At 48.3% G+C, this 58,861-nt stretch overlaps 1 pseudogene across 1 annotated transcript; it reads left to right on the top strand.

The window, feature by feature from the left end:
• The first annotated feature begins 36,644 nt into the window (after positions 1–36,644).
• Positions 36,645–53,176, top strand: LOC116273278 (annotated as a pseudogene). Its single transcript, XR_004181675.1, has 2 exons — positions 36,645–37,036; positions 50,251–53,176. The product of XR_004181675.1 is annotated as an unconventional myosin-XVIIIa pseudogene (transcript).
• Positions 53,177–58,861: the final 5,685 nt, after the last annotated feature.

Genomic DNA, 58,861 nt, shown 5'->3' with positions numbered 1-58,861 from the left:
ACACACACACACACACACACACACACACACACACACACACACACCCCACTTCCCTTCATCTATGTTCCTACAGCCCCTGTGTGGTTCATTCACCTCAAATTACATTGCTAACTCTCTTCCTGCTTTTTTGAGGGTAGGGTCTGTGTCATCTTCATCCCAGCACCTCAGAGCTTGGCATGGTGCCTACCATATGGTTCCTATGCAGTGAATATCATTTATACTGGAGAAAGTGGAAATATAAAGTGTGACACAAAGGGAAAGAATGGGGATAGTTTTTATTCCTAGTTGGTCTTTTGGGAAATAGTTGTTGGGAGTAGCTGGATGGGCCTGGAGACCTAAGGAGGGCATTCTGGAGTATTGGGTGGACAGAGACCTTGGTGCAGGGAATGGGGAAATGGAAGAGCAGTTTGGAGCAGAGAAGCTTTCAGTGTGTTTCACCTCCCAGGTTCCTCCTGCAGTTGACCTGCTTTTTGGTTTTGTTTTGTTTTTTTTTTTTGAGAGAAGCAGAAATGGGGTCAGGGCCCAGCCCAGTAGCCTGCAGAGGGTAGGCCTGCAAATATTTCAAATATTTAGCCAAGAGTCATAGCATCTGAGAGCTAGAAGGAAACACAGAGGTTTGAGGCGGGCTTCTCATTTTTACAACTAAGTAGAAAACTACAAGCCAGAAGGCAGTGTCCCTTGCCCATCAAGACGATGCATCAGGTAGTAGTGGCGAAGGGAATGTGGGTCTGTCAACTTCCAACCCAGGGCCCTGCCCTGCACCCCGCTTCCTCCAATACTTTGGCTGAACAATGAATGACTTACATGGGAATGTTTCGGAAGATGTGGTCATGTCTTCACTAGTCTTTGGTTCTGTCCAACCGTCTAGCTGCCTCCTACATGAGTCCACCTGGATGGCCACCGGGGTATTTGAAATACACATAGACAAAACTGAGCGTGTTACCTTCTCCTGAGTCTTCTGCTTCCCTCTTGTTTCTGCTTTCAGCAAAGGGTGCCACCATTTGTTATTGCATCATCCAGATTAGAAATCTGGGTGCGCTCCTTGACTCCTACTTCTCCCTCGCCCCCCAGTCACTACCAATGCCTGTCAGTCCCACCTCCTGCTCTCTCCATTTCACCCCCATCTCCAGTACTGAGGCTCCAGTTCAGGATTTCATCACGTCCAGGCAGGCTCCTCATCAGTCTCACTACACTCAGACTCCAGTCCCCAGCAGCTCAAAGTGTTACCTGCAGGCTATTTGTAAAATACAAACCTGGTCAAATGTTGATTGAAGTCCTGTACTTGGTGCTAAATGAATGATGATGAACAAGACAGATGGGGTCCAAGGGTTGACCAGGGCAAGGGTGATATGGACAAGTATATTCTAATTATAATATACCACAGTGAGGGTTGTGTCAGGGGAAGTGCAGAGTGAGATGCGAACCTCGGGGAAGGACAGCTCCTGAAGCTGGTGTGTGGAATGAGTTCATGTGAGTAGATGAATACTCTGAACCCCGTGAGATTTTAACATTTGCTTCTCTCCCTGTGTCTTGTGGGCTGCATGCACTGTCATTGAGAGTATGTGTGTATGCATGTGCATGTCTGTGCGTGTGTGTGCTTCTATTGGGATTGCATTTGGCTGTGAGTGACAGACAACCAAAAGAGTGGTGCCTTCAACAAAATGGAAGTTTATTTTTCTCTGACCCAAGTGGTCCAGGATTGCTGGGGTGTCTTTTTGTGTGTGTGTGTTTCTTTCTTTCTTTTTTTTTTTTTTTGAGATGGAGTCTCGCTCTGTCACCCAGGCTGGAGTGCAGTGGCACAATCTTGGCTCACTGCAAGCTCCGCCTCGCGGGTTCACGCTATTCTCCTGCCTCAGCCTCCCGAGTAGCTGGGACTACAGGCGCCCGCCACCTCGCCCGGCTAATTTTTTGTATTTTTAGTAGAGACGGGGTTTCATTGTGTTAGCCAGGATGGTCTCCATCTCCTGACCTCGTGATTGCCTGCCTCGGCCTCCCAAAGTGCTGGGATTACAGACGTGAGCCACCGTGCCCGGCTGTGTGTTTCTTTTTTTGAGACAGGGACTCGCTGTGTCACCCAGGCTGGAGTGCAGCAGAATAATCCAGCTCACTGCAGTCTCAAACTCCTGGGCTCAAGCCATCCTCCCACCTCAGTCCCCGAGTACCTGCAACTACAGGTTCGCACCACCACACATGACTGATTTTCTTATTTTTGGCAGAGGTGGGGTCTTGCCATCTTGTTGGTTGTCCAGGCTGGTCTTGACTTCCTGGCCTCAAGTGATCCTCCCGCCTTGGCCTTCCAAAGTGCTAGGACAAGCATGAGCCACTGCACCCAGCAGGTTGCAAATTCTTTGACACTTCTCTCATTGAGCAGTTGGTCAGTGAGAGACTCAGCCTCATTGAGCTATAAATAAAAGGTTCAATAACTATAGAAGAAAAAGAACCTCATATTTAGGGGAAGGTTAGTAGTCTCTGTCACAGCGTGTGTGTGTGTGTGTGTGTGTGTGTAAAGTTTCTAGGTGTTCTCTGTCCCTTCTCCTTGAATGTTGGTGGACTTGTGACTGCTTTGACCCAAACAGTAGGTCTATTAGCGCAGGCAGAAGTGATGGCAAGTACCTTCTGAGGTTCAGTTGTAACAGGCCATGGAGCATCTACTTTGATCACTGAAAAACTTGCTCCCGGAGCCTGGGCTGCCATGTAAGAAAGTCCAACTCTCCTGCGAGCTGCAGAGGCCACATGTGGATGTTCCAATTCGCAGTTCTGGCTGAGCCTTCCAGCTGCCCTTGACAGCATGCCAGACGTGAGCGAGGCCGTCATGGACCCTCCAAGCCAACCCGTGTACCAGCTGAACTCCACCGAGTGACCTCAGTCAATGGCACAAGGAGTAAAAAAGTTATCCACCCGAGCCTTGCCTGGAAGATGCACTTACCAACACAATGTTTATCCTTGTTGACCAGGGAGTAGTCACATGGCCACACCTAGCTGAAAAGAAGCCTGGAAAAAATAAAGTCTTTATTCTGGGTGGACATTGCTCAGCTATAAATAAAAGTCCAATTACTACAGAAGAAGAGGAATCTCATATTAGAGGAAGGTTAGTTCTGTCACAGCATGTGTGTGTGTGTGTGTGTGTGTGTGTGTAATGTAAAGCTTCTATGTGTTTAGCACTGGAAAGTCATTCAATATTTGTTGGTTCTGTTACACAAATGAGGACCAGAGAGGTAGAGTGAGCTACCCAAAGTCACACAGGAAGTGATAGTGCCCTGGGCCTTTAATAGCAGCTCAGAAGCAGCCAGGCAGTAGACAGACTAGGAATTTGCAGCTTCTGGTCCCAGGCCTGCCCCGTCACCTCCCAGGACTATACTACTGGCACCTGTTCCACCTGGCACCCACTTCCTTATACCCACACTCACTTCTGGGTGGATGAGGGGACTCTGGATTAGGGCAGTACTTTCCTGGCATCTTCCAGAAAAGAGGGAAGACAGGGAGGAGGTGGCTCCAGCCTAGAACCCTGGGCAACACTTCTGAGTGTGGCCTGGGAAGCCATTGACAAGTGGGCCAACCTGGGTGAAGGACCTACAGTTGGATCTTTTGATCCTTGGAAGGAAGATGGCTAGGTAAGACATCAGTCTTACCTAAGGGATGACTATGTAGGTGGCCATGAGTTCCAGCAAGAAGAACACTACTGTGTATTTGGGCCACAGCCTAGGCAAGACTTATGTCTTACCTAGTCATCTTCCTGCTTCTGCATGGCGAAACCAGTTCACGCCAACATTTCATCACATCCTCATCCAGGGAGGCACCTGTCCCATCTGACTTGCTCATGGACAGCAGTTCCCGATGCTGGTGACTGGGCAGCCTGAGGGACACTGGTGAGTCTTTGTGGTGCATCTGAACGGTGTGGCTTGGTGATTGGATGACCTCATGCAAGATGATTTTGCCCTCTGAGGATCAGCTTCCTCTTAAAATGAGGATCATAAGTGCCTTGTAGGATTTTTATGACCATTAAATGAAATAATATTGGCTGGGCGTGGTGGCTCATGCCTGTAATTCTGGCACTTTGGGAGGAGGCCAAGGTGGGCAGATCACCTGTGAGCCGAGATTGTGCCACTGGACTCCAGCCTGAGAGACAGAGCAAGACTCTGTCTAAAAAATAAAAATAAAAATAAAAATAAAAATAAATAAATAAATAAATAAATAAATGATAAGGTAAAGCACTTTTCACAGTGCCTGGCCATAACAAGCACCTAACACATATTAGCCATTATTATTATTATTACTGCTATTAAGTCCTACCAGGCTACAATATCTCTGTCTTTAAGAAAAAGGAAATTGGAAGAAATAATAATAAAAATAAGTTCAGATATAGTTTTTGATTATTATTATTATTATTAGAGACAGAGTCTCATTCTGGAGTGAGGCTGGAGTGCGGTGGAGTAATCTTGGCTCACTGTAGCCTCAACCTTCTGGGCTCAAGTGATTCTCCCACCTCAGTCTCCCGAGTAGCTGGGACCACAGGAGCACATCACCATGTCTAGCTACTTTTTTTTACTTTTTGTGGAGACAAGGTCTCATTTTGTTGGCCTTGAATTCCTGAGCTCATGTGATCCTTCCACCTTGGCCCCACAAAATGCTAGGATTACAGGAGTGAGCCGCTGTGCCCGAACTTGATGTGATATTTTGCAGACTTTACCCATTTTTTCCTTACTGGCATTTTAACACTTCATGGCCATCACTGGCCCCTTTTCTAGGAGCTGGACTGTCCTGTGCTCATTGCCTCAGAAGATGATGCTGCAGAAATAAAGTTGCTTCCTGGCCTAGTTCCTAGCCTTAGGGGAATGGAGAGGTTTCTGAACATAGGCCGCGTATTTGAAGGAAATACCTTAAGTGAAAGCTGGGTGGGGTAGGTTTAAGGGGAGTGGGCTTCCCTTTAGAAACTAAAGAAGCTTCCTCCAGGCTGGTGGCAGAGGAAAAGGGATGACTATGTAGGTGGCCTTGGGTTCCAGCAAGAAGAACACTACTGTGTATTTGGGGCCACAGCCTAGGCAAGCAGAAAGAGAATGGCCCCATGGTGAGGTTGGGCAAATGGGAACCTGGCCCCCTGGAATCCTGGAACATCAAGGCTGGCATGAATGTAGTAAAAAAAGCCACCAGAAGGCAGGCGTGGTGGCACAGATCTGTAGTCCCAACTACTCAGGAGACTGAGACGGGAGGATGGCTTTAGCCCAGGAGTTCAAGGCTACAGTGAGCTGCAATCATGGTACTGCACTCCAGCCTGGGTGACAGAGCGAGACACTGTCTCTAAAACGAAAAACAGAAAAACGCTCATGTGTGAGCCAATGACTAGCTGAACAGTGGATGACACAGTGATACTAATGAGCAGCAGATGACACAGAGGCAGAGTGCTTCCACCCCTGCCTTGGGACACTTTGAAAAATTATGGCTTCTGATGCAGAAGGAGGGGGAAACTAAAACTGACTGGGATTAAACTGAGTTATACAAAAGTTAATACCTGTTTCCTATACCCTGCCGTTGAGGGTGGAGTCGTTCCTGCTACACTTGTGTCAAGTACTGTATAATTTATGATGTGAAGCCATGGAGTTTGAATCAACCAGATCTGAGTTTGAATTTCAGCTGTGTGACCCAAGGTAAGTTACCTAACCTCTCTGTTCCTCAGTTTCCTCTGCTACAATGTGGGGATCCTAATATCAATCTCATAGAGTTGGAAGGAGGATTTGAATAAGGAAAGGGATGTAAATTTTTATGTGTTTAGCACTGGAAAGTCACTCAATATTTGTTGGTTCTCTTACACAGATGAAGACCAGAGATGTAGAGTAAGTTGCCCAAAGTCACACAGGAAGCCATAGAACCCTAGGCCCTTGGTTTCAGGGTTGGATGCTGAGAGAGGTCAGGAAGACCAGAGAAGCTGGGCAGGCTTTCTGGAGAAGGGGACCCTCTCTTGGGAAGGTGCCCCTAAACGTCACTCCCAAGCTTCCCTGCCCCTTCCACCAAAATGGGAGAAAAGGACTTCATGAGGAAGAGCTGCTTTGCGGAGGGATAAGCCACAGCTCCTGATTCACTCCTGCCAGTGTAGACCAAGATCTCTTGGGGGCCAGGTGGTTTCCAAGCCATGCCTCATCTGTTCTTCCACACGGGTGACCACACAGGACCCTCAGGGCATTCACACCTGTGGAGCAAATTTAACAAATCTGGCAAGCCATGGCCACAGCTAGGTCCTGAGTGCTGGCAGTGGGGGGATTCTCGTGGCTTCTGTTGTGCCGAGTGGGCAGGATTTTCAGCACGAGGGATGCCCATTGTATCTCCCAGCTTTTGTCCCAGCGTTTTCTGAGTTTTCCTCCTGCAGGGCCCCCAAGGCCTGGGGATAAACAGCCCACATTCTGCACATTCGCTGGTCTTTGGTACCCCTAAGCAGGCAGCAGATTTATTTGGACCTCCAACTCTCAGAGACAACGATTCCCTCTCAGGTAAGAGAATGGTGGGCCTTGCTCTGGGGGTTTCCAGAAGGCAGAACCATATTCAGAGGGACTTAGGATAGACTGAAGGGGCATCTTGCTGATGGGGAGGAGAATGAGGCTCTGGAGCAGGTTTTGTCTATGGGTTTGGTTCAATTTTTTCTCTTTTTTTTGGTCTTCTGGGATCATGAAATGTACAGGCCTTTCATGCCTTACCATCTCTCCTTTGGAGGCTGCAGAGTACAAAGGGCACAGGCTTTGGAGGCAGCAGACCTAGATTGAAATCCAGCTCTGACATTCAGTTTTCTCCTCCATAAATGGGAAAAACTATATATAATTATATATAGAGAATAACTATATATATCCTTATTATCAATTCCATATAGCCATTCATTCAAAATGCTTTCATTGATTTTTGAGGAATACTTGTACCAGTAACCAGCCTAAGGTTATGAATGATAAACAACTGTAGTTTTGACATGAATGTTGGTTGATACTCTCATTTAAGTTAATGAGTAAGATGAAAGTGAAACAATGAAGATTTTTGTCCTGAACTTCATTCCTTATTCAATGACAGGAACAACCTCTTTGGTGAATCAGATAGTAGTTTACAAATACTGGAAGAATATTTCCTTGAATTCTTGTGCTATTCATAATGCAATGGCTACAGACAAGCCACACTATTAAGTTTTATCTACATAATTAACAATTTCTCGATCCGTTTTTTTGTCTGTTTGTTTGTTTTGTTTGGTTTTGTTTTTTGAGATGGAGTTTCGCTCTTGTTGCCCAGGCTGGAGTGCAATGGTGCCATCTCAGCTCACCACAACCTCTGTCTCCTGGGTTCAAGCGATTCTCCTTCCACAGCCTCCCGAGTAGCTGGGATTACAGGCATGCGCCACCACGTCCAGGTGATTTTGTATTTTTAGTAGAGACGGGGTTTCTCCGTGTTGGTCAGGCTGATCTCAAGCTCCCGACCTCAGGTGATCCGCCCACCTCGGCCTCCCCAAGTGCTGAGATGACAGACGTGAGCCACTGCGCCCGGCCTCCATCAATATTTTAAGTCTCAACAATCAACGAAACAATAGATCAAGCCCTGTTTTGCAGTTTTGCTGATTTCCATCCTCTTACCATGGCCAAGTTCATGCTACCACTGTGACATCACTGAGCACGGAGTTGGGAGGAGATTTACAGCAGCGCACCACAGTATTGCACTTCCACCATACAGATGTAATAGACGTTAATAATCTCAAGAACATAGATAACAGGAAAATGTAGTAAAATAATTAGGAAGTTATGAGTTTTGTTTTGAAGATAAAGTATTTAATTGTAAGTTTATATAATTTATTTTTTTATAATGACTGTACTTAACCGACTCTGAAAATTTGACAGTCAGCTCTTGTGAAATGGCGCAAGCTGGCTGCAGCTCGCCAGTGCTCAGGAGATAAAGTGGGTCTTGTAGATGGGAGAAGTTGGCTGGGTGTGGCTAAGGGAAATTGGGCAGCACCCCCTTTTCCTAAATGCTAAGCCACTAACCTGGTCCCAAAAGCTATTGCCCATCATGTGTAGGGTTGCCAGATTATCCAATTTTCTTTCCCAGAAATCTGGGTTTTTATGTGATTCTCTTGATTTAAGAAAATTGGCAACAAGTGAAGACATTTTTGCAAAGGTAGTGCAAGCCAAACAAAACCTATTTGTGTGCAGAATGTAGCCTGTGGGTCCCCCTCTGCCTTCACATATGCCTCGTGAGCTCTCCTATTAGGGACCCAGTGAGCAGGGCCAGGACTAGAGTGAGGGGAGTGAGGCACTTACCTCAGTCATAGTACTTAATGGGATTCAAAAAACTCAGTAATCAAAATAAATAACATTTTAATGCCATATTTAAAAAATTTTTAGGGGTGGGGTCTTGCTGTGTTGCCCCGGCTAGATTCGAATTTCTAGGCTCACACAATCCTCCCACCTCAGCCTCCCGAGTAGCTGACACTATGGGTGCACCCCACTGTGCCTGGCCAATGCCATATTTTTTAGCAATCAAATTAATGCAGAAAAATCCATATTGAACAAAACAATATTTTCAATAAAGATAATTGGTAACAGTATCATGCCAGGGCACACTGGAGCCTGAGGCAAAAGGAAAAATCCATAATACTGATTTGGGACTGGGGAGCTTAATGTGCACTTGTTAATGGAGCTTAATGGCACCATCAGTGCCGTTCTCCGGCCCAGTGTTCTAGGGCTTTGGGGAGGGCAGGGATATTTAAGATTTGAAGCTGGGAAACTTCCTTCCAGGCCTTGGCTCTTCTTGAAGGCTTCTGTTTTCCATGTGGCTCCTAGGAAGGCCCAGAGAATGCTTGCTCAGCAACCACCCCAACCCCAGATCTGAGTTTAGAGGAGGAGCGGAATCCATCCACAGTGGAGCTGATTTGCATGACAGGGCTTGTCATTGCTGAGGACCTGGGGAGTCACCACTCTGCAAGGTCCTTGCTGTGTGACTTTGCGCAGCTGACTGGAGCTTTACAATTTCCTAGGATGTGGGGCCTATGTTATTCTCCCTGACTTCCGGCCAGTCACAACATCTTGTTTACCCCTTGTGGAGTTTGACTTTGCATTTTTTTTTCTTTTTCTTTTTTCTTTTCTTTTTTTTTTTTTTTTAATTTTACTTTCAGTTCTGGAATACCTGTGCAGAACATGCAGGTTTGTTACATAGGTGTACACGTGCCATGGTGGTTTACTGCTCCTACCAGCCCGTCATCTAGGTTTTTTTTTTATTTTTATTTTTATTTTTTTTTTTTTTGAGACGGAGTCTCGCTCTGTCGCCCAAGCTGGAGTGCAGTGGCGCGATCCTGGCTCACTGCAAGCTCCGCCTCCTGGGTTCACGCCATTCTCCTGCCTCAGCCTCCCGAGTAGCTGGAACTACAGGCGCCCGCCACTGCGCCCGGCTCATTTTTTGTATTTTTAGTAGAGACGGGGTTTCACCATGGTCTCGATCTCCTGACCTTGTGATCCGCCCGCCTCGGCCTCCCAATTATTTTTATTTTTTTTGAGAGAGAGTCTCGCTCTGTCGCCCAGGCTGGAGTGCAGTGGCACCATCTCGGCTCACTGCAAGCTCCGTCTCCCAGGTTCATGCCATTCTCCTGCCTCAGTCTCCTGAGTAGCTGGAACTACAGGTGCCCGCCACCACGCCCGGCTAATTTTTTTTTTTTTTTTTTTAGTAGAGACAGGGTTTCACTGTGTTAGCCAGGATGGTCTCAATCTCCTGATCTCATGATCCACCCGCCTCGGCCTCCCAAAGTGCTAGATTTACAGGCGTGAACCACCGCGTCCGGCCGTCAACTAGGTTTTAAGCCCCGCATGCATTAGGTATTTGTCCTAATGCTCTCCCTCCCCTTGCCCCCCACCTTGCGACAGGCCCCGGTGTGTGATGTTCCCCTCCCTGTGTTCATGTGTTCTCATTGTTCAACTCCTTCTTATGAGTGAAAACATGCAGTCTTTGGTTTTCTGTTCCTGAGTTAGTTTGCTGAGAATGATGGCTTCCAGCTTTATCCCTGTCCTTGCCAAGGACATGAACTCATTCCTTTTTTTTTTTTTTTTGAGATGGAGTCTTGCTCTGTCACCCAGGCTGTAGTGCAATGGCGCCATCTCGGCTCACTGCAACTGCCATCTCCCAGGTTCAAGTGATTCTCCTGCCTCAGCTTCCCAAATAGCTGGGATTACAGGTATGCACCACCACGCCCGGCTAATTTTTGTACTTTTAGTAGAGATGGAGTTTCACCATATTGGCCAGGTTGGTCTCGAACTCCTGGCCTCAAGTGATTCCCCGGCCTTGGCTTCCCAAAGTGCTGGGATTACAGGCATGAGCCACCGTGCCTGGCCGAGTTTTACATTTTACATTCTAGAATATAAAGGTCAATTCTTTACTCCCCGGTTTCCAAGCAGAAAAACACTTTGCTTAGCATAGATCAGTGGTACTCAAGTAAGGGTGGGGTGAATTTTGTCCATCAGAAGACGTTTGACAATAAAGGCATTTTTGGTTGTCGTGGCTGGGAGCAGGGGTGCTAATAGCATCTACTGAGTAGAGGCCAGGAATGCTGCTAACCATCCTACCCTGCCCAGGGCAGTTCCCTACACTGTAGAATTATCTAGTTCAAAATGTCAATATGCTGAGGTTAAAGCTGAAGTTAGGAAAACCTGGCCTATAAAGATAGATCCCTACCCCATTTTCAAAGTTCACCTGGGAGACTATATTCTCTTCCATTGCCTTAAAGCTCTGGCAACCAGAAACTTCTAACTCATTCACTCCTATTGTTATTTTATAACTTTTTTCTCTTCTAATTTCAAGGGCAATAGAAAATAAGTTCCTCAATCCCCACTGTCTTCTTGGGCTAACTGGCATTTCCCCCTTGCTATTCTATGCTTTATTGATTTCTTTCTTTTCCACTCTTCTCCCATCAGGGCTCAAATCAAGAGAAGCAGGGGCTCAGCTCTGGCTTTTTGGGTTTGAGAAGGAGCCCCAGCCTCTGCTCTGTGGAGAAGCAGGCCAGGGTGACAGGAGCTGACAAGCATGAGCAGGGAGCTCACCAGATGATTAATAAATATTTGAACCACGGGAGGCAGGTCGTTTCCTTTTGCCACCCACTCCTGGATGTCTTTGCTTGGCCAGAAAAGAAGGCCAGGTGTGGTGGGTCATGCCTGTAATCCCAGCACTTTGGGAGGCTGTGGCAAATGGATTGCTTGATCCCAGGAGCTCCAGACCAGCCTGGGCAACCTGATGAAACCCCTTCTTCATAAAACACACACACACACACACACACACACACAAAAAAAAAAAAAAACCACAAAAATTAGCTGGGTGTGGTGGCACACACCTGTGGTCCCAGCTACTTGGGAGGTTGAGGTGGGTGGACCATCTGAGTCCAGGGAGGTTGAGGCTGCAGTGAGCTGTGATCGCACTACTGCACTCCAGCCTGGGCAACAGAGTGAGATCCTATCTCAAAAAAAAAAAAAAAAAAAAAGTGGGCGGGGGAGGAAAGAAAATGCCCAGAGACCTCCATCTCTCAAGTGCCTACTGCCTGACCAAGGAGGCATACATAAACTTCCAGCCCTGCAGGAACTTCTGCTTCCTTAATGGTGGTGGTGAGCAGTTTAAACACTCAGACTGGGGGTTTCTAGTATTTTCTTCCTGAAGAGTGAAGAGAAGGGGTTTGGGGCAGCAGGAGAGGAGCTGCTAAGAGCAATAATAATAGCTTCTATTTATGACCAAGCACCCCTACCAGGTGTCCCGTACCGAGGAAGGTCCTGCCCACCCCCCACCATTTGGTTATATAAGTTTTTTGGTGTTTTGTTTTGTTTTGTTTTGTTTTTGAGACAGAGTCTCGCTCTATTGCCCAGGCTGGAGTGCAGTGGTGTGATCTTGGCTTACTGCAACCTCCGCCTCCTGGGTTCAAGTGATTCTCATGCTTCAGCATCCCAAGTAGCTGAGATTACAGACACGCACCACCTGCCCAGCTAATTTTTATATTTTTAGTAGAGATGAGGGTTCACCATGTTGGCCAGGCTGGTCTTGAACTCCTGACCTCAAGTGATCCACCCACCTCAGCCTCCCAAAGTGCTGGGATTACAGGCGTGAGACACCACGCCAAGCCATTTTGGTTTTTTCACAGGAGAGTCACTCTGTCCCCAAGGCTGGAGCTCAGTGGCGTGATCTTGGCTCACAGCAACCTCCACCTCCAAGATTCAAGCGATTCTTGTGCCTCAGCCTCCCGGGTAGCTGGGACTACAGTCGTACGCCACCACGCCCGGCTAATTTTTGCATTTTTAGTAGAGACAGCATTTCACCATGTTGACCAGGCTAGTCTGGAACTCCTGACCTCAAGTGATCTGCCCACCTCGGCCTCCCAAAGTGCTGGGATTACAGTCGTGAGCCACTGTGCCCGGCCGATTATATACATTTTTTGTAGTAAAATATACATATAAAATTTACCATTCTGGCCAGGTGCAGTGGCTACTCGGGAGGCTGAGGCAGGAGAATCACTTGAATCCAGGAGACAGAGGTTGCAGTAAGCTGAGATCACACCACTGCACTCCAGCCTGGGCAACAAAGTGAGACTCCATCTCAATAAATAAATAAATAAATAAATAGTTAAAGTAAAATAAAAATTTACCATTCTAGCCATTTTTTGCTGTATACTTCATCAGCATTAAGTAGCTCCACAGTGTGGCACAGCTGTTACCACTCTCCACACCCAGCACTTTCTCATCATCCCAAACAAACTCTGCACCCATTAAATAATAACTCCCCATTCCCCCTCTCCTAGCCCCTGGGAACCTCTGTTCTACTTCCTGCCTCTATGAATTTGGGGCAGAGTTTTTGGTAATACATTATCTCTCATTGTCAATATGTCTTTGTCATTCTATGGTAAAAATCTCTACTTCACAGATGGGAAAACAGGCCCAGAGGAGTTGAGTAATTGGCCCCACAGTCACACAAATAGCAAGTGGCAGAACCAGGATTTGAACCCAGGTGTGTCTGGCTCCAAAGGCCAGAGAAAGAAGGGGCAAGGAGGGAGAATGGAGGAGCTGCCTGAAGCGAGGTACGCGTGAGGAATGGAGGAGGCTTGCGTTTTCTTTCTTTGCCTTCCGCTGACAGCTCGCTCAGGAACGCTGACCAGGTGTGCCTCTCTCTCTCTCACTGACTTACCTAATTCAGGCCTGAAGCTTTGAATGAGAACAGGTGGGTTTCTTTCCTGCCTGGTGCCTCTGTTTCCCCAATTTTATCTAACATCCTTCCTAGCTATGGTAAGGAGGAGCCAGCAGCGGGGGAAATTTGAACTCTGCGCTCCGAGTCAAATCTGGCAGAGCTTCCTCCGGAACCTCCCTCCTCTCAGGCCTTTCTGTTCCTGGACAAGTTGACCAGTGTGTGAGTCTATCTGAGCAGCTCCCTTGTGCTGGCTGCTCTGTAGGGCACAACAACAAGATAAGGCCTGATAGCAGGGAACGAGGCCAGCCAGAATGTGCACAGGGATCCTGCGTAGCAGTGAGCATAAGGAATTCAGGGATGCAGGCATTTGGTGTGGGCTGGAATAGTCAGGGGAGAATTCCTACAGGAAGTGGGTCTCAAGGGGTGGGTAGGGTTGGGATGAAAGAAAAAGCAAAGAGGGTTCTTGGATGTGGGAATAATTCAGAAGTCTTGAAGAGTACACCTCTCTCTGGAGCTCTGGGAACCCCAATGATGGAGGAATTCTATCATCTACCCATTCATTCTTTCACTCATTCATTTAATAAACATATATTAAACACCTATTTCATATTTAGAGTGGTGATGGCCGGGTGCGGTGGCTCACACCTATAATCTGCACTTTGGGAGGTTGAGGCGGGTGGATCGCTTGAGCCCAGGAGTTTGAGACCAGTCTGGGCAACATGATGAAACCTCATCTCTACAAAAAATACAAAAATTAGGCGGGCATTGTGACGCACGCCTGTAGTTCCAGCTACTTGGGAGGCTGAGGTGGGAGGATCACTTGAGCCTGTGAGGCAGAGGTTGTGGTGAGTCCAGATTGTGCCACTGCATTCTAGCCTAAGTAACAGAGTGAGACCTGTCTCAAAAAAAAATAATAACAGTAGTGACAAATATGATACAGTTTCTGTCATTGAATGATTCAGTCAAGTAATGGAGAGAATTCTTTTTTTTTTTTTTTTTTTTTTGAGACGGAGTCTCACTCTGTAGCCCAGGCTGGAGTGCAGTGGCCGGATCTCAGCTCACTGCAAGCTCCGCCTCCCGGGTTCAAGCCATTCTCCGCCTCAGCCTCCCGAGTAGCTGGGACTACAGGCGCCCGCCATCTCGCCCGGCTATTTTTTGTATTTCTTAGTAGAGACGGGGTTTCACTGTGTTCGCCAGGATGGTCTCGATCTCCTGACCTCGTGATCCGCCCATCTCGGCCTCCCAAAGTGCTGGGATTACAGGCTTGAGCCACCGCGCCCGGCCGAGAATTCTTATGTTTTAAATGAAATTTGTGTATAAATGGAAATTACAGACATTATGTTCAGCAGACAATGCACTAAGCAGGAGACCACCATAGGAATGGTCAGTCCTTTCTGGGATGGGATCAGGAATCTTCCTTGGAGAAAGTACTGCTTGAACTGAATGTTGGGAGGTAAGTAAGAATTGGCTGGAAGGACAGTGGGGCTGGACAGGCAGAGGAAGAATGTGAGTGACTGCTCAGGAGCATAAAGTTGCCTGCAGGTGTGTAGGGCTTCCAGGAATTCTGAGAGCTGGAGGGTAAGGAGGGCACAGATGGGGCTGGAGGTGTAGGCAGAGGCTAGATTACAGAGGGTCTTACATGCCATCTTGGGGAGTTAGGCTTTATCCTGAGGACAATGGAAGCCATTGCAGAGTTATTTATTTATTTACTTATTTTTTCTGAGACAGGGTCTCATTCTGTCACCAAGGCTGGAGTGCAGTGGCACTATCTTGGCTCACTGCAAACTCCACCTCCCAGGCTCAAGTGATCCTCCCACCTCAGCCTTCCAAGTAGCTGGGATTACAGGCATGCACCACCACACCCAGCTATTTTTTGTATTTTTTGTAGAGACGGGGCTTCACTATGTTGCCCAGACTGGTCTCAACTTCTGAGATCAAGTGATACACCCACCTTGGCCTTCCAAAGAGTTGGAATTACAGGCGTGAGCGTCTGCACGCAGCTGAGAGTTTTAAGGAGGGAGACGAAATGACCAGATAACCAGATATGCATTTTAGGAATGCAGTCATTTAGCCAGGTGTGGTGGCACATGCCTGTAGTCCCAGCTACTCAGGAGGCTGAGGCAGGAGAATCACTTGAACCTGGGAGGTGGAGGTTACAGTGAGCTGAGATCATGCCACTGCTCTCCAGCCTGGGCAACAGAGCAAGACTCCATCTCAAAAAAAAAAAAAAAAAGAAAGAAAACTATAGGAATGCAACCATTGAGGGTAGATCAAAGGGACAAAACTGGAGGCAGAGCAAGTTACTAGGAGGTTAGCGTAATAATGCCAGCAAGAGAAAGGGGAAGGTCTGGACTAAGTCTATGCCATGGACTGATGAGAAGCCAGTGGGTGCGAGAGATATTAAGGAAGTAGTACTGTGGGGACTTGGTTACCAATTAGATGAGGAGAAGCGAGAGGGAGAAATGACGGATAGTGATCAGGATTTGGGCAACTTGGATGACGGTGCTATTCACCAAGACAGCAAGAGGAGTAGGTTTGGAGGAGAGATAATAATACTTTGTATTATCTTACCATGGGCCAAGCACTTTTCTAAGTCCTTTATGTATATTAACTCAAGTAACCCATACAACTCTATGAGGTAAATCCCCTTAAAATCTCCATTACACAGAAGAAGAAACAGAAGCATAGACAGGTTAAGCAACTTGCTCAAGGTTACACAGCTCTGGGTGTCCAAGTCCAAGTTCATAGCCACTATAACACTCCTTTCCAGGAGAGGGAGGTTTTTTTGTTTGTTTGTTTTGAGACAGAGTCTCACTCTGTCGCCCAGGCTGGAGTGAAGTGGCACGATCTTGGCTCACTGCAACCTCTGCCTCCCGGGTTCAAGCAATTCTCCTGCCCCAGCCTCCTGAGTGGCTGGGATTACAGGCACCTGCCACCACACCCAGCTAGTTTTTGTATTTTTAGTAGAGCTAGGGTTTCACCATGTTGGCCAGACTGGTTTCAAAAACTCCTGACCTCAGACGATCTGCCTGCCTCAGCCTCCCAAAGTGCTGGAATTACAGGCGTGAGCCACCGCATCCGGCCCAGGAGAGTACGTTTAATGTGAGTTGGAGATGCCTGTGGCCATCCTAGCAGACTACATCCTCCAGGACCAGTAAGAGGCTTGAAGTATCTTGAGGAACATTAATGTCTACAGAGTGGAGAGAAGAACAGCACATTGACTCAAACGGAGCAGCCAGGGAGATAAGAGTCAAGAGAACTTGGCTTCCTGAAAGTTAAGGAGGAAGAGGGAGGGGTCTCAGTAGGATCTGCAGGATTCTGTTTAGGAGGGAGTTAGGGAAGGCAATCAGTTACAGGGAAAGCTGGGGTCTGGTCTTTACCCTAAGGTTGTATAGTAAGCATGCTACGTACTGCTGTGTAGTAAGCAGGCTACATACTGTGTCAGCTGGGTGCAGCGGCTCACAACCGTAATCCCAGGACTTTGGGAGGCTGAGGTGGGAGGATTGCTTGAGGCCAGGAGTTCGAGACCAGCCTGGGTGAGATGAGAAGACTCCCCTATGCCTCTGCAAAAAATATATGTATATACACACACACGTACATATTTTTTGAGATGGAGTCTCACTCTGTCGCTCAGGCTGGAGTACAGTGGCATGATGATCTTGGCTTACTGCAGCCTCTGCTTACTGGGTCCAAGTGATTCTCCTGCCTCCGCCTCCCAAGTAGCTGGGATTACAGGCACGTGCCACCACACCTGGCTAATGTTTGTATTTTTAGTAGAATCGGGAGTTGGGGTTTTGCTATGTTTGCCAGGCTGGTCTCGAATTCCAAGTTATCTGCGTACCTCAGCCTCCCAAAGTGCTGGGGTTATAGGCATGAGCCACAGTGCCCAGCAAAAAAAAAATTTTTTTTTATTACCTGGGCATGTGGGACACACCTATACTCCTAGCTACTCAGGAGGCTGAGGCGGGAGGATCACTTGAGCCCAGGAGTTTGAGGTTACAGTGAACTATGTTCATGTTACTGCATCCAGCCTGGGTGACAGAGTAGGACCTTGTTGCTAAACAAATACAATAAGTAAATTAACTACATGTTTATCTGAGAGGCAGAAGGGAGAGTGTTGACAGAAATAATAGGTGTAAATGCTCCACAAGCTATACACTTGGGAATTTTTTCAGTAATTCTCAGGGTCAGAAGCTGCAGAAATGTAAAGTAAAATGAGATTGTTGCAATATGAGGCCTTAAGGAGAATCCAGCGGACAGAGACAGGAGGATATAAGGCCTGTCTCTTTCAAACCCTGCCACAGTAGCCAAAAAACATGTTACCCTGGACTTGGGAAGAAACACAATCTAGGTCATGAATTTCCACCGTGGCATCTTGGGAGAAATATGCCTGGTACTCTGTCGAGCTGAAGAGAATGCGAGGACAGTTGGGAGGCCCGAAAGCCTGTTGAGTTGGGAAGAGTTCAGTGGAAGCCTAACTGTAATAGAAGTATGCAGCCTGTCTTGGTGAATGTTGGGCTGCGTTGGGCTCCTTCTGGGAGTCACTGCTTCCATCTTTTCTTCGGCAGTGTCCTTTTCTCTGCCAGCTTGTTCTTCCCATCCTTGTCAGGCAGCGAGTGGCAAGCCTGGGCGTCAGGCACAGATGGAGCTGGAGCTCTTGCTGTGGGCCAGAAATAGCTTTGCAAATATCTGGCTGTGGGGGCATTATGTTTTCGTCCCCTTCCCTCCCTGTCCCCTCACTTCAATTTCTTGTGATTTCTGTGTCCACAGATGAGTGACTGGTCATTCCTGGGCTGGCTCCTGACCCGAGTGCAGAACGATTCCACTGTGGTTGGCAAGGTATGGCTCACTGTCCTGGTCTTGCACATCCTGCCTGTCGTCCTGCTGGCGACAAATGCTGTCTGTAGGATGAGCACTGCAAGTTCATCCTGCAATACCCTGCAGCCTGGTTGCACCAATGACCGCTTCTCCCACTTCCGCTGGGGCTTTCCAGATTGCGCTGGTGGCTGTACCCTCCATCTTCTTGGTTGTCTGTGTGCTGCACTAGATGGTGAGGGGGAGGCAGTGGGTGTGGAGAGGGGGTACCTGCTGGAAACTGTGCAAGAGCTGGCAGCTGGAGGGGCTCTCCCTGGACCCAGGTTGGGGCCCCTTGGGACTTCTTACTTCCTAGAGGGGCAGCTTTTAGTAGGAGAGGAGGTTTTTCCACAAATGCCTTGGGGCTGCCGCCCGGTACCGCAGCCTGTAGTCACACAGGGTTCTGGCCGTCTTCACTGCCCACGTGGTGCTGCAGGCCTGCATGGAGCTGGCCTTCCTGGTGGGGTCTACTCTCTGGGTATGATGTGCCATAGTTGCTTCACTGCTACTCCTCCCCTGTCCCTCCAGTCCTGACTGCTTTGTGTCCAGGGCCATGAGGAAGAAAATCTTCCTGAACTTTCTGTGCAGGTGGGGTTGGGCTGCTTCCTCCCAAACCTGGTGGAGTTGTGCTACCTGAGCTGGGTCTTCCCTTGCCAGGCACGCTCTGTGGCCTGCACCAGCTAGTGCTACTTCTGCTCCACTGTGATAAGGAAGGATTGTGCTCCAGGTGCCCTCCTGTTGGTGAGTGCCCGGGCAGTGCAGGCCCCAGCACCGCACGTCCCAGGCTCACTGCCTGGTGGTGAGAAGCAGCTGGCTTAGGGTAGCAGCAGAGACCTGACACTCCCCCGCAACAATGCCACCCAGCAAAAAAAATCCTGCCATCCTACTTGGTCTTTGAGGGTGGGGAATGTGGAGTGGGAGAGGGAAACCCTGCTTCTCCCTAAAGACGTTCCTCAACAAACACAGTTTAGTGAAGTGGTGAAGAGTGAGGCCTCTGGAACCCAGATTCAAATCCCAGCTCTGCCATTTACTAGCTGTGTAACCTTGGACAAGTTGCTTAACTTCTCTCTACCCCAGCTTCTCTACCTGAAAAATGGAAATCATAATAGATCCTACCTCATAGGAATGCTGTGAGGGTGAAATGAGTTTATACATGTAAAGTGCTTACAGATAATAGCTGGTAACAAACATTAGCCATTGTATTAACCTCAGCTGCCTACAGCATTGCTTTTGCCTTGCCTAGCTTCCTGGGCCACCCACAATCATGGAATCAGTTGTCAATTCCTTCCTCAGTTGCTCTTATGGCTGTTGGAAGCCAAGTCCACACACATTCTTCCTTGCAAGTCTCTCCTACACCTGTCCCCTCCGTTGGGTCTCCAAGTCATCTTCCTTGTTCAAGTTTGTATTCTCGCCCCCCTGCACTGCTGTTGCTGAACCTGCCTAGCACCTCTCTGCCTGCACTGCCCTTCCCTCCATTCCAAAGTACACCTGCCTCGCTGTGGAATCTCCTTGAATTAATCACTTAAAGCTCCTGTGCCTGGAAACCAGCATCTTCCATGCGCTAGCCCGGACCTCCTTTTCTCGCCTGATCACCTACTTTTTCCAAAGAAGCCCTCCATTCTAACCATACCAGAAGCTGTGCCCGGGACCTTCACAGGCTCCCTCCCCTACCTCTCACCCTTTGCTTGTGTTCTCTCCCGGGGACCTCTGACTTGGGAGGTTTCAGGACTGAGTTCAAATCCTGCCCTGCCACTCGGTGGTTGTGTGAGCTTGCGCAGGCTACTTGGTCCTCTGGCGATCAGTCGCCTGCTGTGTCAAAAGAGACTAATTATACTTTCTTCACAGTGTCATTGTGAGGATTAAACAAGATACTCTAAGTAAATTGCAAGGCACACAATGTTCATCGAGTAGTAGATGCCATGATTATCACCTACATTCTACTATTATTGCTCAGATACTACCTTTTTCTGTGCAACGTTCCTTGACCACTCCTCTGATCTTTTTTCCTCAGAGCCTCCAAGGCAATTTCACTTAACAATTAGTCACTCAGTATTTTGTGACTTCCCCTTTACTGTGGTCTTCAGCAGTTATTTAAATCCCATCCTGCTGTATAAATTTGCACATGTCTCTCGTTGGTCTTTCATCTCAGTTGCAAGGAGGGGTGGTGATGATGTGCTTTGCAGGAAGAGGACACACGCTTCTGCTCCCAGCTTAGCACTTTGCATGGAATAGGAGCTCAACTCATGTATGCCAATGTAATTAATTTTGAAATCTTTAGGCTACAATTAGAACTGAGTCCAAACTGAGCTGTACTTGAGGCATGTCAGAAAAGCAGAGTGACAGACATTCCTCCACTGTCTTCCACAACTTGGGCCGATTTCTAACAATCCTTTAACAACCAAAAAAGTTCTTTGCAGGGTCTAATTTGAGTCCTGCTTGCTGCAATTGAAGCTGCTTTTCAGACTCATATTATTGATGTCTAGGTCCTAAAAAGTGTGTGTGTGGGGGAAGGGGGCAGGCACAGTGGCTCACGCCTGTAATCCCAGCACTTTGGGAGGCCAAGATGGGCAGATGGCCTGAGGTCAGGAGTTTCAGACCAGCCTGGCCAACATGGTGAAACCCCGTCTCTACTAAAAATAAAAAAATTAGCCAGGCATGGTGGCACACGCCTGTAGTTCTTGCTACTCAGGAGGCTGAGGCAGGAGAATCACTTGAACCCAGGAGGCGGAGGTTGCAGTGAGCCAAGATCATGCCACTGAACTCCAGCTTGGGAGACAGAGCAAGACTCTGTCTAAAAAAAAAAAAAAAAAAAGTGAGGGGGACAATATCTAGGATAATTGGAGATGTAAACCTCCTGTGACCCAGCAATTCTATTCCTAAATATATGCACCAGAAGATATCTTGCACAGTTAGCACCTGAAGATGTGTCTTAAAATGTTCATAGCAGCATTGTTTTGTAATAACAAAAACCAGAAATAACCATGAATATTTATCAACAGAAGAATAGATAGATTGCATTATATTCACATCATGGAATATTATACAACAGTGAAATGAATAAATTAGAGCTAATCATATTAATAGGAATCTTTTTTATTTTATTTATTTTTGTTTTTTTAAATTTTTTTTTATAATACTTTAAGTTCTAGAGTACATGTGCACAATGTGCAGATTTGTTACATATGTATACATGTGCCATGTTGGTGTGCTGTACCCATTAACTGGTCATTTACATTAGGTATATCTCCTAGTGCTATCCCTCCCCCCTCACCCCACCCCACAACAGGCCCCAGTGTGTGATGTTCCCCTTCCTGTGTCCAGGTGTTCTCATTGTTCAGTTCCCAGCTATGAGTGAGAACATGCAGTATTTGGTTTTCTGTCCTTGCAACAGTTTGCTGAGAATGATGGTTTCCAGCTTCATCCATGTCCCTACAAAGGACATGAACTCATCCTTTTTTATGGCTGCATAGTATTCCATGGTGTATATGTGCCACATTTTCTTAATCCAGTCTATCATTGATGGGCATTTGGGTTGGTTCCAAGTCTTTGCTATTGTGAATAGTGCTGCAATAAACATATGTGTGCATGTGTCTTTATAGCAGCATGATTTATAATCCTTCGGGTATATACCCAGTAATGGGATGGCTGGGTCAAATGGTATTTCTAGTTCTAGATCCTTGAGGAATCACCACACTGTTTTCCACAATGGTTGAACTAGTTTACAGTCCCACCAACAGTGTAAAAGTGTTCCTATTTCTCCACATCCTTTCCAGCACCTGTTGTTTCCTGACTTTTTAATGATTGCCATTCTAACTGGTGTGAGATGGTATCTCATTGTGGTTTTGATTTGCATTTCTCTGATGGCCAGTGACGATGAGCATTTTTTCATGTGTCTGTTGGCTGCATAAATGTCTTCTTTTGAGAAGTGTCTGTTCATATCCTTCGCCTACTTTTTAATGGGATTTTTTTTTTGTTGTAAATTTGTTTAAGTTCTTTGTAGATTCCGGATATTAGCCCTTTGTCAGATGGGTAGATTGCAAAAATTTCTCCCATTCTGTAGGTTCTGTTCACTCTGATGGTAGTTTCTTTTTTTTTTTTTTTTTTTTTGAGAGGGAGTCTCGCTCTGTCGCCCAGGCTGGAGTGCAGTGGCCGGATCTCAGCTCACTGCAAGCTCCACCTCCTGGGTTTATGCCATTCTCCTGCCTCAGCCTCCCAAGTAGCTGGGACTACAGGCGTCCACCACTTCGCCCGGCTAGTTTTTTGTATTTTTTAGTAGAGAAGGGGTTTCACCGTGTTAGCCAGGATGGCCTCGATCTCCTGACCTCGTGATCCACCCGTCTCGGCCTCCCAAAGTGCTGGGATTACAGGCTTGAGCCACCGCACCCGGCAGGTGGTAGTTTCTTTTGATGTGCAGAAGCTCTTTAGTTTAATTAGATCCTTTATTCTTTTTTTTTTTTTAATAATAGGAATCTTTCGATGATGAGCAAAAAGAGCAAGTTTCAGAAGAGTAATGACAGTGTGGTATTATTTTTACAAACTAGGTAAAATAATATTTTGTATTGCTTGAGGATATATGTTATAAAATAAAAGCATATGGAAGTGCATGAGAATAACAAACATCCAATTCAGGATAGTGGCTGCCCCTGGGAAGGGGGAGAATAATGCAGGGTGGTACTCAGTGTTCAAACTGAGTTTGAGTAATTCTTTCTTTCTTTATCTCCGTTCCTCCCTCCCTTCCTCCCTTCCTTCCTTCCTTTTTTTGGGACAGAGTTTCACTCTTGTTGCCCAGGCTGGAGTGCAATGGCACGATCTCAGCTCACTGCAACCTCCGCCTCCTGGGTTCAAGCGATTCTCCTGCCTCAGCCTCCCAAGTAGCTGGGATTACAGGCGTGTGCCATCTAGCTGGCTAATTTTGTATTTCTAGTAGAGACAGGGTTTCTCCATGTTGGTCAGGCTGGTCTTGAACTCCTGACCTCAAGTGATCTGCCCACCTTGGCCTCCCAAAGTGCTGGGATTACAGGCGTGAGCTACCACACCCGGCTATTGTTTAATTTTTTAATTTTTTTGTAGAAATGGGGTCTCCCTATGTGCCCAGACTTGTCTTGAACTCCTGAGATCAAGTGATCCTCCTGCCTTGGCCTCCTAAAGTGCTGGGATTATAGGTGTGAGCCACCGCACCCAGCCTAAATAGATTTTTATGTAGAGCCATTTTCCAAGGAAAGAATAATGGAGACATAATCTGGTTTTGTTCCTTCTGTCTCTGCTGGGAGGATTATAGCCTCCCTCTATAAGTGGGAACTCTGAGCTGGAGATTGGTGGCAGGATTTGCTGGATGCTATGTGGGAAATCAGGAGACCCTGCTGGTTCCTCTTTCTGTGGAACAAACTGGATTTGTGGAAATTACTTGTGTTTTTAGAGCCATTGAGACTTGAGTTTTAATCCTGCCTCTCACATTGTCTATAACAGCTGTGTGGTCTTGGCCAATCTCTGACCTTTTAAAGCCTCAGTTCCTCATTTAAACAGGAAGATAACAGCATTGAGTTTGCAGGGTTGTTGGAAGGATTAAAATGGGAGTGGTCCACCTTGCTCTGGTTTGGTACATGGTGGAAATGTAACTCAGGTCCTTTTTCCCATGCTCATAATCAGCTAGTCAGTGACCTTCTTCTCCTGGGCCCCACCTGTTCTCAGGGAATTTAGCCAACTCTTCTCTCTGACTATAATCAGGGCTCTCGACTGAAGGGAAAGCCACTTTCCATGTAATGTTGACATCTTGTGCCATGGAAATAATTAATACATTTATTCTCTTAATACATCTTATTCATTAAGCAAATCACTACTGGTCAGTATAATATGGTAATCAAACTTTAGCCTTCAGGGTCAGAGATCTGAGTGCTAGTCTTGGCTATGCCATTTACTAGTTGTGTGACCTGGGCAAGTTACTTCTACTGTCTATACCTCATTTCCTTATCTGTATAATGGGGATAACATTGCCTACCTCCATGGGCTTTGCTGAGAGTATTAAATAAGAACACATGTATGGTGTTTAGCAGTAGCTATTATTACCCTATCATAATCCCAGCAATGTACTTGGGACTGTAGGGAGGAAGAAGTATAAACAAGACTGGTCTTGAAGCATCACAGTCAAAAGACATGATGACAAATAAATACCATATACATTCATGGAATGATAAACGTGGTAAAAGAGACAGAAAGTGCTGGAGTCGGTGAGGGGAGACCAACTCCTCCCGAAGGAGTTGTGGGGCAGCTCCACAGAGAAGCTAACATTTGGAATAGACCTTGAAGAACTGGTGGACTCCCTCAACTTGGGAGATGGGGAAGGATGTTTCAAATTGAGGGGCAGCACATACAAAGGCATGGTGGTATGTTCCGGGTAGAGCAAGGCATTTCCCATGGCTGTTGCATGTAAACAGTCTTTTTGGTTATGCTAAGAAGCTTGGATTCTGCCAGGCATGGTGGCTCACACTTGTAATCCCAGCACTTTGGGAGGCCTAGGCAGGCAGATCACTTGAGCCCGGGAGTTTGAGACCAGCCTGGGCAGCATGGTGAAACCCCGTCTCTACAAAAAATACAAAAATTAGCTGGGAGTGGTGGCACGCACTGGTGGTCTCAGCTACTTGGGAGACTGAGGTGGGAGGACGGCTTGAACCCAGGAGGCAGAGCTTGCAGTGAGCCAAGATTGCACCATTGCACTCCAGCCTGGGTGACAGAGTCAGACCCTGTCTCAAAAAAAGGAAGAAAAAGAAGCTTGGATTCTATTCCCTAGGCCAAGGGTCAGCAAACTACAGCCCTCGGGTCAAAGAAAGAAAGAAGTGGCTGTTATGCTACATGTTTTTGTAAATTAAGTATTTTGTTTTGTTTTTGTTTTTTTTGAGACAGCCTCTCACTCTGTGGCCCAGGCTGGAGTGCAGTGGCATGATCTTGACTCACTGCAACCTCCGACCCCCGGGCTCAGGTAATCCTCCCACCTCAGCCTCCCGAATAGCTGGGAGCACAGGCACACACCACCACACCTGGCTAAGTAAATAAAGTTTTACTGGACCACAGTCATGCCCATTCATTTACATATTGCTTTTGTGCCACATGGCTGCTTTTGTGCCACAATAAGAGTTGAGTAGTTGAGACAGAGACCATCTGGTCCCCAAAGCCTAAACTATTGACCATCAAGTCCTTTACAGAAAGTGTGCTGACCCCTGAGTTGGGCCATTGGGAACCTTTGAGGAATCCCAAGCCAGGAAGTGACGTGATCATATTTGTATTATGGAAAGACAACTCTGGCAGCCACATGGAGGACAAGTTAGAGGGGATGAAGTGGAAGCAGGTGACCACAAGAAGCCTGTTGCTATTGTCCAGCTAAGGGCTGACGAGGCCTGAATTGAGGCGATGGCAGTGAGAATGAGTGGATGATGGAGATCTGAGAGATTTTTGTTGTTGTTGTTTGAGATGGAGTCTTGCTCTGTCACCCAGGCTGGGGTGCAGTGGCATGATCATGGCTCACTGCAATCTCCACCTCCAGGGTTCAAGCAATTCTCATGCCTCAGCCTCCAGAGTAGCTGAGATTACAGGTATACGCCACCACACCTAGCTAATTTTTAGTAGAGATAGGGTTTTACCATGTTGGTCAGGCTGGTCTCAAACTCCTGACCTCAAGTGATTTGCCTGCCTCGGCCTCCCAAAGTGTTGGGATTACAGGCGTGAGTCACTGCACCCAACCTAGATTTGAGAGATGTTTAGGGATTAGATCAATAGGACTTGGTGCCTGAGTGGATGGTGGCTGAAGGAGAGGAAGGAGGCAGGGAAAGTGGACTTCTGGCCCCAGCAAAAGAGGGTTAGGGTCTTTAACCAAAAGGAAAAAGTCTGTGGTGAAGGTTATACATTTCACTTTGGATACAACTTGGGGTATTTGTAAGTGATGGTGGAAATACCAGGTTGGCCTCTAGAGTAATGTCTGCGTAGAGATTTGGGAGTTATCCATTGTGTGGGAGGTGTTTGGGAGTCCTGAGAATGAACAAGATCTACCAAGGAGGGAGTATAGGATCATAAGAGCAAAAGGCAAAGGAAGAAATACTGAGAAGTGTCAGCAATGAAAGTTAAACAGAGGAAGTATATCTAGCCAGGCGATCCACAAGTACTTCTGGAGGCCAAGTTCTAGAGGAAGGCAGGTCGAATGGGCATTGATTAGCAGGCCAGGGAGGCAGGCCCTAGAATTAGCAATTGGGTGGTTACTGCTTGGGTGACCAACTCATACCTGGAACTTTCTCAGTTTTAGCACTGAAAACTCCCATCCTGGGAATGCCCTGAGTCTCCAGCAAACCAGTAGAGTTGGTCATCCTACTGCTGACCTTGCCATGAGTGATGTCAAGAAAAGTTTAGCTTGCAAAGAGCTAGCTTCTGAAGGTATCGATTTACCATTAAGTCGATGACCTAAGTCCTAAGTTGAACCTTTTTTTTTTTTTTTTGAGACAGAGTCTTGTTCTGTCGCCCAGGCTGGAGTGCAGTGGCCCGATCACACCTCACTGCAGCCTTGACCTCCCACTCTCAAGCAATCCTTCCACCTCAGCCTCCCGAGTAGCTGGGACTACAGGCACACCTGGTTCATTTCGATTTTTTGTAGAGACGGTATCTCACTATGTTGCCCAGGCTGGTCTCAAACTCCTGGGCTCAAGTGACTAGGTTGATCCTTTCTGAATCACTCCAACCGTAATAACAAAAAGCTCTTTTTGTACAGCACTTGACCATTGTATGACCTCATTTGATCCTTACGATAACCCTGCGAGGTAGAAGTTTGTAGCTGCAATTGCGCAGGAGTGGAGATGGAGAGGTTGGCATTTGATGAAGCACCTGTGCCGTGTGAGTGGCAAAGGCAGGGCTTAACCTCAGCCTTTTGACTCCAGAAGCATTTGCCTGGCTGCCTCCTGGTTGTAGATGTCCATAGTCTGGGGTGCTGGGCTCCTGACTGGCAGGGCTATGGATCCGCTGCTCACTGTAGAATTAGGCAGAGGTCAGGAAATTCTTGGAAGTGTAGAAGAAGCCTCACAGCTATGTGCAGATCAGTGTAAGAATAAGGCTGTAGGTTCACAGAAAGGCCACTACATAAACTTATGCCACCAGGGGTTTGTAAGAGGGGCCATATTCTATGCAATAGCCAGGCTCTTAAACAAATTTTTCTTGTGGTAAAATATGCATAACCTAAAATTTACCTTTTTTTTTTTTTTTAAAGACAGGGTCTGGCTCTGTCACCCAGGCTAGAGTGCAGTGATGTGCTCACAGCCCACTGCAGCCTCGAACTCCTGGGCTTAATTATTTTATGTATAAAATAGTTAATCCCCGTATTTTAGCTATTGTATGTGTACAATTCAGTGGCATTAAGTACATTCAAAATATTGTATAACCATCACCACTATCCATTTCCAGAACTTTAAATAATCCCCAGTAGAAACTCCATACCCATTAAACAATGACTCCCAATTCCCCCCGCCCCTAGTCCATGGTAACTTCTATTCTATTTTCTGTCTCTATGAATTTACATATTCTAGGTAGCTCATATAAGGAGAATCAAACAATATTTGTTCTTCTGGGTCTGGATTCTTTCACTTAGCACAACATTTTAAAGGGCCATCCATGTTGTAGCCTGTATTAAAATTTCATTCCTTTTTATGGCTGAATAAAAATGTGCATACGTTGTATGTATATGCCACGTTTCGTTTATCCATTTATGTGTTGCTGGATAGACTCTTTTTATATTCTTATATTTCAAGTGAAGACAATCATAAATTTCTGATATCTTAGAGTATAATTTCAGAGACAACTGGATACTGTGTGCTTCCAGATATAAGAAATATTCTTGCCAAAAAAGAAAAAAAAATCAAACTCAAAGCTGATCAAGCCTCTAGATCTATCTGCCAATGATTGGATATCAAATTACACTACATGGATGCAATAAGAAAAATCCTGACTGTGAGAAAATCTATAGGATAAATGACCATGTTTCTTCAACAAAGAAGTTGCAGGGGGAAAACAGAAAAAGATAGAAGGGAAACCTATAGATTAAAAGTCATGTCAACTCACTGCAATGTGTGGATCTTGATTCAAACACACATTTTTTTAAAAAGACATTTATGGAGACAATGGAGATCATTCCATCATGGAGATAATGGAATGTTTGACGATATTAAAAAATTATTGTTTAAGGCTGGGCATGGTGGCTCATGCCTGTAATCCCAGCACTTTGGGAGGCTGAGGCGAGTGGATCACCTGAAGTTGGGAGTTAGAGACCAGCCTGACCAACATGGAGAAACCCCATCACCACTAAAAATACAAAATTAACCAGGCGTGGTGGCGCATGCCTGTAATTCCAGCTACTTGGGAGGCTGAGGCAGGAGAATCACTTGAACCTGGGAGGCAGAGGTTGCAGTGAACTGAGATTGCACCATCGCACTCCAGCCTGGGCAACAAGAGTGAAACTCCATCTCAAAAAAAAAAAAAATTGTTTAAAAATTGGTATGACCATTGTATTGTGGTTTTGTTTAAAAAATTATCCTGGCCTGCGTGGTGGCTCACGTCTGTGACCTCAGCACTTTGGGAGGTTGAGATGGACGGTTCGCTTGAGCTCACGAGTTGGAGACCAGCCTGGGCAACATGGTGAAACCCTGTTTCTACAGAACAAACAAACAAACAAGCAAAAATTTACCTGGGCATGGTGGTGTGCACCTGTAGTCCCAATTACTTGGGAAGCAGAGGCAGGAGAATCACTTAAGTCCCAGAGGCAGAGGTTGCAGTGAGCCAAGATCGTGCCACTGCACTCCAGCCTTGGTGATAGAGCCAGACATTGTCTCAAGAAAAACAAAAAACAAAAACAAACCCTTATCTTTTAGAGACACACAATGAAATTCTTTCTTTCCCTTTCTTTCCTTTCTTTCTTTCTTGACAGAGTCTCTCTGTTGCCTAGGCTGGAGTTCAGCAGTACGATCTCAGCTCACTGCAACCTCCACGTCCCAGGTTCACAGGATTCTCCTGCCTCAGTCTCCCAAATAGCTGAGATTACAGGTGTGTGCCACTATGCCTGGCTAATTTTTTTTTTTTTTTTTTTTTTTTTTTAACAGACAGGGTTTCACCATGTCGGCCAGACTGGTCTCAAACTCCTGACCTCAAGTGATCCACCCGCCTCAGGCTCCCAAAGTGCTGGGATTACAGGCATGAGCCACCGTGCCCAGCCTGTCTTCTTATTTTGAGATAGGGTCTCGCTCTGTTGCTCAAGCTGGAATACAGTAGTGTGATCTTGGCTCACTGCAACCTCCATGTCCCTGGCTCAAGTGATCCTCCTGCCTCAGTCTCCCAAGTAGCTGGGACTACAGACACACATCATGCCAGGCTAATTTTTTTGTTTTGTATTTTTTTGTATTTTTAGTAGAAACAGGGTTTCGCCATGTCAGCCAGGCTGGTCTCGAACTCCTGGCCTCAAGTAATCTGCATGCCTCAGCTTCCCAAAGTGCTGGGACTACAGGCATGATCCACCACAACCGGCCTGAAATATTTTATTTATTTTTTAAATTTTTTATCTTTTTGAGACAGAGTCTTGCTCTGTCGCCCAGGCTGGAGTGCAGTGGCACGATCTCGGCTCACTGCAAGCTCCGCCTCCCAGGTTCACACCATTCTCCTGCCTCAGCCTCCTGAGTAGCTGGGACTACAGGCCCCTGCCACCATGCCCGGCTAATTTTATATATTTTTAGTAGAGACAGGGTTTCACCGTGTTAGCCAGGATGGTCTCTATCTCCTGACCTCGTGATCCGCCCATCTCGGCCTCCCAAAGTGCTGGGATTACAGGCTTGAGCCACCGCTCCCGGCCCGGCCTGAAATATTTTTATATAAAATTATTTGATATCTGGGTTAGGTTCAAAATTATACTCAGTGTAGGGGTTGGGGAGTAGGTAGAAAGATACTTGAAACAATATTTCTGTGAGTTGATAACTACTGAAGTTGTATGCTGGCTACTTGGGAGTTTATTATATTATTTTGTTTACTTGTGCATGTGTTTGACTTCCTGTTAGTAGCTTTTTTACCTCATTTCAGAGACATGTTTCTTCATTTTAGACTGATCTTCAGCCGATACTCTAAGAATTTAGCTTTAAGTTTCCTGGAGAGCATTTTCCACCCACACTCCAAGTTTCTGCACAAAGATCTTAAGCTAATAAATGCAATAAGCTAATAAATGTTTGAGGAACAACATTTAAAAGTGTGCTTTTGACGTCTGAACAACACCAGCTATCAGGCATATTTGCAATTCTGTGGACTTTTAAAAAAGCAGACTTGCTTATTTTCAATTCTTTTTGGAGAGTCATATCATGGTAACTTACCACATGACAGGCATCATCTTACACACTTTACATTTGCTATTTCTTCTAAGCCTCACAGTAACTCTACATATTATTATCAGCCTCTGTTTTACAGATGAAGAAATAGAGGTTCAGAGAGATTAATAATTCCTAACACGTGTTAACCACTTACTATGTTTTGAGCACTGGGCTAATTGCTTTAAATGAATTTGCTTATTTTATTCTCTCACACCCTTACAAGGTAGGCAATATTAATATTATTATTATTATTTTTTGAGACAGAGTCTCGCTCTGTTCCCCAGGCTGGAGTGCAGTGGCGGGAACTTGGCTCACTACAACCTCTGCCTCCCAGGTTCATGCCATTCTCCTGCCTCAGCCTCCCAAGTAGCTGGGACTACAGGCACCCGCCACAATGCCCGGCTAATTTTTTTTTTTTTTTGTATTTTTAGTAGAGACGGGGTTTCACTGTGTTAGCCAGGATGGTCTCTATCTTCTGACCTCGTGATCTGCCCGCCTCAGCCTCCCAAAGTGCTGGGATTACAGGCGTGAGCCACTGCGCCCAGCCATATTATTATACCTCTTCTATAGATGAGGAAATTGAAGTTTAGAGAGGCTAAGGAGCTTGCTGGCAGCTGCTAGAGCCAAGCATCCTCTCTGTGTGGCCCCAAAGCCCAGGCACCCACCACTCTACCCAGGATGCAGCCCAGAGCTTCAGGGCAAGCATACCAGGCTCTGCTGTTTATTAGTCACAGTGCCTTGGACAAATTAATTCATTTTCCCAAGCCTAGTTTCTAATCTGTGAAATGGGGATAAGAATAGCATCTCCCTAATAGGGTAATTCTGGGAATTAAGTGAGACAGTGCATTAAGGGGTTAGCGTAGTGCCTGCCCCATAGGCTCCCTTGATGTAAGTGATTTTTATTACCAAGCTTCTTTCTGGGGTGGAGGGCTTCTTGATTAAAGTCGGATCATTTTAGGACTTTAGGAATCTTCTGGAAAAACTGGCCTTCCCACGACCATCTGGGTGATTTTATGTGGATACTGCTCTGGCTTTTTTCTGTGCGAAGAGGAGAGGGGTGCTTTACTTTTACTTTTACTTAGAGCTAGGGCAGGGTTTATTCTGGCATTTGGGAAGGAAAAGACTAAAATCAAGTGACCAAGAAGCAGAGTTACTGTGTCAGTGCGGGTGCTGCCCTGGAGTTTCAGTTTTGCTTAGTGTCTGAAACTGGTTCCTGGTTCAGGCAAGAAGAGCTCTCAGGGACACCATGTGCTACCCAGAGAGTGTCCTATGTGTAGACACATGTAAATAAAAGAGTTGTTGACTGGCACGTGGTGGCTCACGCCTGTAATCCCAGCACTTTGGGAAGCCAAGGTGGGTGGATCACCTGAGGTCAGGAGTTCGAGAGCAGCCTGGCTAACATGGTGAAACCCTGTTTCTACTCAAAATACAAAAAATTAGCCGGGTGTGGTGGCAGGTGCCTGTAATCCCAGCTACTCAGGATGCTGAGGCAGGAGAATCGCTTGAACCTGGGGGATGGAAGTTGCAGTGAGCTGAGATTGTGCCACTGCACTCCAGCTTGGGCAACAAGAGTGAAGCTCTGTCTCAAAAAAAAAAAAAAAAAAAGAGTTGTTAATATACCTATTCATTTCACTGCCATGGTATAGGGAAAAGAATGGGCTTTGGAGCCTTAAGGACCTCAGATTGAATCCTGACTCTGCTACTCTCAGGCTGGGTGCAAGTCACAAACCTGTCTGTGCTTCATTTCCACAACTATGAGTTAGGAAAGATAACCAAGCTAACAGCTATAGAATGCTTACTATGTGCTGGGCACTGTTCTTTTTATATATTAAATCATGTAATTTAAAAAAATTAATAAATACAAGGCCGGGCACAATGGCTCATGCCTGTAATTGCAGCACTTTGGGAGGCCAAGGTGGGTGGATCACCTGAGGCCAGGAGTTTGAGACCAGCCTGGTCAACATGATGAAACCCCATCTCTACTAAAAATACTAAAATCAGCCAGGTGTGGTGGCACATGCCTGCAATCCCAGCTACTTGGGAGGCTGAGGCATGAGAATCACTTGAACCTGGGAGTCAGAGATTGCAGTGCCCTGAGATCACAGCACTGCACTCCAGCCTGGGTGGCAGAGTGAGACTCTGTCTCAAAATAGTAATAATAATAAATATTATTTTAAAAATCAGTTTAAGTTCACAGCCAAATTGCGAAGAAAGTACAGAGATTTCCCATCTGCCCCCTGCCCCTACACATGCACAGCCTTCCCCGTGATCACACTCTTCACCAGAGTTGTACACTTGTTATAACTGATGAACCTGCCTTGACACATCAGTATCCCCCAGTCCATGGTCCACATTAGGATTCATTCTTGGTGTTGTACATTCTGTGGGTTTTGACAAACGCATGTATTCAACATTGCGGTATCATACAGAAGAGTTTCACTGCCCTAAAAATCCTCTGTGCTTTGCATTTTCATCCCTCCCTCGACCTTAATCTATGGCACCACTAACTTTTTATTGTCTCCATAGTTTTGCCTTTTGCAGAATGCCATATAGTTGGAATCATAAAATATGTAGCCTTTTCAGATCAGCTTCTTTCACTTATTAATATACATTGAAGTTTCCTCCATGTCTTTTCATGGCTTGATAGCTCATTTCTTTTTTAGTGCCACATAATATGCCATTGTCTGGATGTACCATAGGTTATTTATCAATTTCCCTACTGAAGTTCATCTTGGTTGCTTCCAAGTTTTGGCAATTATGAATAAAGTTGCTGTAAACATCAATGTGCAGGATCAATGTGTGGACATAAGTTTTCAATTCATTTGGATAAATACCAAGGAGTGGGATTGTTGGATTGTATGGTAAGAGTATGTTTCATTTTCTTTTCTTTTTTTTTTTTTTTTTTTGGAGACGGAGTCTCGCTCTGTTGCCCAGGTTGGAGTGCAGTGGCCGGATCTCAGCTCACTGCAAGCTCCGCCTCCTGGGTTTACGCCATTCTCCTGCCTCAGCCTCCCGAGTAGCTGGGACTACAGGCGCCAGCCACCTCCCCCGGCTAGTTTTTTTGTATTTTTTAGTAGACACGGGGTTTCACCGTGTTAGCCAGGATGGTCTCCATCTCCTGACCTCGTGATCTGTCCGTCTCGGCCTCCCAAAGTGCTGGGATTACAGGCTTGAGCCACCGCGCCCAGCCTATGTTTTATTTTCGAAGAAACCACCAAACTATCTTTCAAAGTGGCTATACCATTTTGCACTGCTACCAGCAGTGAATGGGAGTTGCTGTTGCTCTACATTCTTGCTAGCATTTGGAGTTGTTGGCGTTTTGGATTTTGGCCAAAATCCAAATTTAGGTAAATAAGGTAGTTTTATCTCATGGTTATCTTAATTTGCTATTCTCTTTTATTTTTTATTTATTATTATTTTTTTGAGACGGAGTCTTGCTCTGTTGCCCAGGCTGGAGTGCAGTGGCACAATCTCGGTTCACTGCACCCTCTGCCTCCTGGGTTCAAGTGATTCTCCTGCCTCAGTCTCCTGAGTAGCTGGGACTACAGGCACGTGCCACCACACCCAGCTAATTTTTTGTATTTTTAGTAGAGACAGAGTTTCACCCTGTTAGCCAGGATGGTCTCGATCTCCTGATCTCGTGATTTGCCCGCCTCAGCCTCCCAAAGTGCTGGGATTACAGGCGTGAGCCACCGCACCTGGCTTTAATTTGCTATTCTCTAATGACATACAATGTTGAGTATCTTTTCTTTTGCTTACTGCTATTTGTATATCTTCTTTGGTAAGGTGTCTGATTAGGTTTTTTGCCCATTTCTAAACAGGGTGGTTCATTTTCTTATTGTTAAGTTTTTAAAACTCTTTGCATATTTTGGATAACAATCCTTTATCAGATGTCTTTTGCATATATTGTATCCCAGTTGTGGCTTGTCTTCTCATTCTTTTGACAGTCTTTTGCAGAGCAGACATTTTTAATTTTAATGAAGCCCAGCTTATCAGCTCTTTCTTTCATGGTGCCTTTGGTGTTGTATCTAAAGAGTCATTGTGATACTCAAGGTCATCTAGGTTTTCTCCTATGTTATCCTCTAGGAGACAGTTTTATAGTTTTGTGTTTTACATTTAGGTGTATCATCTATTCTGAGTTAATTTTTGTGATGGGTATAGGGTCTGTGTCTAGACTCTTTTTTTTTTTTGCATGTGGATGTCCAGTTTGTTGAAAAGCCCCATGTGTTGAAAAGACTAAGCTTATTTAATTTTCAAAACAAATTTTGAGGGAGGGAGTCACTGTTATTATCCCAATTTTTTGGATGAACAAAGTGAAGCACAGAGAGGTTTTATAAATCACCCAGAGTAACACAGTTAGTACTTGACAGAACTGAGATTTGAACCCAGGCAATCCAGCTCCAGAGTCCATGCACTCAACCCCTATCTATAATAATAATGTCTCCCTCATAGGTTCATTGTGAGGAATAGAGATAGTGTCCAGTATATAGTAGGTACTCAGGAAACACTAATGATAGTCATTGTCCTACCTAGCCTGCAAGGTTCCCCTCAAATGTCATGTTTTTGGTTTTTTTTTTCTTTTTTGGAGACAGAGTCTTGCTCTGTCGCCCAGGCTGAAGTACAGTGGTGCAATCTCAGCTCACTGCAACCTCTGCTCCCTGGGTTCAAGAGATTCTCCTGCCTCAGTCTCCCAAGTAGCTGGGATTACAGACGTGTACTACCATGCCTGGTTAATTTTTTGTATTTTTAGTAGAGATGGGGTTTCACCATTTAGTAGAGATGGGGGTTCAAGGCCAGGCTGGTCTTGAATGCTGGCCTCAAGGGATCTGCCCGCCTCAGCCTCCCAAAGTACTGGGATTACAGGCATGAGCCACCATGCCCGGCCTCAAATGTCATGTTTTTGAAGCTGCTTTTCTCACTCCTCAAGCCAAATAAGCCTCCCTTCATAGCACCTATCTCATCATCCAAGTTATGCCAGCATGGTGAACCCTGCTGCTGTCACAGCTCAGCTTTACCTGTTCCCCATGTGATTTCCCTGAGATATGCCATGTCTGATCTCCTTCTGTATCACCCCAAATGCCTGGGGCTGCACTTGGCACTTAGCAGGCAGTTTGTCAAATTGAGTTTGAGTTGCATGTTATTCCAAAATGTGTATCCCACCTGGGTCTATTCCTCAGGAACTTCTAACTCTTACTCAACTCTTTGCTTCTGAGCCTTCTCGCTCCAGCCCTCCCTGGTCTGTCAGGTTGGGCTGCCCTTGCCTGGAGAAGTTCCTGTTTGGGCTGTCTAGGGAAGCAGCTGCCTTTGTCTGCTACACCCTTCTTCCTGCACCACCCCACTCAGTTTCTTCCACATTCTGGCGCACCCCACTCCAGCATGGACACTGCCCAGAAAAGTGTCTCCATTTCTTTCTCTCTCCAAACTCCAGACATAGCACCTATCTTGGAGGCCTGGTATCTAGATGTCCCTTGGCCTCTCCTAGGAAGTATAAACTGTCTTCTTGGTGGGTAGAGCAGCTCACTTGATATTTACAGCACACGGTGGACCCAGGGACAGACTGCACTCCAAAGAGTGAAAGTGTTAAGGCCGGGCGCGGTGGCTCAAGTCTGTAATCCCAGCACTTTGGGAGGCCGAGATGGGCGGATCACGAGGTCAGGAGATCGAGACCATCCTGGCTAACACGGTGAAACCCCGTCTCTACTAAAAATACAAAAAACTAGCCGGGCGAGGTGGCAGGCGCCTGTAGTCCCAGCTACTCGGGAGGCTGAGGCAGGAGAATGGCGTGAACCCGGGAGGCGGAGCTTGCAGTGAGCTGAGATCCGGCCACTGTACTCCAGCCTGGGCGGCAGAGCAAGACTCCGTCTCAAAAAAAAAAAAAAAAAAAAAAAAAGAAAGTGTTAATCTTGGCATTGGTGAACTCCTTCAGGGAGTGAGTGGCACTTACAGCCATGGCTCCCGGGCCCCGTACGCCTCTTGATCCACTCCACTTTGAGACAGGGCTCTATCAGACCAAGCTATTGAGAGTCTGTTTTTACCTTGGGGAGTGCATTCTGGCAGTGCCATCTGGGACATGGCAGGCAGTAACTGGTCTGGACTGAGCCTGGGGCACCATCCAGCAGGGCCCTGTGTGTGCCTCTGCAGAGCCACCTTGGGAAGAGTTGGCCAGTAAGACTTAATTGCTTCCTCTAGACAGCACTACCTTGAACACAGCCTGCAGAGTTCGGTGCCTGCCTTGGACAGCCCCTCTTCTATACGTTCATCATGACCCTGGTGCCTGTCCTGGGCAGTGCCACTCAGCCCCTTTCGGACCCTTTTCGGACAGCCTCCAGTGCCCAGTGCAGACAGAAACTCCAGGCAGGGCCTCTCTCAGACACAGCGAGAGGGGCTTCAGAGCCCACTGCGGACGGAGGCTGCCAGGGCAGCGCCCGGCCCGCCTGGCCCACGTCTGGCGGCGCGCGCTGGTGCTGCCAGGCAGGCCGGGCGTTTATCCCCAGAGCAGCCAGCAGGGAGCTCCCTTTCGGCTCGGCTGGCGCGGTCGCTGGGGGCGGCGCTGAGCTGCGCCGCGCTGCGCTCTGCTCCAGCCCCGACCGGGCCGAGGCTGCTGGATGCCGCGTCTCCGCTTCTGCTGCCTGCCGGGCGGGCTCCGGTGGCCGGTGAGTGCGGGTCGGCGGCGGCTGCCGCTCGGTGGCGGGCCCGGCCCGGTGGGGCGGCGGGGCGGGCTCCGGCCGGGCGGGCGGTCGGGCGGGCGGCGGGGCCCGCCGGCTCCTCCTCCTCCCCTGTCCCCTGGAAGCAGCGGCCCGGACTCCCGGCTCCCGTCCCTGGCGGCGCCGTGGAGCTCGACGCCCGGGGGTGGGGGCCGACCGGGAGCGGCGGGGAAGGGGGACCACCGGCCCTTCCAGCCAACCTGGGGGGCGCAGGGAGGCAGGACAGGGTGGCCTTCAGTGTGGGGGGATTTGGCGCTTGGAGGCGCCCAGGTGGCCCGGAGCTGCGGGGTGCGGGCTGCAGCCTCGGGGGTGGGGGGACTTCTCCTGCCCCGGCCCAGGCCCCCCGATGGAGCGAGCGAGCGAGCGGGGCGCTGAGGAAGGCAGCGGGGAAGGGGAGCACCTCTACCCAGCCTTTTATCCCTCCCAGCGGCCTTCACTCTTTCACTGCCGGGCCGACTGCGGGCTCCTCTCAAAGGAGCAGCTGCTAGACAGCTGGCAAAACAATAGAGACCCCGCTTCCCTGGGCCCCCTCCTCTTGGGACAGAAGATGAGGGGATGAATGGTGGCAGGCTTTGGGGATTAGGGAGTGCAGGCTGTACCCTGCGACTGAATGCTCACCTCACCTTTCCCTGCAGAGGGGTGGGGTGCGTGTGGGAAGGTCGGACAAGCTGCCCCAGGCCTCTGGAGAGACCGCCCCAACGCCCCGCCCTGCTAACCTGTCATGCCAGTTGTTTCGCCAATGGGAAGGGGAGGTGGTAGGGGTGGCTGCCCCCTCACCTTGCCCCTTGTTAGTGGGGGTGCTCTCCTTGGTCCCAAGCCTGGCCAGGAGTGTGGGTCATGTTCCTGGGTGCGATAAGGCCCGCAGGGACAGGCCAGGCATTGGGGCTTTGTTGTGGGGGTGGAGATGGGGGAGTTGCCCTACTGCAAGGCACATGTGTCTTACTGATTAGTTGGAAAGGTTGCGGCCAGAATGAGCCAGAGGTGGGGGGTGGGGGAGATGGGGAGGAAGACAGCCAGTTTGTTTTTGAGCCCGTATTCGTTTTGCCTGGCCACTTGACCAATGGGGCACGTGTTTGGCGCTGGCCGCATAGTGTGGGTTTGTGTGGGGAGGGCTCGGGGAATGCTTCCTGAGAGGGACTGTCCTGGTTAGGGCCTTCATGCCCTCAGATGGCCACCCAGAATTAAAGAATTGGGTTCCCTCCCCGCTTCACCCTGCCAATGACTTGGGCTAGTTAGTGTGGGTTCGTCTTGTCTTTTGGAGCCCCTGGCGTGTCTGTGGCCGAGAAGACCTCATCAGTGCCCCTGTGGCGAGTGAGCTCTGGGAATTGTGTATGCACTGGGGCGCGCTGGAAGGGAGGGGAGGCCACCTGGATGATTAAGAGCGAGATCAGGCCGGGCGCGGTGGCTCACACCTGTAATCTCAGCACTTTGGGAGGCCGAGGCGGGCGGATCACCTGAGGTCAGGAGTTCGAGACCAACCTCAACATGGATAAACCCCGTCTCTACTAAAAATACAAAATTAGCCGGGCGTGGTGGCATATGCCTGTAATCCTAGCTACTTGGGAGGCTGAGGCAGGAGAATTGCTTGAGCCTGGGAGGCAGAGGTTGTGGTGAGCTGAGATCGCGCCATTGCGCTCCAGCCCGGGCAACAAGAGTGAAACTCTGTCTCAAAAAAAAAAAAAAAAAAAGCAAGATCATCTGAGGAGGACGGTGAGTACAGAGCCCATTGAATCAAGCTGCCTTTCCCTTGTGCTTTGGAGCCCTTTTCTTGAGCAGATTGGTGCCCTGTTGTCGTAGCAACAGGCCTGGCCTAATGTTCCCCACCCTTTTTAGTTCAGGGGCTACTTTCTATTTGGGGATATTGAAAGTTGCTCTCCTGAGGTCTCTGGCTTCCTGACAAGCCTCACTGGCTCTTTGTCCATGGCTTCCCACCTCCTCAGCTTCCCCTCTGTTTTTTTGTGATGAAGGCTTTCCAGGAAACATCCTCCTGGTTTCTGGATTTGACAGACGGGTTATATATAGCCTCGGGTGGAGGTGTGCTTGTCCATTTTGGGTTGAGGACATCGGGGTTGTGGCCTCAATTCCAGGAAAACCATGGCTTTGGGGGCAGCTATTGTATTGAGGGGATTAGGGGAATGAGAAGGGTTGTAGGTGGGGGTGGAGGGTGGGCATGGGAGGGGCCACAGGCTGGTGGTCACTTACTTTGGGAGCTTTGAACTTTGAACAGCTGATGACCTGGTGCCTGGTAGCTCTGAGTGTCTAGTTTGTTTACTCTCTCCTGGCCTGGCCCAGGTGCTAGAGTGTGTGCCTGAGGACTTCCTCCTGCGCCCCAGACTTTCCTCATGTGGGTTATGCCCTTCCTGACTCCCACCTGGTCTCTCAGCCTCACTCCTGGGCCGTCTGAGTAGCCAGCCAGTTCCCTGGAGGCCCCCTCACTGGCCCTGGTAGTGGCTGTTCATTGAGGAGTGCATGTGTCTTCAGAAACTAGGCCTGAAAACTCTGGGCCCCCCAGAGGCAGGTACCTAAAGGTGGACTGGGTGGGGCAGAACTGGGGCTCCTGTGAAAGGGAGAATCCACCCTGCTGAGGTGGAGCTGAGAGTTGTTGGAACTCAGGAAGCCTTCATCCGGACTTGGTGTGTCACAGGTCTCCAGGGCAGCAGGGTTGTTCTTACTCCTTGAAAGTAGAGACCTCCCCAGCCAGATCCTCTCACCTGGAGTGGACGCCACAGGCAAGAACCAGAGCATCCATGTGAGCTGGGTTTTGTTGGTGGCCCGGGGTCCCAGGCCTGAGTATGGTGGGAAAACCGAGGGGCTCTAGCTGGTTGTAGTTTAAAGGTTTGGGGCAGTAGGAGGGCCCAGCCCACTGTCTGCTGTAATTGACAGGTTCCCACAGGACTTGGGATTGGTAGGGGGCTTGATGGAGTTTAAGTTCTGCTTTAGGGTCAGACCCCTGGGTGCTTTAAGATCTGCACACCCCACCCCTATCACCTTTTTTCCCCCCTAGCATTTTCCAAGGTGGCTTGAATGAGAGGAGGTGGGGAGGTGCTGAGGTAGGAGCTGGATTGGGAGGGGTGTTGAGCAGACCTGGTGAGCCGCCACTCCTCACCTTCACTTCCCTGTCCTTCTCTTGAAGTAGGAATTGCATGCAGGGCTTGTAAAATGTCAATTTCCCTTGACATTTCAAACTTTAGAGTCAGGAAGCAGTTTTGGTTGTTGGACTGATGATTTTACAGGACCCAGGGCCCTTTCTCTCTGCCAAGTACTTTATCATCACTTACAAGTGATTATTGTGATTATTCTCTGATATTCAGAGAGGTTGGATGATGGGCTGAAGGTCACACAGCAAGTCGGAGGTAGAGCGGGATTACAACCTGCAGTGTGTGGTTGAGCAGAATACCTCCCCAGCAGAGGCTGAGGGCCAAGTCTGAGCTCTCAGGCTCTTGAAGATACTGTAGCTGAAATAATGAAGGCCTAGAGAGGGGAGGGGACTTGCTCAAGGTCACACGGAAGGGCTATTAGCTGAGCTGAGCGACCGACGGTGCACCTGGAAGAGCAGCAGGGGACTTGGCGGGGCCGCAGGAGCTCTCTCCCCCTTGCGTTCGTCCCTTGCCCGCCGGATTGCTGCGTTCCGGGGGAGATGGGATCGCAGCGGGAACCGCCGCGGGCGGTTGCGCCGGCCCAGCCACCGGGAAACGCCGAGGGCCGCCCGGCTCACCGCGCGGCGGCGGGAGGGCCGGCTGATGTCACGTGAGAAGCGTGCAGTCGGAGTGAGGGAGCACACCTGGAGCCAGATAAGCTCCGTGTGACCTGGCAGGGAGTCACCCGGCACTGAGGAGCTCAGCACAGCCAGCCGGGAGGAGGCTCACCCTGGAGCGCGCGGCCAGGCCAGGTGCTGGCGACCCCGCCGGCCGCCGCTACAACCCTCGGCGCCGGGCAGAGCCGGGATGGGGGCCCCGGGGCTGGAGGAAACGGCCACTCAGGGAGGTCAGAGGTCAAGGGAGAGAGGCCGGCTCTCCCGGGAAAGTATTTCCTTTGTATTTATTTATGAGTGTGGTGTGGGGGTAGGAGGACTGACCTAAGAATCTATCCGCCACAGCCAAGTCTGGGCACCCTTGTCTTGGGACTCTAACGTTATAGTTTCCATTTCCTGGGTTTTTTTTTTCTTTCTTTCTTTCTTTTGCTAGCTGCAGGGTGACCCATTTAAATGTGTCCCCACTTACAGCCACAAGACACCAGTGAGCTCTATTTTAACTAAGTCCCCTAAGCCACCGAAACTTTTTCAAGACATGAAGGCAATCCTTAAACTATTACCGTGTTTGCAGCTTTACTGTTAGTGGATTACCTACTAGTTTGTCCAGACATTTATTTTAGTCTGGAAAAAAGTTGAATCATTAGGTAGAAAGCTAAAGCGTTACTAAAGTGTTACCCTTCTTCTCCCCTACTCTCCAGAGATGACCACTGATCGATTTTTTGATAGAATTTTTCCAGACTTGCTGCTTTTTTTGAGGAGTCTTGCTCTGTTGCCGGGGCTGGAGTGCAGTGGCCTGATCTCGGCTCACTGCAAACTCCGCCTCCCGGGTTCAGGCGATTCTCTGCCTCAGCCTCCCGAGTAGCTGGGATTACAGGCACCCACCACCACGCCCGGCTACTTTTTTGTATTTTTAGTAGAGACGGGGTTTCACCATCTTGGCCAGGCTGGTCTTGAACTCCTGACCTCATCATCCACCTGCCTCCTCCTCCCAAAGTGCTGGGATTACAGGCATGAGCCACCGCGCCTGGCCAGACTGCTTTTTAAAAGCTTATTATAATTTTAAAAAAAAAAAAAAAAAAAAAAAGCTTATTTTATATATTTTAGGCATTATGTATGTTTATAGTTTAATATATGTTATATAAAATATCATCTTATATAACTATTTTTTTTTTTTTTTTTTTTTTTAGACGGAGTCTCGATTTTTTACCCTGGCTGGGGTGGGGTGGCCAGATCTCAGCTCACTGCAAGCTCCGCCTCCCGGGTTTATGCCATTCTCCTGCCTCAGCCTCTGGAGTAGCTGGGACTACAGGCGCCCGCCACCTCGCCCGGCTAGTTTTTTCTATTTTTTAGTAGAGACGGGGTTTCACCGTGCTAGCCAGGATGGTCTCGATCTCCTGACCTCGTGATCCGCCCGTCTCGGCCTCCCAAAGTGCTGGGATTACAGGCTTGAGCCACCGCGCCCGGCCATATAACTATTTTAAAATTTCCTTTAGGAGGCCAGACGCAGTGGCTCACACCTGTAATCCCAGGACTTTGGGAGGCCGAGATAGGCAATTCGCTTGAGCCCAGGAATTTGAGACCAGGCTGGGCAACATGGAGAGACCCTGTCTCTACAAAAAATACAAAAATTAGCTGGGTGTGGTGGCGCATGCCTGTAGTCTCGGCTACTCAGGAGGCTGAAGTGGGAAGGATGGCTTGAGCCCCAGGAGGTTAAGGCTGCAGTGAACTGAGATTGCACGACCACACTCTAGCCTGGAGGACACAGTGAGACCCTGTCTCAAAAAAAAAAAAAGAGATGAAAGAAAGGTAGAAGAAAAATGATAGATAATCCGACTCCCTAAAGCTCCTAGGTGTAAGCAAATACACATTTACCAGATGAATGTTCTTATAAAAAATTAAAATATAGCCTGGACGTGGTGGCCCATGCCTATAATCCCAGCACTTTGGAGGCCAAGGTGTGTGGACTGCTTGAAGCCAGGAGTTCAAGATCAGCCTGACCAACATGGTGAGACCCCATCTCTATTATTTAAAAAAAGAAAAAAAAATTAAAATACGGATGAAACACAAGTCTATTTGACCCTTCTAAAATTCCAGTCTCCTCCCCAGAGCATATGTTTTTCCTACACATATGCAAATATTGTGCAAATGTACATGTAATATAGGTTTTTAAATTTTAGCAACATTATAAACTATCCTGCAACCTGTTTTTTCACTTAACAATATAGTATAGAATATTTCCAGGTCAGTGTATACAAATCTACTTCATTCTTTTTACTTTTAATTATATAACTGCTCAGTTGTATAATTTAGCTTTTTTTTTTTTGAGATGGAGTCTCGCCCTCTCATGCAGGCTGGAGTGCAATGGCACGATCTTGGCTCACTGCAACCTCCACCTCCTGGATTCAAATGATTCTTCTGCCTCAGCCTCCTGAGTAGCTGGGATTACAGGTGTGCCACTACACTGGCAAATTTTTGTGTTTTTAGTAAAGATGGGGTTTCACCATGTTGGCCAGGCTGGTCTCGAACTCCTGACCTCAAGTGATCCACCTGCCTCAGCCTCCCAAAATGTTGGGATTATAGGTGTGAGCCACCATGCCCAGCCTTTTTTTTTTTTTTTTTTTTTTTGAGACATAATCTCCCTCTACCCAGGCTGGAGCACAGTAGCATGAATCTTGGCTCATGCAGCCTTGACCTCCTAGGCTCAAGTGATATTCTCCCACGTCAACCTCCCAAGTAGCTGGTATTACAGGTGTGCACCACTGCCTAGCTACTTTTTAAAAAAAAATGTGTGGAGTCAGAGTCCCACTGTGTTGTCCAGGCTGGTCTCAAACTCCTGGGCTCAAGCAGTCCTCCTGCCTTGGCCTCCCAAAGTGCTGGAATTAGAGGCCTGAGCCACTGCACCTGGCCAGTTTTACTATTCTCTAGTAAGGACTTTTATATTTATAGACTTGCTATTATAAACAATGCTGCAAGGATTAGCCGTGTGTATTATGTGAATGTACCTATAGATGTCTTATAATGGAATTGCCCAAAGAATATGTACATAAATATTTTCATATGCCAGGTGCAGTGGTGGTGCCTGTAATCCTAGCTACTCAGGAGGCTGAGGCAGGAGGATTGCTTGGGGCCAGGAGTTTGAGACCAGCCTGGACAGAATAGCAAGACCCTGTGTCTAAAACAATTTTTAAAAAGTTAGCCAGTAATGGTGGCACACACCTGTAGTCCCAGCTACTGAGGAGGCTGAGACAGGGGGATCACTTGAGCCCAGGAGTTCAAGGCTGCAGTGATCTACGATTGAGCCACCAAACTCCAGCCTGGGTGACAAAGCAAGACCTTGTCTCTTAAAAAAAAATTTTTTTTTCATAGATACCACTAACTTGACCTCTGAAAATATATTAGTTGGTGCAAAAGTAATTGAGGTTTTTGCCATTAAAAGTTAACGGCAAAAACCACAATTACTTTTGCACCAACCTACAGTTTGTGTTTCCACCAAGACTTATGAGACTCCCTGCATCCCATGCCCTAATTGATTGATGTTATCAACCTTCATAGTTTTTATTAAACTGCTAATTGAAAATAGTATACCTCAATTTCACATGTCTGTGAATATTGTGGAGGCTGAATACCTGTTCATGTTTGTTGGCCATTTGTATTTCTGTCCCTACAAATTGTTTGTCCATAGTATCCTTGGCACTAGCTACGTGGGCCCTCTGGACTCAAGTCAGTGTGATCCAGCTTGGCCTTGTGCTTATCAAGTTACCTTCACTTCTTTGGACTTTACTTTCCGTGTACAAAGGTTTTGACTTATTTTAGTCATACTTGTGCTGATGGTCATTTGTGCACTCTGTTATCCTCTCTGCTGTCCCATTTAGATGGCAAAAAATGTGCCCTGCTACTATTAGGTACCTCTCTGAGGGTAATTAAATGTGTTTCATTTAATTCCGCCACCTTTAGGTGGTAGGTACCATTATTATCTGCATTTTACAGATGAGGAAATGGAGGCATGGAGGCCTTAAGTGACTTGCCTGAGATTGCATAGCTATTTACTCAGATTTTTTTTCATTTGTATTTAATTTTTTTTTTTAGACGGAGTCTTGTTCTATCGCCCAGGCTGGAGTGCAGTGGCGTGATCTCAGCTCACTGCAACCTCTGCCTCCCAGGTTCCAGCGATTCTCCTGCCTCAGCTTCCTGAGTAGCTGGGATTACAGGTGCATGCCACCATGCCCAGCTACTTTTAGTAGAGATGAGGTTTCACCATGTTGACCAGGCTGCTTTCGAACACCTGATCTCAGGTGATCTGCCCTCCTCGGCCTCCCAAAGTGCTAGGATTACAGGCATGAGCCATCGCACCCGGCCCTATTTACTCAGATTTGTTCACAGGTTTGTTACTTGATATCCAAAGCCTGAGATCTGACACTGGGCTTATTTATCTTTATGTTGCTTGCCTTTAGGAAGTGACTGATAGATACATATTTTTTCCCAAAATTTTATCACAATGACCTGCAAACATTCAGAAAAGTTAAAGAATTTTGCAAGTAATACTCTTCATCTCCTAGATTCTACAATTAACATTTTCCTATCCTTGCTTTTACATATCTTTATCCCTTGGTCCATCCATCAGGGTATTTTTTTTTTTTTTTTTAGACAGGGTCTCACTCTGTTACCCAGGCTGGAATGCAATGGCATGATTGTGGCTCACTGTAGCCTCGACCTCCCAGGCTCAGGTGATCTTCCCACCTTAGCCTCCCAAGTAGTTCCCACAGGCGGGCACCACCATATCCAGATACTTTTTTGTATTTTGAGTAGAGATAGGGCTTTGCCATGTTGCCCAGGCTTGTCTCCAACTCCTGAGCTCAAGCGATCTGCCCATCTCGGCCTCCCAAAGTGTTGGGATTATAGGTGTGAGCCACCTTGCCCAACCTCATCAAGCTGTCTTAAAATTTTATGCATTTCAAAGTAAAATGTAGACATCAGTATATTTCGCCCCAAATACTTTAACATATATATCATTCACTAGAGTTCAATATTTATTTATAGTTCTTTTGAGTGAATATTTACAAACAATGAATGCACAAATCTTTTTTTTTTTCTTTTTTTTTTTTTTTGAGACGGAGTCTCGCTCTGTCTCCCAGATTAGAGTGCAGTGGCGCGATCTTGGCTTACTGCAACCTACGCCTCCTAGGTTCAAGCGATTCTCCTGCCTCAGCCGTCCTAGTAGCTGGGACTACAGGCGCGTGCCACCATGCCGGGCTAATTTTTTGTACTTTTAGTAGAGACGGGTTTCAGGATGGTCTCGATCTCCTGACCTCGTGATCCACCCGCCTTGGCCTCCCAAAGTGCTGGGATTACAGATGTGAGCCACCGTGCCTGGCTGAATGCACAAATCTTATGTGCACCATTTGATGACTTGACAAATGCATATACTTATCAACCCAAACCGCTATCAATATATAGGACACGAACATCACCCCAAAAAGTTCCCTCATGTAATCCCACTCCTACCCCCACCATAGGTTAGTTTTGCCTGCACTAGAACTTCATATAAAGAGCATCACACCAATATGTACTTTGTCAAAGACTTCTTTCCCTCTCACTTGAAATCATGATTTTGAAGTTAATCCCTATTGTGTGTATCTTTAGTTGTTTCCTTTTTCTTGCTGAGTAGTATTCCATTGTATGAATATGAACATTGTTTATGCACTCTCTAATGGACAGATAGATGTATATTTGAGTTGAATGGTCATTGCCTTTAGGATGCTTACTCTTTTAAAGTGATAGAGCAGATAAGTTGACAGATTGTACTTTCCTTTTGTTTTTGGGGATAGTAAGATCAAGATAATTCGGGTCCATACCCTAACTTACATAGATGCCTTCCTTTTCTTAAAATTAAGAAAAACTTCTTAGAGTATGGTGAGGAGAGAAACGCAGAAAAGGAGGTCAGGAAAATTGTAAGGTTACCTTCACTGGAGTGGAGGGAGAGGGTAGGAGAGGAAGGGGAGGCAGATAGAAACTGCAGCCTCGGATAGGGAGTAGGAAGGTGGTGGTATCAGAGCTGTTGGAGACTTTGGACCTGAGGCCAGGAGGTGCCAGAAAGTGCAAGGTCTACAAGAAGGCGATAGAGCAGCAGTTGCATTGTAGATCTGATCCTGGACGGGAGGCTGCAGGCAGCCAGGCAGGTCTAGAGTCAGGAGAGAATGTCCACAGCCAGGCCTGACGATTATGGGGATGGTGGTGGGGAAGAGGTGCCTTGTGAGCTGTGTAGACGGTGGTGGCAGGACAGAGGTAGTGAGGGCAGGGCTGACATAGCCGCAATTCTCTGAAGGCCCCAGGGTTGGAATGAGAAGGGTGCCTTTGGCAGAAGGTTAATAACTTAACCTGTGTCCACAGGAGACTTAGATATTTAGAATTTTAGAGCCAGAAGAGATCTAGATCATACTGTAGTTCAACCTTGAGCAGAGTGACAGGCTCAAGGTTCTCCAGTGATTTTTTGGCAGATCCAGGCCTAGATACCAAATCTCCTAAAACTTCTGGCCAGCGCGCCATTCCTTGTGCTGCTGCTGTGACCATCTGCTGTCCTGACTGCCACAATGACAGTGAGGAACAAGCTTTTGCTGAGACTTTTTCAGGGACCTTTCCAGCCCAAAGATCCTAGAATTCTGGGAGCTCCTTTCCACTCATGCTACTCAGCGATCTAGTCCCTAGCAAAGAGCCAGGATTGGGTAAGCATTATAGACCGAGAATTGGGTGTCTTGGTGGGACAGCATTATAGTCAGTTGGGTTCTCTGTGGTTGGACTGAGGCCAAGATACTCTTGTTGTCCCATCCAAGTCCCCAAGGTGGATTTTTTTCTTCATTTCTCCCACAAGTGCCCCTGGAGTTATCTTCTAAACCATCCCTTTAAGATGATCCAAGCAGTGGTGGGTGAGATATAAGGTGGGCGGTAACAGCTGAAGATCCCACATCTTGGTTTATGGTAGGTCTGTGCCACACCCCATCAACATTCAGGAGGAGAGAGACTCCCCTTGCCACAGTAGAGCCCTGAAGAGAGAATGCTGGCTGTCAGGTACCCCTCCACCCCAAATCAGTTCAGACTACCTGGCCAAGGCCCCTGGCTGTGTGCCTTTTCGGCCCTAGATTTCCTGTTTTCTAACTCCCAGCTACTGTGCATGTAGCATTTAGAACCAACAAGTTCAAGGCTGGGCGTGGTGGCTCATGCCTGTAATCACAGCACTTTGGGGGCCGAGGCAGGCAGATCACAAGGTCAGGAGATTGAGACCATCCTGGCTAACACGGTGAAAACCTGTCTCCACTAAAAATACAGAAAATTAGCCGGGCGTGGTGGCAGGCACCTGTAGTCCCAGCTACTTGGGAGGCTAAGGCAGGAGAATGGCGTGAACCTGGTAGGCGGAGGTTGCAGTGAGCTGAGATGGCGCCACCTCTGCCTCCTGGGTTAAGTGATTCTCATGCCTCAGCCACCTGAATAGCTGGGATTACAGGCGTGCACCATCACGCCTGGCTCATTTTTGTGTTTTTAGTAGACACGAGGTTTTACTTTGTTGGCCAGGCTAGTCTCTAACTCTTAACCTCAGGTGATCCACCCGCCTTGGCCTCCCAAAGTGCTGGGATTATAGGCTTGAGCCACCGCGCCCGGCCGAATTATATTTCTTATGGACAGCACTGCTCTAGAAAGGAGATGAGATGGTATGCCAGGAGCAGCACAAGTCAGGATGCTGGGCAGGGGGAAGCAATTAGCCATTGCACTAGGGCCTTTGGGAATTTCTGACCTTGATACCTTCCTGAGCATTGTACCAGGGTTGAAGGGTGGTCCCTCTCAGTAGACTGGAGATCCTGGAGGGCCCTGCTTGGTTGTGGGGGTGGGGCACACAGAGAGGAAAGGCCTGTCCAGGGCCTGGCAAGAGGCCATTACTAGAAGGGATGAGATTATAGATCTCATGTCTGAAACTCAGAGGGGTAGACTTTCAGAGAGAGAACAAAATGTCATTTAATTTCCAATTAGGTGACATGGCCTATTTCTTCTTCTTGTTCCCTGCTGGTTAGAACAAGAAAGAGTCTCTCAACTCTTTCCCACCAGGTTTTTATCAGTCCTGTCCTGTTAGATGTGCAGGGGGTTGAGTAGGTTGGTGGGTAGGTTGCACACACCCTGGGACTGGGATTTTCTTTCAGGCTACCACAGCTTTCTTCCTAGGGCTATATTTAGGTGTTGGTCTGGGGAAAAGGATGTGAATTTTTTAGGATCCTGTTTATCCAGTGGACCCTACCCCACCCCCACCTCGCAGCTGTCTATCCTCTGTTTGGTCTGGAACTTCCCTTCCTTCTCTTGCTGCTTTACTTTGGTCACCCAGGCCCTAGAAAGAACACAGTATTTGCCACTGAATCCCAACATCACCATTTATTAACTGTATGACAACTAACATATACTTAATTTTCTGTGTCCCATTTTCCTCCTTTGTACAGTGGAAATAATGATATCTACCTTGCAGGAATGCTGTGAGGTTCAGAGGAGATAGTGCATGTAAAGTACCTGGTATTAGGCCTAGGCAGTGGTGGTCATTAAATAAATGTTGATTCCTTTGAGGTCTTCTGTTAGGTGGTGGCTAAGGGTGCTACTCTAGGGATAACAGGCTCAGGAAAGAGCCCAAAGAATGGGATGTCTGTTGCTTAAACGAATATTGTCTGTGGGAGGTGATGTTGCATTAAGTCCCTTTTCTTTTTCCTTTGAGTTTGAATCTTGTGTTTTTTGAGACAGGGTCTCACTGTGTTGCCCAGGCTGGAGTAGTGTGATCATAGTTAACTGCAACCTCAACCTCCTGGGCTCAAGCAATCCTCAGATTCCCAAGTAGCTAGGACTGTGGGCATGCACCACCACGCCTGGCTAATTTTTAAAATATTTTTGTAGAAATAGGATCTCACTATGTTGTCCAGGCTGGTCTTAAACTTCTGGGCTCAATTGATCCTCTTGCTTCAGCCTCCCAAAGTGCTAGGATTACAGGCATGAGCCACCCTGCCCGGCCTGTGTTTGAATCTTAAGTCAGGTCCCAGGTTGGCTTGAAGTATTCTCTTACCAGGAAGTCAGATCTCCCACATACTACCTCCAGGTACACCTAAGCCTTGGTCTATCAAGGATTCAAGGAAATGACAGGCTTTGGAATCTGGGCTTTTACTGCCTTATCTAAACCTCAAGTTTCCTTATTTGTAAAATGGGGTAATAATAGTAACTACCTATAGAAAGGTTGTAAGGATTAAATCAATGGAGACAATAGTGGGTAAAGCAGAGTGCCTGGCACATAGCTAGCACCCACTGAGGAGTAGCTGTATCATTTGGTTATGTCTGGACTAGAGACACACGAGGCTCTGTTCGAATAACCTTTCTCTCTCTGTGTTTCTGTTTGCAGCAGCAAAGTGGGGCACCAAGGCCCTGTGCTAAGCACTCATAATCCTCTGGGGGTGCTACCCCATACAAACAGCACCCCCACCATGTTTAACCTAATGAAGAAAGACAAGGACAAAGATGGCGGGCGGAAGGAGAAGAAGGAGAAAAAGGAGAAAAAGGAGCGGATGTCAGCGGCAGAGCTTCGGAGCCTGGAGGAGATGAGCCTGCGACGCGGCTTCTTCAACCTGAACCGCTCCTCCAAGCGTGAATCCAAGACGCGCCTGGAAATCTCCAACCCCATCCCTATCAAGGTGGCCAGCGGCTCTGACCTACACCTAACTGACATTGACTCCGACAGTAACCGGGGCAGCATCATCCTGGACTCGGGCCATCTAAGCACAGCCAGCTCCAGCGATGACCTCAAGGGTGAGGAGGGCAGCTTCCGTGGCTCGGTGCTGCAGCGGGCAGCCAAGTTCGGCTCACTGGCCAAGCAGAACTCACAGATGATTGTCAAGCGCTTTTCCTTCTCCCAGCGTAGCCGGGATGAGAGCGCCTCAGAAACCTCGACGCCCTCAGAGCACTCTGCCGCCCCCTCACCACAGGTGGAGGTGAGGACTCTAGAGGGACAGCTGGTGCAGCATCCTGGCCCAGGCATCCCTCGACCAGGGCACCGATCCCGAGCCCCTGAGCTAGTGACTAAAAAGTTCCCAGTCGACCTGCGCCTGCCCCCCGTGGTGCCCCTGCCCCCACCTGCCCTCCGGGAGCTGGAGCTGCAACGACGGCCCACTGGAGACTTTGGCTTCTCCCTACGGCGCACAACCATGCTGGATCGGGGCCCTGAGGGCCAGGCCTATCGGCGGGTGGTCCACTTTGCTGAGCCTGGTGCAGGCACCAAGGACCTGGCCTTGGGGCTGGTGCCAGGAGATCGACTGGTGGAGATTAATGGGCACAATGTGGAGAACAAGTCCAGGGATGAAATTGTGGAGATGATCCGGCAGTCAGGGGACAGCGTACGGCTCAAGGTGCAGCCCATTCCAGAGCTCAGCGAACTCAGCAGGAGCTGGCTGCGGAGCGGCGAGGGACCTCGGAGGGAGCCATCCGATGTGAGTGCTTCCCTGGGCACCTGGGCTGAGCAGGGATGGGGAATGTGGGCACCTCCTGCTGTTGTGCTTGACTGGGTAATCAGGGTCCCCACGAGCTGCGATCAGAGCCCGGCAGTGTGTAAGTGGGGAAGCCGTGCTGCTCTCTGAGCTTGTGGGGAAGCATGAGCTCAGGAGAAGGTGCCCCATGCTCCTTATTCTCTGGGGGTGCCACCCCTACAAACATGACCCCCACCATGTTTAACCTAATGAAGAAAGACAAGGACATTAAAGGAGTCACACCTTTGTCTCTCAACCGTGTCTGGGAGCTGAGGACAAGTCCCCAAAGGTTCACTCCGGTAGAGTTCTGAGCAGTTTGGCCCGGCCTCATGGTTTTATGGTTCCCTCCAGTGTTCTGTGTCTGTTGGATTGACCTAACTGAATTCAGCATAATGCGTTTCTCAAGGGTGATGGGCTAGACCAAACTCTGCCTGAACCTTAGTTTCAGCTCTGGAGCCCTTGAGAGAGGTCTGCTGTTGGTTAGTAATTACTGTGAAAGTATTCAGCTTCTCCATTACAAGGATGGGTTAGGGGTTTGGGCACCATATTTCCTGAGCCCTAAATTGGGGTGTATAGGCTAACATGTGTCACTTCCAGATATAAGAGACAATCTGGACGGTAAAATACAATATCTCCATGTTATTTAGATCTTGGGGATAAAAAAGACAAATGATTTCAAATTAGGGCTGTCATGGAGCATCTGAGATGTACAGCTGGTATGATTATATTTTTGGGAAAGATGACCTCAGGCCAGAGCCTCCTCTTGCCCCTGAGTGAGCAAGAGAATACCAGGTAAGGCTGCAGAGAGAGCAGGGGCAGATCATGGAGGACCTTATAAGTCACAGTTGGAATTCAGATTTCATCCCGGTGAAATGGGATCATCGAAGGGTTCGAAGCAGGGGAGTAACTAGATCTGATTTATAAAGGTCACTTGGGCTCCAAGAGTCTTTATTACCTCTCCTGGAAGGAGAAAAAGCATGGACCTGGAAAAGCAAGAGGGATAAAACCTGCACAGATACTATGTCCTGACTGTCCCTGAGATCCCAGTTGCCCATGCAAAAAGAGCAGCAGGAGGCACAGGAGCAGAGAGGTTTGTATCAGATGGAGGAACAGATCTCCATGGGGCATCAAGCTCACTAATCCCAGGGGTCTTTTGATAGGGTGGCTACATAGCAGTTTGAATGTCCTGCCTGGAGATAGTATACGAAGGACAAGTTGACCTCTGGCCATCTTCCCCTCCCAGCTGTGGGTTTTAGGATCGTCCAGATCATGGTCCCTGCTGCCTGACCAGGACCTTTTGGTACTAAGTGACCAGCCAGATCTGGGAGGAAGTGCTAACAGGAGGAAACAGGCAGAGTCCCGGTCCCAGCTTTCTCCCAGGGAGGGGAAGCAGCTGCTAAGGATGGCTGCTCAACGCAGCAGCACCTTGGGCCTGAAGAGGGGCTGGCAGTGGCAAGATCAGACTGTCAGGAAGCACTGTAGTTGGGTTCCAGGCCTTCCTTTAACCCGGAGCTAGCTGGGTTTAGGCAGCTTTGCGAGTCAGGAAAGGGTAGTGAATGGGAGGAGGCCTGTGTGGAAGACCTGGATTCTTCATTCCAGAAGCACACATTGAGCACCTACTATGTTTTAACCACCAGGTTAGGTGGAACTCAGAGAACCACAAGGTAGAAGGGGAAGAACAAGGGAGGGGTCTTTATGTCAGAAGCAAAGACTGGGCTGGGTGCAGTGGCTCATGCCTGTAATGCCAGCACTTTGGGAGGCCGAGGCGGGTGGATCACCTGAGGTCGGGAGTTTGAGAGCAGCCTGACCAACCTGAAGAAACTTAGTCTCTACTAAAAATACAAAAATTAGCTGGGCATGGTGGCGCATGCCTGTAATCCCAGCTACTCGGGAGGCTGAGGTAGGAGAATCACTTGAACCTGGGAGGCGGAGGTTGTGGTAAACCGAGATCAAGCCATTGAACTCCAGCCTGGGCAATAAGAGCGAAACTCCATTTCCAAAAAAAAAAAAGAAGCAAAGACTGTAACATGTTGCCATGCCTGTCTGCGTTCTTCCAGGATAACACTGCTTTTAACAGATGGAATTTTCTTCTTAAAGAATGAATCCCCCAGGGGATTGTTGCCAGCTCCCTGCTGAACCACAGCAAGGCCTCTATGGGGCCCTGGGCCTGGCATCCCAGATGCTGCTTGGTTTTCTCTTTATAGCACAGGGATCATCCTGGCATCTCACATTTCCTAGCTTTCCCTTCCCAACTAGCTGCTGCTATCCCATCCTTGGGGAAGTAGACGGTTTCGCTTTGGAGGCCCTGGTGGATTCCAGGTTACAGCTGATATCCCTGAAATGCTGGCTCACTCTAGCTCCTATGGGGTAAGCCCAGCTGGTGCCCAGAGGACTTCTTCCCCAAGCCTCAGCCTGTGTCATCTGCCAGAGGACACAGTAGCAAACCCCATCCCCATGCATCTCCTAGAGCCATGTGGCAGGATAAGGAGACGCATAGGGCTGAAAGAAGCCCGTATCTTTTCTCATCCAGGTAGGTGGTGGGGACTCATGCCACAAGCAGAGAGGAGCAGGGTGAGCCCAGCATTTCCAGCTTCCTGGGACAGGCCTGGGAGTGGTGTGGGGTACTGCAGCCTCTTCTGTACCCTCAGCCTCTATCTCCTCCTCTTCCTTTTACTCCTGCCCCCAGTCTTGGCAGCAGTTCTAATCCCAGTTATGCGCCAAGAGAAGTCTTCCTGCCTCCTCCAGACTCCTGGGAGGGATACCCTGATGACTGTAGCCCCACAGGGACAGCTCTTGCTGGCCACCCTGCCATCAGGCCATCCATCAACTGTGTCTACACATTGCCTGTCCCCAGGGAGCTCTGAGGGAGCTGACTAGCCATCTGTTCTCTTCCTGCACACAGATGTGGCCAGGCCCCCGGCTCCTCTCCATGGCCTGTTTAGAAGGCCCCAGGGAGACACAGCCCCTTGAGTTTCCCTCTCACATGGTGTGTGCCCAGAATGCTGTGTTCACACCTTCATGTGTCCTGGTAGCTGCTAGATGAGGTTCTGCTGGGAGCAGGGGTGAGCCACAGTGGTAGGGTAGACTTGGGGCCTGGTAGAAATCAACCAGCAGGCCTGGGAGAACAGCGTTTTCTACTGCCATCTACCTTCCACCTACCCGTCCATTAGGGAAGCATTTGTTGAGCACTTACTGCATACTAGGTCCTGGGCTCCAGCGGTGTGCAGCACATAATCCCAGCCCCAAGGAGCTCATAGTTAGCAGGAAAGATGGTCCAGCAGCAGACCATGACAGTACTCTCTGAGAAACTCAACCACAGGGGCCAGTCCTGGTGCTAGGAGTGCAGCAGAGGGGCTTCAAGTCCAGTCTTGTGGATGGGTCAGCGCAAGCTGACATCTGGGTAGTAGATGAGTGAAGGGAAACGCTGTCACAAACACATGCCAAGGCCTAAAGTTATGGAGAGAGAATCACACATTTCAGGAATAAGGCTGGGAGACGGTGAGTGGGAAGGGAGTGTTAAGAGAAGCACTAGGAGGCATCCACGGGAACCAGGTCACGGAGGCCCCTGTGAACCGTGCTGGGGAATGTGAACTTTAACCAAAGGGCACTGAAGCAGTTTAATCAGGGAGCAATAGGAACAGGTTTTAGGAAATTGCTCTGGCTGCTTATGGAGCATGCTCTAGGGTGTAGCAAAGTTGGCTGTGGGGAGAGTGGTGAGGGAGTGATTGTGATCCTAGGAGAATGGATGGAGACCTGGACTCAGGTAGAGGCAGTGGGATGGAGGGCCATCTCAGACTTGAGCAACTGTCAGACTCTGGGGTCTTGGTGACCCACTGGTAGGGGACTGAGGGAGAGGAGGGGTCACGTGACCACCGGAGTACTGGGAAGATGCTACATTCTTTCCCCTTTGATTCCTTAGGGAAGGTTCTTGGGGGGCATCTGTATTTGGATCAGTTACTCTTAAGTTTGCTGAAGGCCAAGTGTTTCCTGAGTCTGGTGAGGTTAGGGGAGATGTTGGTAAAGTTGAGGATTTTAAAACCCCAGTTGGATCAAAATTCCCTCCTCTGCTTCCATAAGTCTGGATGGGAAAGTCAAGTCCCACTGAGAAGGGGCAGAGGCCAGGCTGGAGACTAGAGCCTGGGAGAGAAGGCCAGTCTGTCTGTATCCTCAGTGGGTCCATCCTAGGGGAGTCCCTTAGGACTAGGCATGTCCTCCTGCATCTGGAAGTATGGGACCTTTCTGCTGAGCTCAGAAAAGCCCACCCAGCTAAACCCTGGCCAACGTGGTTGTCCTGCCATGAAGAGCCAGAGGTGCTGGCCGGAAAGCAAGGCCTCCTGAGCTTTTTTTTTTTTTCCTTTTGAGACAGGGTCTTGCTCTGTCACCCAGGTTGGAGTGCAATGGGGCAGTCTTGGCTTATAGGCTCAAGCGATCCTCCCGCCTCAGCCTCCTGAGAAGCTGGGACCATAGGCACACACCACCATACCTGGCTAATTTTTTTTTTTTTTTTTGATAATGGAGTTTCACTCTTGTTGCCCAGGCTGGAATGCAATGGCGCTGTCTCGGCTCACTGCAACCTCCACCTTGCTGGTTCAAGCGATTCTCCTGCCTCAGCCTCCTGAGTAGCTGGGATTACAGGTGCCTGCCACCACGCCTAGCTAATTTTTATATTTTTAGTACAGATGGAGTTTCACCATATTGGTCAGGCTAGTCTCGAACTCCTGACCTCAGGTGATCCACCCGCCTTGGCCTCCCAAAGTGCTAGGATTACAGGCTTGAGCCACTCACTGCACCTGGCCCTCCCTGAGCTTTTGAGAATGTGGTGGGAAGGGAGAGGGGGTCTTTAAAGGAAGGCCTACCACTCCCTCCCAGCCAAGTCTAGTTGCTGTGGTAGGGGTACTTCTCCTGGTGAACTGAGAGGCTGCTAGTTGGAGGTTTTAGTGTGTGGGGTGGAGTTTCTAGTCAAAGGCTTTCAGGCTGTCGAGTTCCTCATGAGGTTGCCATGTTCATGTAAACCACCTCCACGCTCAGGTGGGTCTGGGAAAGGGCATGTTACAGTGGAAAGAGCATGGGCTTTGGAGCCAGAAAGACCTGGGTTCAGGTTTTACCAAAGTTATCACACCTTTCAGAGCCTCAGTGTTCACTTTTCCCTCAGTAAATATTTAATGAAGTTGACCTAAGGACTGGTCCTTAGCACTGTGCTGGCACTGGGGGATTAAATAAATAAAATACAATCTTTCCTTGAGGAAGCATAGACCTAAATAAAGAAATGCAAAGCTGCTATCGCAGAAGTCTGTGCAGGCATACAGTGGGGCAGGAGGAAGTTCTGCCTAGGGGAAAAGGGTGGCAATCAGGAGAGGCCTCCTGGTGGAAGTAACCCGTTGTCTCTATGAAATGGGCCTATTCTATCCTCCCAGAGGTTGAGAAGGTTAAGTTGGAGAAAGATGCATACCCAATGAATTCACTCCAATTACCTCTGAGAAGCAGAATAGAATTGCAGGCTGAAAGGAGATTTGCTTTTTATTCTGTGTATTTTGTGGGTCTTTATATAAGGTAAGCATGTTTATGTTAGGCAAGTTCACGTATGTGAGATGTTGGCAGGTGGCAAATGCTTAGAAACATTAGTACCCTTCCCTTCCCTGTGCTCGGTCTCTAAAGCCATCCAGGAAGGGTAATTTTGCAACTTCCTTAATTAATCCATCCTAGTGTTCACCCATCCTTGCTCCTGAGGTTTTCTGATGCTTTCGTCTGGACTTTTCCTGTAGCCCTAGCCTTATAGACAGCCAGCTAAAGGGAGAGATGAGCTTCTGGGTGCCTCCTATCCTTTTCTAGCTCATTAGAGGCCACCTTCTGGGGCCTGCAGGCTTGGCCATGGGTGGCCCTGCAGGAGACGAGCAAGTCAGGGTTGCCTGCATCTGGGAGGACAGGGGAGCGCTTTTGCTGCAGGGGAAACCTTAGACCCCTTTGTAGAAACTGTGTGAGCCTCATCAACCTTGTCCCTAGGGTACCTGGCTGCTGCCAGGAGTGGGGCCTGCAGGATTCCAAGGGAAGACTCAAAATGGTCATGCCTCTAGGTATGTCAGGCTGGGTTTGGAGCACTGGGCTTTCCTAGGGCCTTCTGGTGGTGGTGGAGCAGCTGTGTGCTGCCTGGCTCAGTGTTCTAGAATGCTTCTGTTCCTGATTTTACTGCAAGTGATCCTTGGAGTGTTTTTGCTTTGTTTTGTTTTGTTTTGCTTTGGGTTTTTGGTTTCTGTGTGTGTGTGTGTGTGTTTTTTTTTTAAAAAAAAAACAGGAAATTTTTACTTCAATTTGTGCCAAAGCTTCAGGCACCCCTGGCATCTGAGTCTCACCATGTGAGAACCCTGGCTTGGGGGCTCAGTGAGGATCCCTATCTAAGTCCTTTAGGTAATGAAGGGCCGGGGACAGGTGTCAAGGGCACGGGGAGTGGTGGGTGAAAGGTCTTCGGGATTGTCTATCCTGGATTAGTGGGGTGCATGGGACTGTCAGGGTGGGGCAGTGGACTTGATCATTTCCAAGGCTCCCTTCTCTGTCCTTGGAGGCACCATTCTGCCTTCTTCCTCATGAGATGCTGAATGAATTGCAGCCCTAGAGTGCCCTGGCCACCCAGCCCGTGGTGGTGGGCACAGTACCCAGGCCGCATTGACCTGAGTATGGGTACACGACATGGTCATGGGTGCTTCTGTGGGCACAGCTTGGAGCCTTGGTGCAGGAGCAGGATCTTAAAGGTAGCCTGCCCTTGCCCCTTCCTGTCCTGGTCCCTTCCTGCCTGCCCTGACACCCCAAGTCACCATGCCCTCTGCTCCCTTCTAATCTCTCTTATTTACATTGGAATAGTTCTGGAAAATACCAGATATGCAAACACCCTGACTAGGGGTGGGTGGGGAGTAGGGTGAAGGGGAGTGTGTGGCGGGTGGGAACACAAGTATTTTAAAAATGCTGCAAATCTCTACAGCGTTTCCCAGAAACCACAGGCACGCGCTGCCTGCCAGCAGGGCTCCCACCACCCCACTGCACTAAGCTGCTGTATTCACCTCACTGCAGTCTTGGGGGGACGGTGGGGACTGGTGACCCAGCTGAGGGGAGGGCTCCCCTGCTGCCTGGGCAGGCGGCCTGGCGCCTCCATTGTCAGTTCTGGGCAGCGGGTACGGTTGTGCCCCGGGCATCTGGCAGCACTGAGGCTGCCCACCATGCCAGACAGTCACCGCGAAAGAGCAGAGTGTTCAGGGCCCCCACCTCTGCTGTGCAGTTTGACGGGGGGCAGCCGACTGAAGAGTCCTGCGTGGTGTCTGGCAGCAGCTTCTGTTCTATTAAATACAGGGGACGGTGTTAGCAAAGCTTAGTTTTTCAGTTGTGGGCTCTAGTTTGGTTGGGAAAGTATTTTCTTTCTTTTTTTTTTTTTTTGAGATGGAGTCTCGCTCTGTCACCCAGGCTGGAGTGCAGTGGCGCGATCCCGACTCACTGCAAGCTCCGCCTCCA

This window comes from Papio anubis, unplaced genomic scaffold (assembly GCF_008728515.1).
Source record: "Papio anubis isolate 15944 unplaced genomic scaffold, Panubis1.0 scaffold507, whole genome shotgun sequence".
Lineage (NCBI taxonomy): Eukaryota > Metazoa > Chordata > Mammalia > Primates > Cercopithecidae > Papio > Papio anubis.
This window is presented reverse-complemented; position numbering and strand designations above follow the sequence as displayed.